The sequence below is a fragment of the Adiantum capillus-veneris genome, chromosome 19, assembly GCF_014529385.1.
Source record: "Adiantum capillus-veneris isolate H3 chromosome 19, ASM1452938v2, whole genome shotgun sequence".
Taxonomy (NCBI): Eukaryota; Viridiplantae; Streptophyta; class Polypodiopsida; order Polypodiales; family Pteridaceae; genus Adiantum; species Adiantum capillus-veneris.
Window position 1 is genome coordinate 146,851,400 of NC_140949.1, and position 72,089 is coordinate 146,923,488.

General features: G+C 43.0%; 2 protein-coding genes across 2 annotated transcripts; one reads left to right on the top strand and one right to left on the bottom strand.

The window, feature by feature from the left end:
• The first annotated feature begins 3,446 nt into the window (after positions 1-3,446).
• LOC147435034 (photosystem I reaction center subunit V, chloroplastic-like) lies at positions 3,447-4,188 on the top strand. The gene has a single exon (XM_086491391.1). It carries the CDS (start codon positions 3,547-3,549, stop codon positions 4,021-4,023), a length of 477 nt encoding a protein of 158 aa, XP_086347517.1. The 5' UTR covers positions 3,447-3,546; the 3' UTR covers positions 4,024-4,188.
• Positions 4,189-5,810: 1,622 nt separating this feature from the next.
• Positions 5,811-26,405, bottom strand: LOC147435035 (small multi-drug export protein). Its single transcript, XM_086491392.1, has 3 exons — positions 26,169-26,405; positions 6,616-7,001; positions 5,811-6,525 (listed from the first exon to the last, which is right to left on the bottom strand). The coding sequence occupies exons 1-3, from the start codon at positions 26,322-26,324 to the stop codon at positions 6,120-6,122; spliced, it is 948 nt and encodes a 315-aa protein (XP_086347518.1). The 5' UTR covers positions 26,325-26,405; the 3' UTR covers positions 5,811-6,119.
• Positions 26,406-72,089: the final 45,684 nt, after the last annotated feature.

Here is a 72,089-nt window from a genome sequence, read left to right on the forward strand (position 1 = left end):
TGAGAGGGACTTCAGAGTTGTCCCTATGTTATGGTGAGAAGGATATGTCTGTTTGTGGATATACAGATTCAGACTATGCAGGGTCAGTGGACTCGAGGAAGTCTACTAGCGGCTATGTGTTCACAGTTGCAGGTGGACCGGTTTCGTGGGCATCACGTTTACAGCCATGCGTTGCTTTGAGCACTACAGAGGCTGAATATATGGCTGCCACTGAGGCTGCCAAGGAGGCCGTATGGCTCTCACGACTAGTGGGAGATCTTGGTATGGCTTGTGATGCTCCGATTCTACATTGTGATAGCCAGAGTGCCATAGCGTTGGCACGGAATCCTGTCTTCCATGCGAAGACAAAGCACATTGAGGTGAGGTATCACTTCATACGAGAGGTGCTAGAGGACAAGCGCATACAGCTTGTCAAGGTACACACTGACGATAACCCTGCTGATCTACTCACGAAGTCGTTAGCCTCACAGCGGTTTGCACACTGTAGATCGCTGATGGGTATGGCTTGACTTCTTTTGCTGTACTTTGGCCACTTTAAAGGCACACTGCCTTTAAGTGGGAGATTGTTAGGTTAAAGGCCCGTGTGCCCGGCTGTCCGTTGTTCAGCCGCCCATGTACAGCCATTCATTTACTCATTCATAATAACTATACTCATAACTACACATTGTAGTGTGAGTACCGCCCCGCCACACACTGTGTCTATCTCCTTCTTCGTGTTGGCTCTCTGTGTGTGTGCTCTCCGATCCCAACAAAAAAGAGAAATTAAAAACCTCTTATATATAGGCATTCATAGAGGGTGACATCATGAGTACATAATGGGGTGAAATCTCACCATGTACATCATCATCCTAGGTGGAAAGCTACACATGCTATCACATGGACTATCACACGATATATGACATGTAAATCTGACTAGATAAGAGATGGTATACAATACATGATACAAAGCATCTTAATTTATGGGAGAAATCCACACACCTAACAAATCTCCTCTTCGGGTTTGGACCAGTGATCTACCAGATAGAGATCACACTGCCACATAAGCTGTACATGTCTAAATGGACTATGGTTACACATACACTGAAGATGCCTTCTCTCAAAGAAAGAATTACCTACCAAGCTATCACAAAGATCACCCATATTCTCTACAAATATCCTCCGGTTCCTTCATCACTTCTTTAATTTGCTACAACACCTCCCCAACTCCTTATCCATATCTGATCTGATTTGGTAGCTCCACCTTGATCTTCTTCTATGATCTTTGTATGTTCCACCTTTGGTGACTTCAATTTTAATCTCATGGATCATTATTTTCTTGTGTAAGCTATTTTCTACATAGCAATGGAGAATGAGACATGATGGTCATAACGTGAGTTGGAAAAATCCATGTTTTGGAGGAAGATATAATGCATTTATACCATAGTCAACCATTGGGAATGCGTGAAGGGGGGTTGGATGATAGGGGACAATAAGTGGAATGCCTTATTGATTTTAAGTTTTGAGATGGGTTGTCATCATCATGGAATCAAGCATTCCAAATACCTCTCTTGAATCTTTTACGCATGATCTTTTGTATGGGCTGGTTGAGTTGATCCTCATATGCAATGTTCATGTGTGGTGTATCTAGAACTAGGGATAAAGTAATAATTCTCTTTTTCTAGGGGGTTTCATATTTATTTCCTTTGTGCTTAATATCTCTTGCTATTACGAGAAAACAAAGTACCTTACAAATTCCTTTTGCTCAACCATTCCCTCTCTCATAAGCAAGCAAAGACTTGCAAGGTCACTAGGTTTAACTTGTGAGGATTCCATTCATCAAGGACATTTTCAAAAGAAGGTTGAAGCCCAGCAGGCATGAAAATTGAGAAGTTGAATAGCCTACGTAAACTAAAATTTTTCTCATGCTCATGATGCTACAAAAGTGCAATGTCTAAAAGCATGTAGGGACACGTGTAGCAAGATAATTAACTATAAGCAAGGGTAGCAATTGAAGCACAAAAAGAAGATTGATGGGAGGGAGGAATATGTAGAAAGAGAAAATGTGTTTTATTAGCTTGGGTGGAATAAATAGGGGAGGGAACTATACGAGAAGATGCTAGACAAGATTGCAACACTTTAAAACAAGAAGTCTAAGGTAAAACTTGGCATTTCGCATATCTATTGATGTGTAGAGATTTTGACATGCTACACAAGTTTGGGCTGCAATGCTAGATTGAAGGTTAAAGTGGATGAACTATCAAGCCAAGATGACTTATGTAAGTTTTGCAATGCACACCTTGCAATGTTAAACAGGTTCATTAGGATTTCCATGTAGTTGCAATGGTGAATAATGAGCAAACGGCGGAAGAACCCTCCTTTGGAATTGCCAACTACAGCCTAAGTTCACACAAGACGGAGGTACAAAGTGGGGCAGTGTTTCAAACAGTCAACATGCGTGTGTTGAAATCCGATTGAGCATGGACAAGTTTGATTATAATGTAGCTACTATTTGTAGCATTGTAGGCGGAAGAATTTCATTTTCAAGGGGTACAAAAGATTTGAGAGGGGGCGGCAATTCTTATTGCAAATAGTGTTGAGACATGTGGCAGAAGGCATGATTTTTTTGCCTTCCATCATCCCATCTGAACACAACCTAATGGTTGTGTCACATGAGAAGCGAAGGCTAAACAATTCATATATCTACTTAACAAATCAATGCAAGCCTAATGGAGGTCAGAGTGAGAGTGGCGAAACTCGAAGCTTGTTGAATGTCTTTCTTCCATGTCCACAGGCCGTTATAGGTAGGCGAGGGGTTTGAGCGTCTCACTCCCCCCCACACATGGACACCACGGCTTTTTGCCATATCATCAGCACAATGAGCACACACGTTTTGGTTGACGTGTGTGACATGGGCCTAAGGGTGAGTTGCCTAAAGTTTTGTCTTCTTTCTGACAAGGCTTACACATACAAGGACATTGCTTTGCACAGTGCTCATCTTTTTGACAAATAGCACACTTTTTCTTCTTCTTCTTTGCCGCCATAAAGCAAAGATTAAAGCAATAGAGAACAATAATAATTGCATACTAAAATAACTGTCAAAAAACTGCATAAATTTGTGTACTCAACAAATCAATGGAAGAATGCTGGTGGTTAGAGTGAGAGCAACGAAACTTGAAGCTTGTTGAACGTCTTCACACACTCACTTTCTTCCATGTACACATGCCGCTATAGATAGGCAAGGGGCTTGAGCCATCTCACTCCCCCCCATAGATAAATACCACGGCTTTTTGCCATATCATCAGCATAGCACAGTGAGCACACACGTTTTGGCGGATGTGTGTGACATGGGCCTAAGGGTGTTCCAACGATGAAAAAGGGTGGAAAAAATGCAGAAGAATCCCAATCCGCAAGGGAGCCAATAAGAGGCATACAAACCCAATCCGGTTAGAAAAGGGCCGAGGTGAAGAGGCACTACAGACTTGTCACTCACTCGCAAAATTTGTACACAGAGCTCTCTTCTCTCGTCGCAAACAAGCTGAAGCAGACGACAGGCATCAGGAGGAAGGCATGGCAACCTGCACAGCATCGAGCTCAGCAGCAATGGCTGCCAAGGGGTTGCCAGTGATGAAGGCGCAGGTCGGGCTGAGGACAGCCGGGAAGGTGGATGCCGTGAGCATGAGGAGCTGGGGAGCATGGGAGGGGAAGACGATGAGGGCAAGGGGGGGAGCTGCACGCACACGATGCGATGCGCTGTCAGCGCCGCTGGTGATCAGCATTACCACGGGGTCGCTGCTCTTCTTGGGGAGATTCGTGTTTCTTCCTTTCCAGCGCAAGAATGTGGCGAGCCAGGGCTTGCCTGTGCAAAACGGAATAACCCATTTTGAGGCTGGGGACTCGCGGGCCGCAGAGGTTTCGTCCCTGCTGCAAACCAAGGACCCCGCTGGCTTCACCCTCATTGACGTTCTGGGCTGGGGCGCCCTCGGCCACGCCATCGCCTTCTCCATCCTTGCCACCGCCTCTAACGGCTACGATCCCCAGTTCTAAGCGAGCCTAAATTCCCATCACAGCCCTGCTCGCCGGTAGCGTCCCTGTATGCCATAACCCTTTCCTTGTCGTCTTCTTTCGAAAGCCTGTCCGCTCCTTGTAGATTGTGAAGGCAGCTTTTGTACTTCTTTCTTCGTCTCCTATAAGTGAAAGTTCGCTGACAAATTGGCTTTGCATCGATATATGTTCATCCGTTGTATCATCTCTTATCTATTGTTATCAGAGCTAGATCTTGGATGCCCTTTTCAACAAAAATAGGGCCGAAAATTCACTCGGTAAGCTGGAGCTCATAGATTGTTAACTGTTGATTGCAGTACTCGAATGATTGAACGTCACCAGACTGAGAACACAAATGAACTTTTTAACATGTTGTGCTCAGCATTCTTCACTGGTCAAAAGTATCATTTCCGTTTATCTTTCTCCCCTGTCCGTCTGCATTTTATGTGCACATCGAGGTATTAGTTTTTAATGTGCAAGACATCTAGCTAAAGTAATGTCAAGTACTTGAAGCTACTTTGGCATTAACGTTGAATCTCAAAATTACTTCGCTTGCAAGAGCTACAATACGAGATTATTTGATTCCCACTTGTTAAAGAGTCCGTAGATCTAGCACCCTTGCTCTTGTGATGATCAGAGCTGAGGGTTGATCAGGAAAGTTGAATGGTCAAACAATTGCATGCAGAAGTTGCATTAATAATGGACTATGTTGTGCCGTAAATCTCATCCAACTTGGAAATTGTGAACTGGGCTTTCTACCCGTCAATTGTCAAGTTTGTTAGGCAAAATTTGAGCAATCCGCCAATGTTGCAGCAGATCAAGTCACATGTTAATAGAAAAATTACATCAGTGAAAATTAGAAATATCAAAACGACAATGTTGTAACACTTGTTCTCTTAAGTGGAACGATTTCTCTAGAGAGCTTCTACACACCCCAAATGGTTTTGTATCCCTGACACAACTATTTTATCCACCCACTCACGCTTCTGACCCTCCTTTATCAATGCAACTACAATCTGCAAGAGACAGCTGTAGGTAAAAAGAGGAGTAAGCTGTAGCATGATTTGACAAAATATAAAGAGTCTCTCTAATGCACGCGGATCGGTAGGACCTTGTTTGTTGCTCCTTGCCTAAACTTCGTCAATTAGATCTATAATGATTTGTGAAACTAAACTTCGCTCGTGAAGAATTGTGCTAACATTACAGAAAATCCAGTATTTTAAGGAAAGTTGAACATATTACTATTACTATATCAAAAGGAAGAGAAATGGAGAGCACGTAGGGCTAGATTAGTTAGAATTGCTTCCTCCATGCTAATTTCTAGTATCAACAAGCTTGCTATAGACTTTCCTGAATGTAGTGACCTGACGGGTGAGGCATGATATGAGCCATTGTTAAGCATCTGCCATTCAACGGTCATAAATAAATCATGGCAAACGAAGATTACATACAGGATGTAACTTCGATAGGCTAATATAACTCCGAAATCTTGAAGTGACCTTGGAGCTAGAACTCTGCAAAACTCTAGTGTCACACCACCTTTCCAAATGCTAATTTTCAGTGATGCTCGATTTCCAACATGTTATAAGACATTTTCAGGTTTTCTTAGTCGATCAGCTGTCAAGAAGTAGGCCTTGTACTAATCTTTCAAGTGGTCCTTTATTTTGAAATTTTTCTGTAAATGTTGCTGTCATCCTTAGATTGTAGACGAGAATTGATTTAATAGCTTACATATATATATGGGTGAAAAGAGACTGAAGATGGTTGCATATACACGAGGCCGCATCGCATCGCAAAAGCTGCCAATTCATCACATTTCAAAAAAGTGGCTTGCTTGATAATTCCTTGAATTTTCTCATGAACTATTCATCTATTTCGATGAACCGTCTTGAAAATTCATTTGCAGCTTTGAAGTAGCCAAGACACAATAAAGGTGACACTTGGAAGCTTCAACCCAGCAAAACATGTTATAGTGCCTGTTCACGTACTTCGCCCGTTTCAATGGGGCCAATGGAATGAAAGGCAATTGGGGTAAGCTCTATCGCTTTCAAAAATGATATACAAACCTTCAATGGCACTGCCACAAGCATGAAAAAGCTCTACTGTTTGCTCCTTCCTAATACCCTCAGAAAACTCCACATGAAGGTAGAGATCAAGAAAAGACCAGCACCCACCATTATTGCATAGTTCAGGCCCAGATTCACTAAAAGATTCACTAAGAGACCGGCCATAACTACACCGCAAAAATTCGCAGACATGGCCTTCCAGAAAGGCATACCTAATACAGATGCAACCATTGCACCAGTCCAAGCTCCCGTTCCGGGAAATGGAACAGCAACAAAAAGCATCAAACCCAGCCATTCAAATTCCTCCACAGGGGCAGCCTTTTTCCTGGTGGACTCAAAAAATGCATCTACCATCTTCTTTGCAGTCGAGTTTTTGTTAGACAAGAATTTTGCTGTCTTTTCGAGGTAAAGAATGAGAATTGGAACCATAACCATGTTTCTGCGCACACAGACAAAAGATGGAATAAGAAAAGGCACCAATATTTGTATAAACATTATTATCAAAAGGACTAGTAAATAAAAAACCTACCCAAGCACAGAAAGCAAAGAAAGCTTCAAAGGATCCATTTGCATCCAGTAACCCACAGGAATAGCCCCACGCAGCTCTAGCACAGGAAGCGTTGCCATCAGGAAAACAATTGCCTCATCTGGCCATCCAGTTTGTCTTAAAAACGAGGCTACTTTCAAACCAAGGCTCGACGCTTTGATAGCCTCAGATGCTTGTGCACAGCCGCAGAACAAAAGCCCAGATAAAAGAACGACAACAGTGAGCCTGAAGACCACAATTCTTGCCAAGGGCAGCTTATGCAATGTAGGGTTTGAGCTTTCTGAGTTGCTCAGAGGAAAATCAACGAGTCTGCTAGAGTCTGCAGTGATCTTTGGCCTTAAACTTTCACCTGAGTGAGCATATACCACCTGCAGTGTGAGCAACAAACAATAGTTTGAGCTGCCTGCAAACTAAAAGTTTTTGCTGGAGATTAAAGCCCAGAAATAAGAACCTACACTGCTTCAGGAATTGCTAAACGCATCAAATAGCCACACACAAAAAGAGAGAGAGAGAGAGAGAGAGAGAGAGAGAGAGAGAGAGTTTACTGACGTCCTTCAGAAGCCAAAATTGACCTGTAGGGCAGATCAGGTACATTGTCATTTTAAAGTCCACTTCTGGTATCATGCCTCCAAGTTTTATAAAAGCAAAGAAAAACTACACTTCCAAAAGCTCTTATAAGAGCTTTTCATTGCAATGATAATAGTCACCATGTGTATATGGTGTGTGTGTATGTGTTGAGAGAGCTTGATGGGTGGTCTATATGTTATGATGGCCAATAATGGATTCTCGGTTGTTAAAGTGCTTGTCATGGGACAGGCACCACGTGCCAATGGAAAAGAACAGATTGAACACTTTTAGCACTTCAAATAACACTGAACTGAAAGAGAGAGAGAGAGAGAGAGAGAGAGAGAGAGAGAGAGAGAGAGTGGATGACACACAAGAGAGTACTGGCACCAACCCCTTTCGGTATTTCTTTATATTGCTTGAACTCAGTACAATGCCGGTGCTCGCGCTCTGCACCTTCACTTAAAAGAGTGCCAGAGACTGAGCCCTCTGCACATATTTAAAGGCCCTTGGCCTGTGAGAAGCAACTACATGAAAAGCATCAAACTCAAAAGCATTTGGTCTTCAAAAGCTCTGGTGCCAAAACGCTGCCAGCGCAAAACAGGGAATTCCATACAACTGCCACGTCTGTAGTCTAACGTAAAACAGGGAATTCCATACAATTGCCACGTCAGCAGTCCAACGTAAAACGCGAAAATCCGTATAGCCTGCCACATCATTAGCATAAAATGCGGGCGTCCGTACAGCTACCACGTCATCACCTTTTTCGCGAAAGATTAAGTGTGTGTGTGTGTGGTCCTGCTTTATTTCAAGGGCTTTAGGTCCCTTGGGCCCCATCGGACGAGGTCCCATAAGTTGGTGGGAACTCTTCTTTAAAACTAGGCCACTCGGCAAGACTTTTTAAGTCGGTAAAACTTCTTCTACTGCTTTTGCTTCTTCACTTAGGGTTTAGGCTCCCCGGCCAGAGATCTGCAGGTTGGCTCCATTCTTCAGTGGCTTGACATGTAAACAGTTTGGGACACCACCCCTTCTTGAAAGAAAGTAATCGTCCACGATTACCGTATATCTGCAAAACAACTCATGTTAGCTAAAAAATTTCCTAGGGTCATTCCGAGGGACAATCAATTTTCTTGTTCTAAATCGGAGCTCTTGATTTCCTGGGTCGTTGGCTTCTTAGAAGAATCTCACCCAATAAGGAGTCTCATTCCAGATCGGAGCTCTTGATATCTTGGGTCGTTGATTTTCCAAAAGTATCTCATTTAATAAGGAGTCTCATTCCAAATCGGAATAAGGAATATTCAGTGGTTGGCACATCACAATGCAACACAAATGCTCACATATGCATGTTACAAGATAGAAACATAAAGTCGTCGATGAACACTCCCTCCGCAAATAACCATCCAAGTCAAAGCCATAGGCTGTTCAACGACTCCCTCATCACTCCTCCCGCATAACCTAAAAAGGTCCGGGCCGGGAGTTATAGAGGCCTTTTACAACCAAACGCCCCTCGTCGCGTTGTACCGGCATCATGCCAATCTGGTGGCAAATCTGAAGTAGCTGCGTTTTGCAAGGCCTCCAACAGCCACTTCGGTAGCTTGTCTGACTTGCCCCCCTGTTGGAGGAGCTACTGGTACATATGGCTCTACCTCTACACTATGGTGAGAACCACTATCATTTGCATCAACTGGAATGGGTAAATTCTCCTCCGGAGCTTGAGGGACATGTTAAGAGTTTTGGCATCTCAAGTGAACTGCTCAATGTGATCTCATTATTTAGTTTGGCTTTTAGGTATTTTGTCACGTGACTCATCCAACCCTATGTGTCCGTGGACAAGCTACAGCATGACCTGGGGTCAATCAGTCAAGTCAGTCTAGAATAGGAAGTGATCTGGCACTTTTGTGAGTCTGTTCGCAGACCGTGCATGTCATGACACTTAAGAGTAGATGCATATCCTCTGGTTGCACACAGCACTACCATCAGAATCCATTAGGAGCATTTTTACAATGCATAGACCTATTTTCCCTATTTTTGACATTTTTCACTTATTATTTTTAAGTGACTTTTGTTGGGAACTAGGTAGGGCAATTTTGCTAAAATAATATATAAGCAAACCAGAGCTAGCACTTTTTGGCAGAAGAGGCAACAGGAGCATTGCTCGCAGACAATTTCTCAGTAGGACCCCAAGTTCTCTAGCGTTTTTGCATCTGCATCAGCCTGGCGACAGCAGAGGTGAATTCAGCCCTAGCGTTAGCAATTGCATCATCAGATCCATAGCAGATTGCACTAGACAACAGAATTCAGCCCTAGCGTTTTCAGTTTTCAGCAATCAGTTTCCGCAGTAGAACCCCCAACCCTCGCAGATCTCACCTTTCTGCTGCAGATCCTCACCACACGGTCAGATCCAACGAAGTTTGCAGTTTCAGCCCGGAAAACGCAGATTTCAGCATCTGCGTTTTCAGCGCGTCGTCATCGACATCGTCACCGACATAGAGTCAAAATTCAGCAGATAAAGATTTGCAGATTTCAGCCCTTAGCGTTTCCATATTTCAACCCGTCTCGTCGTCGTCCTCATCGACGGCGACATCGTCAGCAAGTCCAAGCATTGTAGAGATTTGCGCAATCAATAGTAGACCGCTCTCGCCATAGAGAGTGGGGCCTTCGGAGGAGGGTTTTTACAACATCCCTCGTGTCGTATTCTCTTCTCTCTCTATCTCTCAGTCTCAGCACCTTCACGCACAGTGTCTATTCACTTTGTTTGTGATCACTTGCACTCTCTCATTAAAGAACGGAAGGCTCTCCCTTCCTTAAGAAAAAGGAACCTTTAGCACAGTTCGGAGCACTCATCCTGAGCACATTCACTTCTACTGCATCTTACATTGGTATCAGAGCTTTGGCAGTGTTCTGTATCACTCAAGGAAAGAACCACAAGAACCACATAATTTTTTTTTACTTGTTGCGGTCGCACATAACCCAAGTTGTCTTGGGCGTGTCGATTCCTAATCATGTTTTTGAAGAGTGACAGGAAACCCAAGAAAGAAGGGCTTGTTCAGCCTCCCCTTGCCTCTTTTCACTCATTGAGAGCGGACCGTGCACTTAGCGACCGGCCAATCGACGTGAGGTGGGAAAAAGCAACCTTGGTGTGAGCGCAAGGCCGCCAAGGGGTGCGCCCGCGGAAAAGAGCAGAACTCGCGTGAAGAGAAGATCCTTCTCTAACACAGATTGCAAGCTAAAGAAGAACCTCAAGAACTCAAGAACCGCAAGAACTCAAGAACCTCAAGAACCTCAAGACCCGCAAGAACCTCAAGAACCGCAAGAACTCAAGAATCTCAAGAACCCAAGAACCCAAGACCCACAAGACCCCAAGTTCCTTGTGAACTTAAGAACCAAAGATCACAGTGTATGGTCATCACCCGAAGCGGAATGGATACTTCGCATGGAGGTGATGGGCATGAAAGTAGTGAAGAAGAATTTCCTCACCATGGAGGTTTTCCTGACCCTCCCCCTTCGCCATCTACGCAAGGGATTGCACCAAATCCTATGGAGGCTTTGGTCAAGACAATGATGGAGATGATGGCACAACAACAAGAAGCAAATCGCGTTGCGATGGCACAACTAGAAAGAAAAGCAGAACGACAGGAAGCCTTGGAGCGTGAATGCCAACATAGACAAGAAATCTTGGAGCGTGAGCGTGATTAAGCACGCTTGGCAGCCGAAGAAAGACAGGTAGAGCGTGCGGCACAGAGTGAACAACGCATACAAGAGTTGGTCCCACATGTTCTCGCCTCCGAGAACATCGAAGTCCGAGCCAGCCAAAGATATTGGTAGTTCATCAAGTGGCGCAAGCCGAGATTCGGACTGCAACAACACAACCCAGTCACAGAGAAGATCTAGTTCAGTCGGTATGATGGTAAAATGGATGCTACGGTTATTCATTCTTGGTTACATCAATTTAATGCTTATTTTGCGACAACTAAGAACACAGGAAATAGCAAGGTTTTGACGACAGCTATGTACCTTGCCGTTGATGCCATCAATTGGTACCACGCATGGCAAGAGACACAGTTAGCCGCGCACCTAGAGGAAGCCGACGAATTCACGCCCCTTTCCTACAATTGGACCGATTTCCAAGACAAGCTCAAGGCATAGTTTATGCCACCTTAGTATCTCACACGATTGAAGGACGATTGGCGCGGTCTCAAGCAAAATGGTATGCCAGTTATGTCTTTCTCTAATCGTGTTTTGCAGCTCGGCACTCAATTACGCAAATCAAATGCGGAGCGCAAGGAGGCATTTCTTTATGGATTGGACGAGTATATCAAGTATGATGTCGAGGTGCTCGATCCAATCGATCTCAACAAGGCGGTAGCGATTGCTCTCGCACAGGAGATGAAGCACAACAAGGGGAAGCCTAAGGAAAACAAGACTTCCACAAGTACGTCTCAGAACCCTCAGAACGATAAGAATGGTAAGAATGGTAAGATCGGTAACTCTTCTAACCAATCTTCCAATAGTCTCTCAGAAAAGAACTCTCAAAGTGAACCTAAGGGTAAAGCTAACACAATTGCTAAACCTAAGCTCACTCCAGATGAAAAGGTAGCACAAGGAATTTTAGGAGGATACATCACGTCGGAAGAGCAAAGCACTTATTCTAAGGAAGGTCGTTGTTTTCATTGTCACATAAAAAGAACATGTCCTAAGCTTGACTCTAATGAATCTAAAAAATCCACAGAACCCACTTCCTCTATCAATGCAATAAATGACAACAAGAGTGTGCCCCAAGTTTTCTCCTGACCCTCCCATTGCTGAGTCTCTGATTAAATGTTATGGTCATATGACGGGGCAACGTTTTGTCATATTGTTTGACCTAGACAGTATGCATGATGAGATTAGTCCCTCTCTTGTTGAGAGAGCCCGCATAGAGGTTAGTCAGAAATCGCCTCTCAAGGTCTCTGGCTTCGCTCCCGGTATGGATTCTCTCATCACGAAAGAGTGCCTTGATGTGTTGTTTACAGTTCAACAAGCTGCTTTCCGTAGAAAATTTTTAGTCTCTCCTCTCTCAAGATGTGATATGATTTTGGGCATTCGATGGTTTCGTAAGCATAACCCTCTCATTGATTGGGTGGAAAATACGTTCACTTTCAATGCCAAAAGTGACTCTCCCCTTGTCATTCGTGGAGAGCAAGTTGTTCATTCTCCATCTCTCTTTTCTAATGTGCAGGCGAAGATTGAAAGGATTCAGGAGAAGGAGACTCTCTCAGTCTCTTCTTCTCCAAAGCATGACACACAAGATTTGCAGAAGACGATGCGACGACAACGTGCTGAAAACGCAAATGCTGAAATCTGTGTTTTCCATGCTGAAAGTGCAAACTTCGCGGGATATAACAGTGCGGCGAGGATCTGTTGCGGAAAGGTGAGATCTTCCAGGTTTGGGGGTTCTACTGCGGAAACTGACTGCTGAAAACTGAAAACGTTGATCTACTTGTTGTCTTGTCGCGATGGAACTGCAAAACGCTAAGGCATGAACTGCAATTCAAAAATGCTAGGGCTGAATTCTGCTGTCTGGTGCAATCTGCTATGGATCTGCTGATGCAACTGCTAACGCTAGGGCTGAATTCACCTCTGCTATCGCCAGGCTGAAGCAAATGCAAAAACGCTGGCTGATCTGGATAGAGAGTGGGGCCTTCGGAGGTGTAAGGTGCAGCGGAAGTGAATGTTGAACTTTGCTCAAGATGAGTGCTCCGAACTATGCTCAAGGGTTCCTTTTACTTACGGCAGGGAGAGCCTTCCGTTCCTTTAGTGAGAGAGTGCAATGGACACAAACAAAGTAAATGGACACTGTGAATGGAAGTGCATGAGACTGAGAGATAGAGAGAGAAGAGAATACGACACCACAGACGTTGTAAAACCCTCCTCCAAGGGCCCCACTCTCGATGGCGAGAGTGGTCTACTATTGATTGCACAATCTGGTACAAGATGCTGATGCAAATCTAAATGGTGCTATGTCGAGGTCGACGGTGCGGACGACGAGGACGAGACTAGGACTGAAAACTGAATGTTTCGATGATGAGGGCGACGACGACGACGATGGCAATGCTATCTACTACTGTGACTTTGTTTGCAACCAACGCTATCCTTCTTACTTGGAATCGCTGGATCTGCTGCTCTTCTATCTGCTGAATTTTCTGCCCTAAAACACTGATGTTGTCTTTGTCAAAAAGACTGGTCCATGGGCTGCAAAAACGCTATGATGCAGGTGTTGAAATGCTGGTGGAAAACACTAGGCTGCTGGCTGAAATCTGCTTGCTGAAATCACCAAGGTGCAAGGCTTGAAAAACGCTGGCTGTTAGGCTCCCAAAACGCCAGGTTGAAAGGGGGGGGGGGGGGGGGGGGGGGGGGTCGTCTTGCTGAGAAGGGTCTCCAGAGGCCTGCTGCACTGAGTGCCTGATGCTCTCCTTCTTCTTCTGCCAAAAAGTGCTAGCTCTGGTTTGCTTATATATTATCTTAGCAAAATTACTCTACCTAGTTCCCAACAAAAGTCACTTAATGAATAAGTGAAAAATGTCAAAAATAGGGAAAATAGGTTTAATGCACTGGAATTTTCCCCTAATGGATTCTGATGGGAATACTTATGATCATGCTATGTGCAACCGGAGGATATGCATCTAATCTAAGTGACTCGTAATGCACGGTCTGCGAAGAGACTCACAAAAGTGCCAGATCACTTCCTATCCTAGACTGACTTGACTGAACTGAACCCTGGCCATGCTATAGCTTGTCCACGGACACATAGGGTTGGATGTGTCACGTGACATCCCCTCTTTTTCAAAGTGAGGTACTGGTACCGAACTGTATGGCGTCGAGGGAGATTGCCAACAGCATCCGGAATCCTCGAAAGGACTCTTCGCCGGCCCACTCTGATGTGCGGGTCGTGTGATACTTGAACTTCATAAAGGTCTGCAACGCTTGCTTCTTTGGGCCGCGCCGAAAGCGACACAAAATCATTTGTAGCTCCTTCAATGCTTCAACTTCGTTTTTAGTCATACATCTACTTTCTTCAAGAATCTCCATGGCTAAAAATTCCTGAAACCACTTTCAACATAAAACCATGAACATACCCATTCCATGTAAAGTGACTGGAAAAATTCTAGTCTTCTGTAAAGCTTCTGCATGCAACGTAGATGAACATAGAGACGAAGTGCCAAACCGTTCATCAAACACATGCAAACAATGGGGTCCAATCTTGTTTTTCTGATCTAAATCAATCAACTGTGGAAAAACACAATGGAAATGCCGATGCTTGATGCTCAATCTTTCTTGTGCTCTTTCTACAACTGTGTCATGCCAGGGAAGAGACATGGAATGTGACTTCCTTGAATGCATACTTTTCATGAGAAATCCGCATACATCCGTGCTCATTCATGAGTGAAACGTGCTCAACGCACAATATGTCATGCCTATGAAAAGGGATCATATAAAGACGGTGACTAAAATACAAGAAACAATCACGAATGAAACACTCGAACAATGCTTGTTGACTAATCATCGAACACATAATACTTCCTGTAAGGGTTCTTTGGACCTAGGCTCGAGAGCCAAGATCGGTTCGTCGTGTTTGATTGAATCTGCCTGGGGGTTTGCTGTGGACCTTGACTCGAAAGCCAAGATCGATTCTTCGTGATTGATCGAATCTGCAACGAGGTTAACTTCGCTAGAAAAAGCATCAACTAAACCATCATCCTGGTGAACAATCACGTCTTGATCATACAAATCATCATGCTTGTGAGAAATCACATCGTGGTCATTGTGCAAATCATCATACTGGTCAGTGTCATCTAAATCATCATGCTCATCATTATCATTCAAATTATCATGCTTATCATCATGCAAATGCTATGTATCATTCTTTGGAGAAGAAGAGACCGAGAGAGTCTCCTTCTCCTGAATCCGTTCAATCTTCGCCTACACATTAGAAATGAGAGATGGAGAAGGAACAACTTGCTCTCCACGAATGACAATGGGAGAGTCACTTTTGGCATTGAAAGTGAACGTATTTTCCGCCCAATCAATGAGAGGGTTATGCTCACGAAACCATCGAATGCAAAATCATATCACATCCTGAGAGAGGAGAGACTAAATTTTTTTACGGAAAGCAGCTTGTTGAAATGTAAACAACACATCAAAGCACTCTTTCGTGATGAGAGAGTCCATACCGGGAGCGAAGCCAGAAACCTCGAGAGGAGATTTCTGACTAACCTCAAAGCGGGCTCTCAACAAGAGAGGGACTAATCACATCATGCATACTGCCTGGGTCAAACAATATGACAAAACGCTGCCCCGTCATATGACCATAACATTTAATGAGAGACTCATCAATGGGAGGGTCAGGAGAAACTTGGGGCACACTCGTGTTCTCATTTATTGCATTGACAGAGGAAGTGGGTTCTGTGGATTCTTTAGATTCATTAGAGTCAAGCTTAGGACATGTTCTTTTTATGTGACCCTTAATGTGACAATGAAAACAACGACCTTCCTTAGAAAAAGTGCTTTGATCTTCCGACATGATGTATCCTCCTAAAATTCCTTGTGCTACCTTTTCATTTGGAGTGAGCTTAGGTTTAGCAATTGTGTTAGCTTTACCCTTAGGTTCACTTTGAGAGTTCTTTTCTGAGAGACTATTGGAAGATTGGTTAGAAGAGTTACCGATCTTACCATTCTTACCGTTCTGAGGGTTCTGAGACGTACTTATGGAAGTCTTGTTTTCCTTAGGCTTCCCCTTGTTGTGCTTCATCTCCTATGCGAGAGCAATCGCTACCGCCTGGTTGAGATCGATTGGATCGAGCACCTCGATATCATACTTGATATACTCGTCCAATCCATAAAGGAATGCCTCCTTGCACTCCGCATTTGATTTGCGTAATTGAGTGCCGAGCTGCAAAACATGATTAGAGAAAGACATAACTGGCATACCATTTTGCTTGAGACGTGCCTATCGTCCTTCAATCGTGCGAGATACTAAGGTGGCATAAACCACGCCTTGAGTTTGTCTTGGAAATCGGCCCAATTGAAGGAAAGGGGCGTGAATTCATCAGCTTCCTCTAGGTGCGCGGCTAACTATGCCTCTTGCCATGTGTGGTACCAATTGATGGCATCACTCGTAAGGTACATAGCTGTCGTCAAAACCTTGCTATTTCCTGTCTTCTTAGTTGCTGCAAAATAAGCATTAAATTGATGCAACCAAGAATGAATAACCGTAGCATCTATCTTACCATCATACTTCCTGAACTGGATCTTTTCTGTGACTGGGTTGTTGGAGTCCGAATCTCGGCTTGCGCCACTTGAGGAACTACCAACATCTTTGACTGGCTCGGACTTCGAGGTGAGGACCTATTGAACCAATTCTTGCGTGCATAGGTCTCTCTGAACCTCACGATCGGCCTCCAAGGCCACTCGTCTTTCTTCGGCTGCCTCCTTTCTTTGTGCTTTTCTTTCTTTTCGTGCATCGCGCTCGCGTTCCAAAGTAACGCGAGTAGCTTCTTGTTGTGCCAACGCAACGCGATTCGCTTCTTGTTGTTGTGCCATCATGTCCATCATCGACTTGACCAAAGCCTCCATAGGATTTGGTACAATCCCTGGCGTAGATGGCGTAGGGGGAGGGTCAGGAAAACCTCCATGGTGAGGAAATTCTTCTTCACTACTTTCATGCTCATCACCTCCATGCGAAGTATCCATTCCGCTTCGGGTGATGACCATACACTATGATCTTTGGTTCTTAAGTTCACGAGGAACCTGGGTTCTTGTGGGTCTTGGGTTCTTGGGTTCTTGAGGGTCTTGGTTCTTGGGTTCTTGAGGTTCTTGAGGGTCTTGAGGTTCTTCTTTAGCTTGTAATCTGTGTTAGAGAAGGATCTTCTCTTCACCCGAGTTCTTCTCTTTTCTGCGGACGCACCCCTTGGCGGCCTTGCGCTCATACCAAGGTTGCTTTTTCCCACCTCACGTCGATTGGCCGAACGCTAAGTGCACGGTCCGCTCTCAATGAGTGAAAAGAGGCACAAGGGGAGGCTGGACAAGCCCTTTTTTCTTGGGTTTCCTGTCACTCTTCAAAAGCACGATTAGGAATCGACATGCCCAAGTGAACTTGGGTTCGTGCGACCTCAACAAGCAAAAAAAAAAATTGTGGTTCTTGTGGTTCTTTCCTTGAGTGATACAGAACACTGCCAAAGCTCTGATACCAATGTAAGGTGCAACAGAAGTGAATGTTGAACTTTGCTCAAGATGAGTGCTCCGAACTGTTGTCACGTGACACATCCAACCCTATGTGTCCGTGGACAAGCTACAGCATGATCAGGGTTCAGTCAGTCCAGTCAGTCTATTTAGAAGTGATCTGGCACTTTTGTGAGTCTATTCGTAGACCGTGCATGCCCAGTCACTTAGCATAGATGCATATCCTCTGGTTGCACACAGCATGATCATCAGTATTCCCTTCAGAATCCGTCAAATTCAGTCAGGGGAATTTTCCAATGCATTTAGCCTATTTTCCCTATTTTTGGTTATTTTCACTTATTATTTTTAAGTGACTTTCCAACAAAAGTAGGCAGGGCAATTTTGCTAAGTTAATATATAAGCAAACCCAAGTTAGCACTTTCTGGCAGAAGAGGCAGCAGGAGCTTCCCGCTCAACAGGCAACTTCTCAACAGAACCCATCAAGGACCATCAAGACCCCTTGGCGTTTTTGGAGATCCCATCCTCGCCTACCTCCAAGACCTGGCGTTTTCCACCAGTGCTTGATCGCCAGCCTCCCAACATTGCCTAGCGACTGCAGATCCCCATCATCGCCGGCAATCCCAGCTTTTGCTAGCGTTTTCCCAATCAGCCCCATCAGCATTTTTGGATTTCTGTCCCAGATCAGCCTAGCGTTTTTGGCTAGCAGCAAGAAGGCAGTAGCGTTTTTCATTTGCAGCCAACTTGTAGCAGATGCATTAGCGTTTTTGTTTTCATCAGCAATTTCAGCAAACGGATATAGCGTATTGATTCTCAGCCATTACCGCATCAAAACCACAGCGTTTTCAGCCCTATGGACAACAGTAGAATCAGCCCCATTGGTTGCAGAAGAACCCCCATTTTCAGCCTCGAAAACGCAGCCAAAACAGTCATTTTCAGCCACCGAAACAGTCCCGAAATTCAGCAAATAGAAGACCGTAGATTTCAGCCCTAAAGTCGTCGTCGTCGTCATCGGCATAGTCCCAGATTGCATCAGTCCATTGGATCGTCATTGTACCATTTTGTGCAATCAATAAGTAGATCACTCTCGCCGACGAGAGTGGGGCCTTCGGAGGAGGGTTTTACAACGCCTCTGGTGTCGTATCTCTCTTCTCTCTCTATTTCTCAGTCTCATACACTTGCACGCACAGTGTCCATTCACTTTGTTTGTGATCATAGCACTTTCCATTAAGAACGGAAGGCTCTCCCTTCCATAAGACTAAAAGAAACCTTGAGCACAGTTCGGAGCACTCATCTTGAGCAAAGCGCAAACAATCATTCCGCTGCACCTAACAACTGTGCTCAAGGGTTCCTTTTACTTACGGAAGGGAGAGCCTTCCGTTCCTTTAGTGAGAGAGTGCAATGGACACAAACAAAGTGAATGGACACTGTGAATGGAAGTGCATGAGACTGAGAGATAGAGAGAGAAGAGAATACGACACCATAGACATTGTAAAACCCTCCTCCAAGGACCCCAATCTCGATGGCGAGAGTGGTCTACTATTGATTGCACAATCTAGTACAAGATGCTGATGCAAATCTAAATGGTGCTATGTCGAGGTCGACGGTGCGGACGACGAGGACGAGACTAGGGCTGAAAACTGAATGCTTCAATGACGACGGCGACGATGACGACGACGCTATCTGCTACTGTGACTTTGTTTGCAACCAACGCTATCCTTCTTGCTTGGAATCGCTGGATCTGCTGCTCTTCTATCTGCTGAATTTGCTGCCCTAAAACGCTGATGTTGTCTTTGTCAAAAACGCTGGTCCATGGGCTGCAAAAACGCTATGATGCAGGTGCTGAAATGCTGGTGGAGAATGCTAGGCTGCTGGTTGAAATCTGCTTGCTGAATTCGCCAAGGTGCAAGGCTTGAAAAAGCTGGCTGTTAGGCTCCCAAAACGCCAGGTTGAAGAGGGGGGGGGGGGGGGGGGGGGGGGGGGGGGGTCGTCTTGCTGAGAAGGGTCTCCAGAGGCCTACTGCATTGAGTGCCTGATGCTCTCCTTCTTCTGCCAGAAAGTGCTAGCTCTGGTTTGCTTATATATTATCTTAGCAAAATTGCCTTCCCAACAAAAGTCACTTAATAAATAAGTGAAAAATGTCAAAAATAGGGAAAATAGGTTTAATGCATTGGAAAATTCCCCTGATGGATTCTAATGGGAATACTTATGATCATGTTGTGTGCAACCGGAGGATATGCATCTAATCTAAGTGACTGGTCATGCACGGTCTGCGAACAGACTCACAAAAGTGCCAGATCACTTCCTATCCTAGACTGATCACTGCCTATCCTAGACTGACTTGACTGAACTGAACCCTGGTCATGCTGTAGCTTGTCCACGCACACATAGGGTTGGATGTGTCACGTGACAGGAGGAGGGTTTTTACAACATCCCTGGTGTCGTATTCTCTTCTCTCTCTATCTCTCAGTCTCAGCACCTTCACGCACAATGTCTATTCACTTTGTTTGTGATCACCTGCACTCTCTCATTAAAGAACGGAAGGCTCTCCCTTCCCTAAGAAAAAGGAACCTTGAGCACAGTTCGGAGAACTCATCTTGAGCAAAGTTCAACATTCACTTCCGCTGCACCTTACATATTTATTTTACTTATTTGTGGAAGTCTGGGTAGGGCAATTTACTGAGGTTGCTATATAAGCAACCCTCAGCCGCCATTGTATACACATTCAATTATTCATTGCCAAGGTTGATTGGTTCAGGAGACTCTCTCTCTCTCTCTCTCTCTCTCTCTCTCTCTCTCTCTCTCTCTCTCTCTCCTTGGTCTCTACACTTCCGCATCGTCGATTTTGACATGGTATCAGAGCCCTTGGTGGAGCTCCGTGCTTGAAGAGCCTTGGTGGAAGAAGAGCGGCCTTGAGAGGAGTAAACCCTCTTGTCGTCGGCAACACTCTCCCCCTCCCCTCTGCTTCCAGCGTTTTAAAACGCTCCATAAGGTTCCCTCCCCACCATTTCTAGTGTTTCTGAAACGCAGTGTCGCAGTCCTCGCTTACCCCCTTGCCACTAGCCGCTCGCGTTTTGAAACGCTGGGTCGGCAGCACACCGACGACGTCAACTAACCTCCCCATAGTTGTAGAGCGTTTTAAAACGCTGCCTTGGAGCGCTTAGGCAACAACAGCAGGAGGGCAGCGCCCTTGGTGACGGCAAGCTTCATTCTGAGGCGAGCGTTTAAAAACGCATCCTACAGAGCCCTACCCCCCTTGTCTTGGTATAGCAGTGGCGCCCCCTCTTCCAACAAGTGAGCCCAACGTTAGTGGGCACCCTTTGGAAGAAGAGAGGGACAAAATCTGCTTGGTGGCTTGGGAGGGTGGGGTTTTGGAGCCCATTTTGCAGATCTTTGGAGCGGTTGGGAGTACTTTGAAGCTCAAGCTTTTGAGCGAAGCTTCGTGGATCGGCTTGGGAAAATTCAAACTACGGAGCCTACTTCGTGTGGAGCTCTCTATGTAGAGGAGTGGATTAGCTTGGAGGATTTTGTGGCTTGGTTCGTGCGGCTACCCTTGGAGTGCGAGAAGGATTACCAGATTTCTATATCTTGCAACTTCAACATGGCCATCCCTTGCTCGAATACCAACGGCATCGACCAAAATCAACTATCAGCTATGGATAATTGATCCACCATCCAGCTAGCGGCCTATGCACCGGCACAATTCTCGGGAAAAACCAACAAATTGTTTGGCTCGTGATTGTGAAGCCAAAAGCAAATGGATAAGTTCGCTAGAGGACAGAGGAAAAGGCAAGCTTGACAAGGATGGAAGTACTAGTACTCAATTAGCTGCCTTGGTACCCACGAGGTCCGACCTCAGTTGCTATAAATGTGACATGACGCTTTGTTTGGCTCAGGAGTTTGAAGCCAAAGAAAAAAAGCAAGAACTCACAGGAACACAAAGGCACATGCAAGCTGGACAAAGATTGCGGAAATAAAGATTTGACAGAGGAGATCGGCATGGCACACATGGTGGCGACCACAGTGGCCACGACACCAAATTTCTAGTAGCTCCCTACAAATAATTTGGAAACACGTGTTGGAGTTCAAGTTATCGGTGTTTGAACCCATGGGTCAGAGTTCAAGGCACATGCATCTGGGAGGGAACCAATCAGACATACCTAAAACACTATGGATGAGTGCACCAATCCATTGTTGTTGGTCAGATTATGGACAGGATGTGTTTCAAAGTTCATTATCTAGAAAGTATTTTTGGACGTGATGTATTCACAGTTCAAAAGGGGGATTCTTGGACATAGTGTGGTCTACAGTTCCATTTTCTAAAAGGCAACCAATGCTCAAGATGGCATTCTTCTAAGGTACAAAGTTGAGAGTAGCAAATCAGAGGTGTATCCAGTGGAAATGATCCTCTGCTAAGGTGTCCATGGTAGCTTCTTCATCGACTTGGTCTCACTATTTATGTCCACTATGAGCTGCAGAGAGGGTGTTAGAGTTTTGGGCATCTCAAGTGAACTGCCCAATGTGATTTCATTATTTAGTTTGGCTTTCAGGTATTTATTATACTAATTGTCAAAGTTTGGGTAGGGCAATTCACTGAGGTTTCTATATAAGCAACCCTCAATCCCCATTGTATACACATTCAGTTATTCAATGCCAAGGTTGTTTGGTTCAGGAGACTCTCTCTCTCTCTCTCTCTCTCTCTCTCTCTCTCTCTCTCTCTCTCTCTCTCTCTCTCTCTCTCTCATGCTCACTCTCCTTGGTCTCTACGCTTCGGCATCCTCGACTTTGACAAGACATGGGTAGGACAAGAGGATTCATCAGCCTCAAGAGAAAAATCACCATCTAGATCTCCAAGTATCGGCAAATCTGGGGTTGTTGAGAAAGACGTGGAAGCGGAAGCCCCCGTTGTAGGAATATACTCGTCGAAGACCACATCACGGCTGAGTACAACGTCCTTCACTGGATCATAAAGTCGATATCCCTCGGGAAGACTATCGTAAGAACATTCTTTTGGACCTCCTTCGTTACATGGATGGATGCATCACTCCCAAATATCCGAAAATGAGAGACATCGGGCTTTCTACCAAAGTAAGCCTCAAACGGGGTCTTCCTTGGAATTGAAGAGGTCAAAGATCAGTTTATGGTACGAACTACCGTCGCAACTGCCTCTTCCATAAAGACTTTGGCAGATCTCAATGCTCAAGCATAGTCTGCGCCATCTCAATCACTGTCCTATTCTTCCGCTCCACACTCCATTCTCTGAGGGCGATCCGGTATTTGCAAGCTCCTGCTTGATGACATGGGCCGCACAAAACTGAATGAATGCTTTGGAGGTAAACTCCCCACCTTTGTCCGATTGAATTGCCTTCAACACTTTATTGCTCTCCTTCTCCACAAGAGCACGCCAATTCTTGAAAAGATCAAACGCCTTTGACTTGTGTTGTACAAAATATACCCAAGCAAAGCGGCTGAAATCATCTACCACCAACATGAAATAAAGAGCTCTACCTAGGAAAAGATCTTGCATAGGTTCACAAAGGTTGGTGTGAACAAACTCCAAAACCGCAGTAGCTCGACCTGTAGAGTGCTTTTGAATAGCCTCTCTATGTTGCTTCTCACGAATGCAAGTAATGCATTTCCCCAACACCTGGTAAGCCTCCAATCATCTGATGACGAAAAGCACAACAAAGAGCATCAATGTTCAAATGGCCAAACTTGTAATGCCATGAATCACCTGTGGAAGTACCACTCATTAAAGAAAGAGCAAGGAGCTTGTAGAGACCTTTCTCCACTCCACCCCCTCTGACCTCCTTGCCGATGTCTCGATCCCGAATGGACACCGCAATCTCTGCAAAAATCACCTCCATGCCTACCTTGCACACCTCGTGCACACACATAAGATGAAATCCTAGCTTTGGAGCATACAGAGCCTTGGAGGTATGCATACCCTCTCTACCATCTAGAATCAACTCCCATCAAACCCTCGCTGTGAATAGAAATTTTAGATTTGTCGCCAATGAAAATAGTACCACAGTGCCGCCGCATGTTGGACAAAAGATCCTTTGAAGGTGTTATGTGCCGGGAAGCACCACTATCAAGAATCCAATCATGACCATCTCGAACCACAAGAGCCGTCTCAACCTCCGATGTCCCTGGAGAGTCCTTTGAAAGTAGAATCTCCAAATGAACAAAGGCTGGTGATTGCACCACCGCCGCTGCTGTGGAAGTCGAAGCATCTCCAACTCCCTTTGGACACTTTTGCCAATAATGGCCTTTTTCCCCACAATGATTGCAATGTTGATCCGCCTTCAAGGCATCCTTTTCAGCATCACTCCTCTTTGGATTGTTGTTGCTTTTCTTCTTCCCCTTCTGCTTCTTGTTATTATTGTTGTTGTTGGAAGAACCGGCAAGGCTTTGGAGCTTGGCTTCTTCCCTGTTTTGAACTGCTCCTCTTGGTCCAACACCATTGAAACAATCTCATCCCAACAAATTATATTCAGCCTTCCAGTCATAATCAACAAAGAATAGAAATTGGTGTATCGAGGAGGCCACTGGGCCAAAAGTTGAATGGCCATATCCTCTGAACTCATAAGCTTTCCCGAATGACGTATCTCTTCCTGCATCTTGTTGATATGATCCCTCATGGATGAGTGCTCACATCCAAGGTCCTCAACTGCACTTCTGAAGCTATCAGCTTCATCAGAGAGACTCGATCATATAGAGAAGAGAGGCGAACCCAAATCAACTTCGCGTCCTTCATCAATTGGATGTGACTCGTAACAGATTGTGTACTATTGAGGATTATGAAAGATCGGATTCGAGCATTGACACGCTCCAATAACTTAGCTCTCGAAGGATTCTTTAGTTTTTGAAAGTTGCTTGAAACAAAGCCTCCAAGCTCGTAAGAGTTGAAGACCGCCATCATGGTCACTTTCCAAATGGCATACTTGTTGCCATTCAATTGCCGATATGAGAGAAAGGTAGGGAGGGTAGGTATCTTGATTGGATGATCACCTATGCCGGAGTAGAACTGGGACCAATCTCCCCACTCCTCATTGATGGGTGGTTCTCCACCACCGATTGCTATCTCGGGCCATACGTCTTCACCATGGACCAAGATCATTTCACAATCATCACTCCTCTCCATCACGGGCATGTGACAAGGCTAGGTCGAGGAAGAGGAAGGGAAACCTTCAAATTTGCCCACTACAGCCGAAATCAGCCCGAAATGAGTGAAAAACGCAAGAAAAACAGCAAACCGTCTCTTTTCGTACCGAAAATTCAGCATAGAAACACACACAAATCACCAATTCGATTCGAGAGCATGCGGTGGCTCTAATACCGTGTCAAAGGGTGCGACGGAAAAGAGAGAATCGGGTGGTGATCTTGTTTGCAACCGCAAGCAAACATCCTCTCGACTGGGCAGTAAATGGATCTCGGATCTATCCTCGTAGTCAACCTCCTATTGCATACCGCCCACCGAATGGGCACGGGAACAACTATCAATTCATTACTCACGACATTAGTTCCAAGCTTTGGCTTTCGGCTTTCTAACTGATGAAAACGTTAAGTTTTTTCACTTGTTTTAAGTGTCTTTTTAGCTTATTCCCCATGAAAAGCCCTCCCACTTTTAGAATCCATGCAGCTTGAGAATAGGAGAAAGAAAACGCTGTCACTGCAAGGTTGCAGCCATGGTGCACGTACAAGGGAGTACATGGTTCCTTGATGTGAAGACTATCCCTACCTCTTGCATATTGGTGAATCCCTTGCATAATTCGACCTAGCAGCATGGATACTTCATGAGAATTCCATGAGGAGTACAACATAAAAGTCAGAGGTCCTGCCTCCCTCTCCTCATCTTGCCCAACCACCTCCTCCTTCCACTCCCAATCCAACAAATTTTTGACCGGCTAAAATTGTTTTTATATATAATAATGAAGGTGGACGAGACAGGACAAAAACCAAAGGATGCACCAACAGGTAATACCACTCAATGGCAGCAAAAGAGAACCATTCATTTTGCCACTGCCGAGAAACTTATCATAAGATGCTTTGGGCACAAAACTTTGCCTAATAAAGAGACAACTTGAACCATGGCAGAGTGACACAATTGAAGAAGCTTAAGGAGTTTCTAATGAATGCGCATTGCCAGAAAAAACAATCATTACAGTTGCCCTCCAAAAGCGAAGGGATTACAACATCTCAGCCTGATTTATCTTGCTGGACACATTGACCTTTCTATCCACACTTGCAGCTTAAAAGGCAACGACTAATACCCAAATTTACAACTAGAGTGTTAGATCAGCTAAAGGTTCCTTGTCTAGCACACATATTGGGGAAAACCTTGCTCATACCCGGCATATCACCTATTCACAGGGAATTTTACATGAAAGGAAGCTAGACCTTATGGTTGAATTCGCTAATTAGCCCCACTAAATTAAACCACTTAGTAGCTCAAGCCCATAGAAATCATTCAAGGCACTAGACGGCTTGATTTGTTACGGCAAATGCATGTAATTGTGCTATGAAAATAGAAAACATCACAATGAAGAATAGAATTTTGGGCGTTATGATCTGACCACAGATATATGATAAAATCTGCAACAAAGAAAATGTAGAACAAGAGTGTTCTGAAATTTGCAGCAGACAAGAATGTGTGGCAGCAAGAAGCCATGTCTTGCCTTGATGTCTAAGGAGGTAATTAAAGCTCAGGTGTCCGCAGAGAAATAGTTAATGTGATGCTTTACATTGCATACCTGGAGAGGGGAGAAGGATGAAAGACAGGTACGGGAATGCGCCTGCCGAAATAGTGAGTGGCATGGCTTGCGCAGCCCCAGTTGGCTTGCGCCATCGCTACTAGCTGCGGAGAGCGTTGCGATGAATGCCCGCTGAGCTGCCCACGCCATCGCCATTGCTCACCTCGCCGGCTGGCGCCTTGTGCACTAGTTTGGAACCAAGTGAAGGTAGCGGAATCAGCGATGCGTCAACACAATGCACATGAATTAGTTTTTGTTGCACATGAATTTTAGTTGGGCAGGCTGCAAAATTTCTCTTGCTAGAGAAATTTTTCTCTTGCTAGAGTGAAATTTCTCTTGCTAGAGAGGAGAGCACCTATATCCAATGACTTGAATACTTTGCATGAAGTTTGATAGGTGATGCAAGTGCTTATGTGGAGAAGCCTTAACAACTCTTTTGCTCCAATGTTCGGCACGATAGACTATCATCCTCCATAGCCTCCTCCTTGGTGAGAGAATATGGCCTAGTCCTCTCAAGGGTAAAGACTCTAAAGAGAGCACGTGGGACAGAGGAACGACCTTTCCCTCCAAAATCCTTCCGTAGAATTTCACTTTCATCCACACACCTAGGCAAAAATTTCTTGTTTTAGGAGCCACGAGCACTTCGATTGGTCAAACATTGTGCTATAAAGTGCGCCAAGATCTCCCAAACAATACACTCATTTTGGGCTATTGCATGTCCTAGTTTGCATTGCGAGCATAAGGAAAAAAGAAAAAAAAAACATGAAAATCGCAAACAAAATGGAAGGCAAACATCTAGTGCTTGCCAATGCTTATAGGACACCAAAGTCACATGTATTTATGCTCTGATCAAGTACTAGAGTCTGAACAGCTAGAGAGCGTTTCAATTTATGCGGGCACTCACTATCCACCTACATTAGGTTTCCACTTAAGTTTGACCTTGAGATAGAAGGCTAGAGATTGGTATAGGAACTTAAGGGTTAAAGAGTGCACACATTACCCTACTCTTTAGAGATTGTTCTTGAAAGAGTATGATAGAAGAGGGTGTGCTTTGGGGCGTAACATCTCAACTCCAAAAGGCCAAACAAGAAGAAGGGGAGTCAGTGAGAGATTTTATTAGTCATTCAAAGCATCTGAATTCTTGATGTACTCAAATTGAGCATTTCAACAAGAACGGGCTACTCAATAGATTCATTAGAGGGTTGCAACATGAGGATATCTACAACAATCTAGTCATTAGAGGTATCACTACTTTGGGAAGTAGTAACTACCAATGCAATCTAATTAGAAGATAGTTTATTGATTGCAGGAGAAAGGGTGTAATTGTAATGCATGTGGTAGGTATGGCATCAAGCTAGGGACTACTTAGTGCTTAAACACATAATGGAAAATAGACCACCTTTAGCTTGGACAGACTCACCTTGAGTTCCTACATTAATGACTTCCCTACTTAGTGAGAAACCATCACAACACATGGTCCTTAGAACCCAAAATGTTATCTAAACCACACCATTACCACCTCTAGTGCTAGGAAATCAACCTCCACATCCGAGAGTTACCCCTATAAACCAAGTAGGTCGTCAGCCATCTAGTAATTATTTGGATTGCGAGGATGACATAGACTCTAGTATTACCTATAGAGTTAATACGCTTGACAAGTGTCCCCAGTACTACCTGGATGACCGTTAGGGACAAGTCAAGCATGTATATCAAGCAAATGCTCTTGCAGCAAGAGGCCAAAACATCAACCTCACTACCAGGAGACCACCTCTCTCTCGTGCAAAGGAATGATACATCAGGGCAAACAAGTCAAGGGAGCACATCTACAATGCCAATACCTATGTGTAATTGATGTGGCATAGATCATTTGATTGCTCGATCGATGCACCAAAATCAAAATTATATCCTCGAAGAGAGAGGTGTTGTGCCACTTTTCCAAGTAAGGAAGAAGAAAACACAAAGAAAGAGATCGTTGAAAGCTACAAATTCAAATCCTAGTTCAAAGACTAACATAGGGACCGATGATGACCCTATGTATATGAACGACCGTGAAGATGATTCAAATTCAATCAAGACATGGAAACTAAGTTGACCATCATGAGGGAAAATCCAACGAGAGTCACCATGAGAAGAAGTCAAGCAAGGACACCGTTAGGGGAGGCATAACAAAGCCACTCCCATACCACCAACAATTCAACAAGTGTCTTTAAGGCTAACCAAATGGAAGGAGAATCTCCAAGAGAAGTCGGGGGCATTTTTTCCCTCTTTAGGAGGTTTTTCCCCCCGTACATTGTATATACGCCCATTCATTCTAGGGCTATCTATCTTTCCAATGCACACTAAATAATACACTCTCTATTGTGTGCCTTGAGCTTCCTTCATCTTCTCCAAGGTGTGTGTGCTTTCTTGCAACCCTAATTCCAACAATTGGTATCAAAGCAGGGTGCGTCAGCAGCTCAAGCACACGCCTGCTCACTTTGTCTGATTTTAGTGACCTTTGGTGAGCATTCGCAGGTTGACAAATTTTTTGGGAAAGCTCAAAGAGCTTAGTCTGCTGAGATTTCCACTACAGACAGGTCTGCATACGCAATTTCATCATTTAGTGCAGAATTTTTGTCACTGCCGTTTTCTGCATAACAGGTCTTGTACAGTCTACTGCGGGTTGTGCTTTACAGGACGTGTTGTTGGTCTCACTCAGTTTCTCCTCATTTTGGGCAATTTTTCACATCAAGTGCAGACATTTTCCATGGTTGACAACAAAACAGATGAGTTCAGGATGTTTGCTGAGGACAGGTTGGATATGGATAATTACCCTATGTGGGCTTACATGATGCAACATGTTCTTGTGTCAAAGGGTGTCTGGAATATTGTGCAGGTCATTGATGTACTCCTAGTTCTGAGGATGTAGGCGATGTTGAGGATGTTGCAGGTCTTGCTGCTGTTAGAATTGTTTTGCCTACGGAAAAGGATGCACAGGCTCATGCACTGATTGCATTTTTTTGTGAAGTGCACCATTACTCCTCACATTCATTTAGTGAAATCTACAAAACAGGCTTGGGATATTTTGGCTGGTCTTTATGCATGCCGCAATGAGACTAAAATTGCATTGCTGCATAAAGAGCTGGAGTCAAAGGTTATGCATGAGGAAGATGATATGGACACTTTCCTTGCTGGTGTCAAGGATATCAATGAGCAACTTTTTTATGCAAGTGAAGTCATTTCAGACAGTTCCCTAGTGCATACTGTTCTTGATGCCTTGCCAGACTCTTACCGGACTTTTGTTAGAACTTGGAGACTTATGACCCAAGGAGATCCTAAAGTTGTCAAGTTTGATGCATTGTGCACATTGCTATTGCAAGAGTCACTTTCCAAAAAAAAAAAAACTAGACAACGTGCAGTTGAATAGGCTTCTATTGCTCCTTAAAGAAAGGGTGGTAACAACAATGTAGCCACTTCTTATGGTTCTTTTGCGACGAGTGGAAAATCACCTATTACTAATGCTTCTATTGGCAACAACTCTTCTAGAAATTTTGGTGATAAGGGCAAAAACAATATACGTTGCCATTATTGTAAAGCTAATGATCACTTGATCAAGCAGTGTGCTAAGTTGAAGGTCAAAGAGGCTAAGAAGAAAGAGGGTGGTTCCACTGCAAATGCTGGTTCCACTACAAATGCAGCCATTGTTGAGTCTTTTGTGAAAGGAGACTGTGATACTGATGTTGATGCAGAATGGGCTTTTAGTGTAGAGTGCACTTATAATCCTATTGTCCATGATGTATGCATGTCAATTGCTGCACATTCAAATGTGTGGTATTTTGACAGTGGTGCTACAAAGCACATTACCTCACATGGTGAATTTTCCACCTCTCTCGAATCTGTCCCTCATGGTGGGAATTCAGTCAATTGTGCCAACAATGCTTCTATTCGATTTGGGGAATCAAGAAGAATCTTTTGTCTGTATTTGCACTTTCTAAACTTGGACTTGTAGTCAAATTTGTGGATGACAGATGTACAGTTCATGATCTCAATTTTGGTGATGAAATTGTTGCATCTGCCATTTTTGTTGGGTATGCAAGCCCAATTGTGGTCTAGTTTGTCTGGTGTCTAGCCTGTGGGAATCGCCTCATAAGGCATGCAAGTAAGAGAAGTAGTTTGCATGGCATGGCCACCTTTGTATTAAGCTTTTGTAAACAAAAGGACTCTCAATATATACATCGCGTGTTTTTTTTGTTTCCTTGCTATGTCGAATCTCTCTATTCTCCCTTGTTCTTCTGCACACTAATCCAGCTCACCATGTCTTCCTCAAGGTGGCACCCACCATAAGCTTCAAACCATTCACTTTTGTGCCGTGGGCTGTATAAACTCACTTTGTATGACAAGTGTGGACAAAATTTTGTAAATGCAGTTGCAGATTCAAGGGATGTTTCAGATGCAAAACTATGGCATGCACATTTTGGGCATCTGAATTTTGCCGATTTGCTGCGTTTGCAAAAATCTGATATGGTTGCTTCTTTGTCATCTCTTGAAGCACCTGTCAAACATGTTTCTGAAGGCTGTATTTTGGGTAAAATGCAACATGCTAAGCTTCCAAGGGATGGGTCAGTTTGTGCTACATGAAAATTGCAACTTGTGCATAGTGATGTATGTGGGCCTATGTAGACTCCGTCCTTAGGAAATTACTTGTACTTTGTGACTTTCATTGATGACTATTCCAGACATGTAGGGGTATATCCGTTGAAGCTAAGTTCGAAGTGTTCATGTGCTTCAAGCAATTTCTTGTTATGACTGAAAATGTCTCAAAATATACTATAGGTGACCCTCCGTTCCAATCAAGGGGGGGAGTATATATCTCATAAAATTTAATGTATTTCTTGCTAATCGTGGGATAAAACACCAATGTACAGTGCCTTATACGCCTCAACAAGTGCTGTTGAGAGGAAAAACAAGTCACTTATGAAAATGGCACGATGTATGGTCAAAAGTCAAGCTTTGCCGCATTATTTTTGGCTTGAGGTGTCTTTGAAGCGCACCATTGTTCCTCACATCCGTCGAGCAAAATCTGCAAAACAGGCTTGGGATATTTTGGTTGGTCTTTATGCAAGTCGCAATGAGGCTAAAATTGCTTTGCTGCGTAAAGAGTTGGAGTTGAAGATTATGCATGAGGAAGATGATATGGACACTTTCCTTGCTAGTGTCAAGGATATCAATGAGCAACTTATTTCTGCAGGTGAAGTCATTTCAGACAGTTCCCTTGTGCAGACTGTTCTTGATGCCTTACCAGATTCTTACCAGAATTTTGCTAGTACTTGGAGACTTATGACCCAAGGAAATCCAGAAGTTGTCAAGTTTGATGCATTATGCACATTGCTGTTGCAAGAGTCACTTTCCAAAAAAAATAGGACTAGGCAGCGTACAATTGAACAGGCTTTTATTGCTTCTCAAAGAAAGGGTGGTAACAGCAATGCAGCCACTTCTTATGGTTCTGCTGCAAGTGGCAAAAATATTGTTCCTAATGCTTCTGCTGGAAGCAATTTGTTTCGAAACTCTGGTGATAAGGGCAAAAAGAAGATGCGTTGCCATTATTGTAAAGCAAATGATCACTTGATCAAGCAGTGTCCTAAGTTGAAGGCCAAAGACGCTAAGAAGAAAGAGGGTGGTTCCACTGCAAATGCTGGTTCGACTACAAATGCAGCCATTGTTGAGTCTTCTGTGAAAGGAGACTGTGATACTGATGTTGATGTAGAATGGGCTTTTATCGCAGATTGCACTTACAATCCTGCTGTCCATGATGCATGCTTGTCAGTTGCTGCATATTCAAATGTGTGGTATTTCGACAGGGGTGCTACAAAGCACATAACCTCACATCGTGAATTGTTTACCTCTCTCGAGTCTGTCCCTCATGGGAATTCAGTCACTTGTGCCAACAATGCCTCTTATCCGGTTCAGGGAGTTGGAAAGATTGTGCTTACTGCTGCAAATGGCAGTTCCTTCACACTTGTTGATGCACTTTATGTACCTGGGATCAAGAAGAATCTCTTATCTGTATCCACACTTGCTAGACTTGGACCTGTTGTCAAATTTGTGGATGACAGATGTACAGTTCATGATCTCAGTTTTGGTGATGAAATTGTTGCATCTGGCCTTTTGTGCCGTGGGCTGTATAAGCTCACTTTGTATGACAAGTGTGGACAAATTTTGCAAATGTTGTTGTAGATTCAAGGGCTATTTCAGATGCAAAACTTTGGCATGCACGTTTTGGTCATCTGAATTTTGCTAGTTTGCTGCATTTGTAGAAATCTGATATGGTTGCTTCTTTGCCGCCTCTTGAAGCACCTGTCAAACATGTTTGTGAAGGCTATATTTTGGGTAAGATGCAGCGTTCTAAGTTTCCAAAGGATGGTTCAGTTCGGGCCACAAGCAGGTTGCAGCTTGTGCATAGGTGATGTTTGTGGGCCCATGAAAACTCCGTCCTTGGGCAATTACCTTTACTTCGTGACTTTCATTGATGATTACTCCACGCATGCATGTGTATTTCCTCTTAAAGTGAAGTCCAAAGTCTTTATGTGCTTCAAACAATTTCTGGCTATGGCTGAAAATGTCCCGAAATGTACTATGGGCACCCTCCGTTCCAATCGAGGGGGGGAGTATATGTCTCATGAATTTAATGCATTTCTGGCTAGTCGTGGGATAAAACACCAATGTATAGTGCATTATACACCTCAGCAAAATGGTGTTGCTGAGAGGAAAAATGGGTCACTGACAAAAATGGCACGATGTATGGTCAAAAGTCAAGCTTTGCCGCATTCTTTTTGGCTTGAGGCCATCATGTGTGCCACTTATGTACTTAACAGGTGTCCTACGAAAGCTTTTGCAGTTTATTACTCCATATGAAGCATGGCATGATAGAAAGCCTTCTATTGAGCACATGAGTGTTTTTGGCTATTTAGCATATGCTTTGGTGCCACAAACACAACGCAAAAAATTGGATGATAAGGTTGTCAAATGTATTTTTGTTGGTTATAGTGCTGAAAGCAAAGGTTACAGGTTATATCATCCGCAAACAAAGCGTATCTTGGTTTCACGGGATGTAATGTTTGTGGAAGATTCTGTTCAACCCTTGCTGTCATGTACTAGAGACAGTATTGTAAGCTCACAGGACATGTATGACACTTTGTTGCCTCTTTTCAATGGTGGAAATACGAATGTAAGTTGCAATGAGGCAAATGTACAGCCTTTGGGGGTTTCTGAAAATGTTACAGATCAGCCTATTACTGATGCAGATGTACATGATGTACTTGATGAGGAAAGGGCTGAAAATGGGCAGGCTAGAGGTATGCCAAAATGGCTGGTGCACACTTTGCGTGATAGTAAATTGGATGCACCTTTGTCTAGTCGTACTCGTTCAGGCTCTCGCCATGCATCTTATGCATCAAATTGTTATGCTTTGGCTGTGTCTAGCTTACATGATGTTGAGGAGCCTCTGTCTTTTGATGAAGCACAGAATTCAAAAAATTGGATGGTTGCCATGCAATCAGAATATGATGCACTTATAGAAAATGACACATGGACTTTATGTGATTTGCCTCCTGGCAAAAAGGCCATTGGTACAAAGTGGGTTTACAAGTTGAAACTCAAGGCGGATGGTGAGATCGATCGCCATAAGGCTCGACTTGTTGCAAAGGGTTATGGCACAACAAAAAGGCATAGATTATGAAGAGACTTTTGCTCCCACTTGTCGTATGACTAATGTGCGTTTTCTATGTGCATTGGCAGCTCATTTTGGTTGGGATGTACATCAATCAGACATTGTTACTGCTTTCTTGAATGGTGACATATTTGAGGAAGTTTATGTAATGCAGCCTCACGGTTTTGTCATAAAAGGACAAGAGGACAAAGTGTGCAGATGTAAGAAGGCTTTGTATGGGTTGAAGCAATCTCCTTGTGCTTGGTATGAGAAAGATGACACTCATTTGGTTAAACGAGGCTTTCGTAACAGTCCAACAGAAAGCACATTGTATGTAAAGCATGAGGGTGATGTACTTCTCATTGTGGTTCTTTATGTCGATGATTTGCTGATCACTAGACCAAATGAGATACATATTGCTGAATTTAAGGCTGATTTGAATGCTACTTTCAAGATGAAAGATTTGGGGCTGTTGCATCATTACTTGGGTATACAGTTTAAGCAGTGTGATGGTGGTATTGCCTTGTGTCAGAAAAGTTACATAGAGACATTGCTATGTAAGTTTGGACTTGAGGATTGCAAACCTATTGCCACTCCCATGGAAACAGGTTTGAAGTTGAGTCTACATGATGCTGGCGATCATGCTGATGTCACTCTTTATCAAACTGTTGTTGGCTACCTCATTTATGTATGCAACGCGAGGCCGGACATTCAGTTTGTAGTCTCACAGGTCAGCAGATTTATGCATAGCCCAGGGTCTAAGCATTGGCAGGCTGTTAAGAGGATTTTTTGCTACCTTAGTGGCACTTTACATCTTGGCTTGTTTTATCCCAAGGGGGGATCATTGCCGCCATGCTTACATGATTTTTCGGACTCAGATTGGGCTGGTTGTTTTGACATGCGAGTGTCCACAAGTGGTTTTTATTTCATGCTTGGAAGTTCATGTATATCATGGTTGAGCAAGAAGCAACCTACTGTGGCCACTTTGAGTTGTGAGGCTGAGTACAGGGCAGTCTTCACAGGTACGGTTGAGTGTATATGGCTTAGACGCCTTATGGCTGATTTGGGTGTTGGACAGGATACTGCCAACACTATCTACACTGACAGTCAGAGCCCATTGGCAGTTGCGAGGAACCCAGTTTTTCATGCTCGCACAAAGCACATTGAGGTGCATTACCACTATGTCAGGGAGAGGCCCTTAGCAAGAGAAATCAGCTTGGCTTATGTGCCAACACAGGACAACCTTGCAGATCCTTTCACAAAGGCATTGTCTCATGAGAAGCTTGAAGCTTTTTGCAAAGGTTTGGGCTTACTCCCCTTTGTGGACTGATCATGTCCTCAAGACATGGCACTTCCCTTTACTCACGTGCCAGCTCTCGTTCATCGCATCACTCCAGGGGGGATTTGTTACCATATACATGTGGTAGTGATGTGTGTGAACACACTAGGACCACCGGGGCATTTTTTCCCTCTTTAGGAGGTTTTTTCCCCTGAGCATTGTATATACGCCCATCACTCTAGGGCTATCTATCTTTCCATTGCATACTAAGTAACACACTCTCTATTGTGTGCCTTTAGCTTCCTTCGTCTTCTCCAAGCTGTGTGTGTTTCTCTGCAACCCTAATTACAACACTTGTGAGCTACCTCCTAAACTGTTATGAGACTGGGCACCCTCCTGTTGTAGTGGTTAGCTGCAATTGGGATAGCTGGCGTAATGGTTAATTATGCGCTCTCTATTTATTTTCTAATTGAGTTGATGATGATTTTGTAGAGTGGAATGCGGGGAGTTGATGAAGAGGCGCCGGCAATTACTCTTGGCCATTTTATATTTGCACAGTATTTTAGAATCTCATTTCAATAAGCCACTATGGCTCTGTAAATATTTGTAGTGGGAACTCCCCTTATGGGTCATGCAAGAACTAATGAGCTTCACTCATTTACAAAAGTGAAGTGGTTGTAAAAAGAGGGGCCTCAATTTTTGGCACCTTCAACTCAAAAATAATATATTAAATACCAACTCCACAGGAGAGGTTAGGCCTTTCTCTTGTAGATTCTCTTCTCTACTCTCTTATGCTATGTTCTATTTGTTGTGTACTCTCTAATCTAGTCTCCATCTCTTACACTCTCTTTTCAAGAAGGAGTTACTCGGATCAACAACCTTCGAGTTGCAATTCATTGAATTTACAATTCTACGATTCAAGGATCCGTGGAAATTCAAAATTTCATTGGTCGAACGTGCAGAAGAATTTCTACTTGGTCGTTAATTGGCGGAAATTCAACAACTAATCGGCAAGTGGCTTCCAAGTTTTGGCTTCATGATGTTCCGATACGGTAGGAAGAGTCTCAACTTTCAAATTTAATGCCTAATTAGTGTGGATTGTGAAGGCGAGAAAGAGAGGAAAGAAAGAAGGATCGAAGGAGAGAAGCGGAAATTTTAAGCTTATCACGAAGACTCGAAGATTGAAGGAAAGGAAGAAGACGCGAGCCGTCAAGCGTGAAAGTTTAGGTGAAAACAAAAAAAAATTTGTCTCTTAACACTACTGCCAAGTCCACGTGGGAAGCAACACCTGCAATTGAAAAGCCTCACTGTCGACCTGCTCGAAAACGGTTGGAATCGCCATCAAAGTGGACGCCTTGTCCGTGGGAGTACTTTTGCCTCCTTGCATGTGAGCAGTAGAGGTCCCCATCGACCACCACCTCTCCAAGTTGCAAACGGTGCTGTCGTCCTCTGTCTGCTCGCTGCCATGCAATTCATTTCATACTTTTGCTTACAAAAGTAAGGGCCTCAATTAAAAAGAGATTTCGGCCGACCGCCCACTGCAGTTCCCAAATCTTTTTTAACAAAAAATCTCCAAAGGGGATTTCCCATGTTACTTTGGCCGCCCAGTGCAGAGTTGAAGCTTCCTTTTTAAATTCAATCTCCTCATCACTTCAAGGGGGCAGTCATACCTCCCTACTGTTCGGCCGTTGAAAAAGTCCAAGCAACCCACTGAAGACGAAGATAAATTGCGCTTCGATTGACTTTTGGCAACATTTGGTATTGCCAGTCGCCCTTAATTTTACGATCGATTATTTTTTCTTTTGATCGCTTCTAATCCATAGTTTTTCAAGAATCACATACAAAAATCAAAGCGGGCGGCGATCAAAGGCCGCGCATCATTAGCGATTATCCGCTACGATGCAGGGCGCGGAGCAGGCGGTGACCATACAGTAAAATTATCAGTTGTATTATCATTTTGGGGTAAGGGAGATCGGACGCTACAAAATTCGACCGGCTCGTTGATGTTGGGAATGGGATCGTGCTAGCTATGGTGGATGAAAGAGAAACATAGTGTCAATGTGTGAGTGTGTGTGTAAGCAAGGTTATCACTCAAGTGAATTAGGTTCCAAGATAGAATTAGCTTGGACTCATAAACACAATCTTGAGTATTGACTTAGCTTAGCACAAGCTCACCATAGACAAGCATGTAGTGCAAAATAGAGTTGCTTTTATTCATTCATGAAATGAGCTTTAAGTAGCTCTACAGCCTTGCTCCACAGTATGTGGGATAAATCCACTCTCCTCTCCTTGACTCACACTTTAGGACAAAGCTCACACTTTACAATCCTCCCTTTGAGGTTTGGACTATGACAAGATACTGAATATGCATGATCCACACAGGATGATAAGTTGCTATCCACACATGATGGTAATATCCACACAAGCTAACAAAATCCACATAGGTTGGTGATATCCACACAGGATGATAAAATCCACACAGGAAAAATCCACAAAGGATGGTGATATCCACACAGGTAAAAGTCCTCCCCTACAAGTAGAGAGGTTGCATCTTCAAAATGGGTCTTCATAAAAGACAATGTTGCTCTCTCCTTTGTCCTCTTCGTCTTCTACTATGTGAGCTAATCCTGTTAGGTCTCTTCCCTTCGTGACTTCTACTGCTGCTGCTTCTATTGCTGCTGCTTTCTCCACTGCTACTGCCTCCATTTGAGTAGCACCGAGAAGGAGGGTGTCCCTTCTTACCACATTTGTTGCAAGGTTTGTTTGTGTACCAGTTTTTTGCTACGTGTCCATTCTTCCACATTTATAACACTTTCTTCCGTTTGTCGATGTCGATGGCGAATACCTTTCCCTTGAGGATGTTGCAATAAAAACTCCTCCTGATGAGGTTAATGAACCTTTTTGCCTTCTTTCTTCTTCTTGGACTGACTTGATGACATCTTGAAAAGGTGGAGCCGGTTCTTTTTCTTCAAGAATTGTGACTAAGTGGTCATAAGAAGGTGGAAGTGCACTTGATAGTATGGCCACTAAGTGGTCATAAGAAGGTGGAAGTGCACTTGATAGTATGGCCACTTTGTCATCTTCTGGTACTTCAACCTGGATGTAAGTGAGTTGTGTGACAATGCTCTTAAGCCTATTCACTAGGCTAGCAATGTCCTGCCCTTCAATCATAGTAATTTTGTAAAGCTATCTTTTAAGACTAACTTTGCTTCTTTTGGCACTGGCTCCAAAATTACTTTCTAGGACATGCCAGGCATCATGTGCATGCTTACATTCATCTATGAAATGCACGTAATTGTCATGCAAGGAGGTGATGATGATTCCTAATGCTTGTTCTTCTTTGGCCAAATTCTGTGCAGTTGCTATGAGTGTAGATGCCCTAGTGTGCACTCCATCGGGTTCTGCTTGTTGCTCTAAGGCAATGCTGATGACAGACCACAAACATTTTTTCATAAGGTAACCTCTTAACTTTGTTTGCCAAGTGTGAAACCCTTCCCCATTGAATTTTTCTATTCCCTTGTCCCCCATTTGTGCTAATAGAGGGGTCTTAGCTTAGGAGAATCTCCTAGCCAGTGTCTGCCTCTTTACATGGTGCACAAATAAAGAAAGACGATATTTATTTGCAAGTTATTGTGCTTGGTTGGGTTCATTTCATTGCAAGTTAAGATAGATAGATAGATAGATAGAGAGAGAGAGAGAGAGAGAGAGAGAGAGAGAGAGAGAGAGAGAGAGAGAGAGAGAGAGAGAGAGAGAGAGAGAAATCCCTATGTGAAGCACCTCTTCACCGTCAGTGAAACCCCTCTTCACAAGAGAAAAGCTCTTTTGGAAGCTTTTGAGATTGCGTTTGATGCTTAATGAAGCCTTGAAGTTCGGCCTTGAAAAGCTTGAAGTTTTGACTCGAGGTTCAACGTTTGGAAGCCCTTGAGTGAAGACCTTTATTGCTTTGCTACTACTACAGTGGGGGTTTTCTCTTAGCTGTTGAGTCCCTGGCTGAGTCTCTGACGGGTGTGATTGGCCACCAAGGGTGGTAAGCTCACTGCCTCTTCCTATGGAAACACTCCCTTATGAGGGGGTGAACTTAAAGTTGAAAAGGCCTTTTTAAGCCTTGTGGGATATGTTGCTAGCAGAGTGGGCAGGAACTCCAGGTCGGGCAGTGTTCGGGCACGCACGGGCACACTGAGAAGGCGGGGTCAGGCCGGTGGGCAGCTACGGCAGCGGGCAGAGTATCTGGGTAGTTGGGGGTAGTCCGGGCAGGGCCTTTGGGTAGGCGCGCAGGTGCGGGCGTGGGACTCTCCCCCAACGGACCCGCCAGTCCTAAAAAAATTGGTTTGAATGCAAATTCGGGTCCCGTCCCCAAGATAGCCAAGGGCATTGACCCTGAGACCTCAAGCCAAGAATAGTGTGCCTAAATTGGGCTAGCCAACAAGCCCACGAACCTTGCTTGTGAGGAAGCTCCGAAAAGTAAGCTGTTAAACTCGAGCTTAGCAGGTTTCCACACACACACACACACACACCTATTTTTAGGAAAAGGTTTGTGCATAGAGATGAAGGGGCTCCCGAGCTCGGAATGTAGAGCTATAAGGCTCTACGGAGAGCTTGCGTCGAGCACTTCGAGATGAGGTCAATATTGTTAGGTGATTGCAAAGGTGGAGAGATTAATTGAAGGTGCAAACTAGGACACAAAAATGACTAGATCATGCAAAAAATTGGACACTAATCTTCTCCCTAATCAAGCCTATCTAGCCATGGTTGGTAGTGGCCTCTTGGGTGTGCCAAGGAAATGCCCACACATAACTAGATTAGTGCCTAATTGGTGGGATGCAACTAGTTATGAAAATGTTAATGGGCCGTAACAATGAAATGCTAATCGATCTAATGGAGATGCTAATGATTAACACACACTAATGCATGATAACAAATCTAGCTAGCATAACCTAAAGCTTTGATACCAAATGTTGGGAATGGGATCGTGCTAGCTATGGTGGATGAAAGAGAAACATAGTGTGAATGTGTGAGTGTGTGTGTGAGCAAGGTTATCACTCAAGTGAATTAGGTTCCAAGATAGAATTAGCTTAGACTCATAAACACAATCTTGAGTATTGACTTAGCTTAGCACAAGCTCATCATAGACAAGCATGTAGTGCAAAATAGAGTTGTTTTTATTCATTCATGAAATGAGCTTCAAGTAGCTCTACAGCCTTGCTCCACAGTATGTGGGATAAATCCACTCCCCTCTCTTTGACTCACACTTTAGGACAAAGCTCACACTTTACAGTTGACGCACCGTCGGACCACTCCCTTTTCTGGCAATTTCCTAGCACATCGCCATTCCGGACTGGACGCCACCAAAATTTTTCAGCTAAGTACATTACATTTCTGTTATCTTTTTACTCTTTTATTCCGCGTAAATAGCCCTTTTTAAGCATTATCCTTAAAATTTATATATATATATATATACAAAAAAAAAGAAGAGAGAAAAAATATATGAAAAACAAGAAAAGCACGCAATCATGGTGCACCTTCCTCAGGCACCTACGATTGCGGAACAACTTCAAAATCTGCAATAGTCCCTCACATATGAACGCATGCAAATGCAAGAACTTGAAGATAAATTATTGCATTCTACATGCACCGAATCTGCATCGGCACCCAAGAAAAACAAAATTAACAGAAAAACCTTCACTTTCAAGGATTTTGATGGCACCAAAGATGCTAGCACGGTTCTAGCATGGGTTAGTCAACTAGATGACTATTTTCATGATGAAGACTTCCCCGAGCGTGAAATGGTAAAATGTGCATCAAATCATCTCATTAGCAGCGCTGCATTGTGGTGGAACGCCACCAAACAGCATGGGAGAAGACCATGCACCTGGCATGCATTTAAAAAAGTGTTTTTACCCCAATTTTTGCCCACACAGTACAAAGCTAAAGCACCACGTCAATGGGATTTAATTCGAGAGGGTCGAAATGAAGATGTACAGGGTTACACTGATGGTTTTTGGAATTGTTTAATTTAATTGCAAGCTATTGAACATGTTAGTCACAGGAAATTGAAGCACAAATACATATCAGGCTTGGCACTACAAATTGGTGCTGAGGTAGATATGTTCGAACCAGATTCTCTGTCAAAGGCTATTAATTTGGCTCTCAATGCAGAAAAGAAGAAAGGTGGACAACCCTCTCACATTGATCAACCTGCTAACACTAACCGCAACAAGAGACCTCCTTTCTCTACTAACTTTGATAGAAACAAACACCAAAGCCATACTCTTTTCAAGAGACGTACATTCGACAATTCTCCTACAACTGCTCAACATCATACAAGCAACAACAACAACAACACGCAGCGACGAGGCAACCAAAATTCTTTCAACCAACGTCCTCCTCCAAATTCTAATGGTAACAAAAAGATGAATTGTTTTAAATACTTTTAGTATGGTCACTATGTAGATAAATGCCCAAATGGTCCTGCTAAGGGCAATGGTCAATCCAATGGCCATTCTAATGGAGTCAACGAAATTCAAGTAAAAAACCCTTCAACAACAACCGCCCCAACGGAGCTACTCTTAACCTCATCAAAGATGCTACTCCTGGTGACAATGAAGTGGAAGCTAACTACGGTGAGGGATATGATCCTGATTATGATAACGAGGACAACCCATCCTTAGCTACTCTTATATCTCCTCAGACTTTGTTTAAAGTGCAAGGCTATTAACCCTTGTGGCTCACGGACACCCTATCGCCTACGACGGACGGAGTATTATTTATTTAGTAGAGTCAGGCACCGGGCTTGTCGGTCCAATAGGAAAAGGGTAGAGTGATCGCCGATGAGAGGCGCACTCTAACTGGAACATGCAAGGGTTAGTTGGCTAAGCATGGGCGCCCAAATGTGAATGGGGCGAGCTCATATAAAAGTCACCTAAACCTAAAATTGACCTATTCTCTCAGTGTGCAATAGAAGAAGTGCTCTTGCCCCATCTCCATCCCCATCTCCATTGTGTGTGTGTGTGTGTGTGTGTGTGTGTGTGCTTGAGGGAGAGAGTGAGAGAGAGTGTGTGTGATCGAGGATTGCGATGGCACCTGCGGCAGCGAGGCGGTTGAGCGCAGTACGACGGCGGCTCCCTCTTCTTCGCGGCGAGGAATCCTTCGCGGTGACAAGCGCAGGGAGGTGAGTGACACACTCCTCCTCTCTGTGAGCTTGCTAGGCTTGCTAGTTGTGTGCTTGCAGCCTTTGTGGCTTGCACACGGTGCTCGGCAAGTCCCTAGCTCCGACACGTGCGGCAGACGCGCACATTTTTAGCGCCGCTGCCGGGGAGTTGCCCTACACCAAGCTCTGGGAAGCACTCTGTGCTGCCCTATGGAGACACCAAGCTTAAGTAGGAAGGTTGTGCTGTGTCGTGGGTTAGCTCATTTCGTTTTCTGCACAGTTAGCTCATTTTGGTTTCTGCACAAAAACAAAGAATATTTGTTCATTTCGTTTTCTTCAAAGGTAGACCATTTCGATTTCTGCAAAAAACAGAGAATATTTCGTTTTCTGCAGAGAAAAACAGAAAATAAAAAACAAAAATGACAGAAAACGTAAAAAATGCAATGGCTAAAATAAATTTGATTTATTGGCGGGGGAAATATTTTAAGTTTGTCCAAAAAGGTAGATCGAGATCATTTGATGCTTGGGCTTGGGCTTGGTCTTGGTCTTATGATATAAGGTAAAGGCTATTCACTATATATAGGCTAGTGCTCAAGTGAAAGGAGAAAGCATGTGGGGCAAAGCCTTCACCTTTCCCTCCACAAGTCACCCTTCAACTTTCTATTTTAAGCCATGTGCCCAAGTAGAAACTAGGAGAAATTGAATGTTTTAGGGACTTTGGGAGCTTCTGATAGTCAAACAGTGTTCTGTAAAGTGTACCTAGATCTCCTAAGCGATACGCTTGTTTCGAGCTATCACATGTCCCAATCCGTTTTTCGAACCTCAAAAAACATCAAAAACAAGAAAAAATCAACTAGAAAACGGGGTGTAAAACACCCACAAAACAAAGCAAGTAACCTTTGAGGGTACTTGCCGACACTTGTAGGGTGCCCAAAGCACATGTATCTACGCTCTGGTCGTGTGCTAGAGTCCGAACAACTAGCTAGTGCTTCGATTTACGGGGGTACTCACTATCCTTCCACGCTAGGGTCTACGCCCTCGGCGGGGACCCAAGGTAGTGCAACCCAAGACCCAAATATAGCGGCTAGCGACTCTTCCTCTGACTACGATATTATGGAAGAGCATCTTACACAAAGCCCCGGGGGAACAAATGAAACCGTACCTAGCTGGGCCCAACAACCTTGAACTAATGTTTTTAGCCATTTGATGGAAACTTTTAGTAGAGCTACGCGCTCTGAACCTGCACCTAGTGAAGTAAACGAAGGGGGTGGGGAAGTAGAATCACCATTCACATCTCCTGTAGACCCCACACTCCCTCAGAGTGTCCACGTGGACATTCTACCTACCTCATTTAATGAGGGCCCTACCGAGCTACCACCTTCCAAAGTCGCCTCTAAGGTAGCGGTGACTAAAAGTCAAAACACGGGAAGCAACATTGCATCCACCTCACGGCAACCCTCTAATACACCAAGTTGGACGGGGTATTTCTCAATGAAAATTGGGAATATGACCTACACACGGAGACTTTGACCGACCTATACATGGGCTACACATACCATGTGGGTTGGTTAGAAGTTGTACAATCCACATCTAGTGCCACTCGTCTAGAGGAACAACAACACATGATCTGCAATGTCACCCATAGGATTATCCAGTCCGAGAGGCAAAAACGAGGAATGAACATACCTTCCACGGGTCCTATGCGATTTTTAGACACGGGCAAAGGGAAACAACCCACTCTATCACAAGTGGAGACTCCCCCAGTGAGTCCCATCGATCCCCCATATGTTGTTTCGCCAGGGGTCTCAATGCAATATGAGCCCACAAATGATAGCTTTACTTTTCCAAGTCTAGCTCATCTTTCCCTGGATGACACCACGGATACCATGCCTACCCCAATGATGGGCATGCCAAGAAACACACCATGGACCTCGTTTGTTAGTAAAGCACCGCTACATGGAAGCTCAATGCTTGCAATAGTACCTACAAGTGCGTACCAATCGTATGCACCTATGGGTCCACGTACTCACGTAGTCCCTACCCCTCCCATTGTTTCAACTACCTATGCTCCACAACCACAATACACAAGTTCTTATTTCCATGGGACTATACCGGCTAGCATTAGCATGTCACATCCGACGTCTGCTATGCCTAGGGCCACTCATATGAACTATGGACCACCGCATGGCACAACATCGTACCCAATGTGGAACCCAAGGGCTTCCTATGCGCCAAGCCCAATTCCAATACCTACTCCACATGTAGTCTCTGGCGCGCCTTCACCACGGTGTCTTCTCACTTAGGTGACTTGGCAACATTTGCTCAAGCTATTGGTCAATCTATTGCTGAGAATATGCGTAACACGCCTGATAGAGAGCCTAGAAGTAAGGCAGTACAAATAGCCAAGCTCACACAAAAATTTAGTGGAGACGGGGATGTGAGAAAGCATATCGAAGTGTTTGAACAAATATGCGATTCTCTAGGAGAACACAATGACCTACATAAGAGCAATGCTTTAAGCCTAACCTTAACTGGAAAGACTGGGGATTGGTATAGAACCCTAAGGGTGGAAGAAAAAACGAATTACCCTACTCTTAGGATACTTTTATTAAAAGAATACATACGAGAGGGAGTGATTTGGGGTGTAGCCCCTCAGCTCCAGAAAGCCCAACGAGAGGAAGGAGAGTCGGTGAGAGACTTTATAAGTCGCTTGAAGCATTTGAATTCTCGTTGTAATCCAAATGAGCGCTTCAACAATAACCAATTGCTTGATACATTCATTAGGGGATTACGACATGAGGATATCTACAATGGTCTAGTCATTAGAGGTATCACCACTTGGGAAGCAGTCACCACCAATGCGATCCAATTGGAGGATAAATTAATGATTCAAGGAGAAAGAGTGTCTGTTGAGACTAAATCTATTAGCTCGCAAGCATCAGGGCATCAACCAATCACCCTAAAGCCTATTGCTAAGGAGCCAAAGATATCTGAGATGACTTTAGCAGATCTCACCAAGACTATTCAAGAGAGTCTTAGAGACAATCGTGCTCCGCAAAACACTCATATGTAACCAAGAAGGGAGCAACATGGTGTTTAGTATGCTATGGAACGCATAGTACCAATGAACGCCCTACTTTTAGAGTAAAATTCAATGGGAACTGCAATGCATGTGGGAGGTATGGTCATCAAGCGAAGGATTGCATAGTATTTAAGCGTGCGATGGCCAATAGACCAACCTTAGCATGGACAGACACACCTCGAGTGCCTGCATTGATGCCGGGCCCACCTCTTGAACAAACATCACAACATATGGTCCCTAGGGCCCAAAATGTTGTTCAAACAACACCCTTACCACCTCCAGTGTTAGGACCGCAACCACCACATCCGAGAATCACTTCTGTGAATCAAGTGGGTTGTGAGTCATCTATTTCTTGTTTGGAAGGCTATGAGGAAGTTATAGATCCTAATATCGCCTATGGGATGGATGTGCTTGAAGAAAGTCCACAATACTACATTGAGGACTATTGGGGACAAGTCAAACCTGTATATCAAGTAGCTGCTCTTGCGGCAAGAGGCCAAAATATCAACTACACTGCTAAGAGACCACCTCTTTAATGCTATGAGTGTGGAGGTCCACATCGTGTAGCCGAGTGTCCTATTAGGCTACAAAAGAACGCCCACTAATGCAAACCAATCAAGCGAGCACGTCTACAATGCCGATACTCATGTGTAATCGATGTGGCATAGATCATTTGATTGCCCAATGTCCAAATAATCCAAATGCACCGAAGATCACGCCATTAAACTTGATTGAAGTTACCGAGGAGCCATCACCAAGTACACTCGTGGTACCAGTAAACGTACTCACACGATTGATGCTCCAAAAACAAAATTATATTCTTGAGGAAAGAGACACGGCATCAATTGCCCAATCTCAGAAAAAGAAGAAAACACGAAGAAAGAGATCGCAAAAAGCAGCGAAGTCAGACCCCAGTTCAAAGACCAACATAGGGACTGGTGATGACCCCGTATATATGAACGACGCTGAAGAAAATTCTGATTCAGGTGAAACCATGGAGACCAAAACGACCACTAACATAGAAACCAACAAGGAAGATCTTCATGAGCCACAATGGCCAGGATCCAAAAAGAAGATAGGAACTTACCCAAACCCTACAGAGGAGATTGAGCGAGTCAAGCAATTAAGGAGTTAGGTAGAAGATACCCAAAGGGATCTAGAACCAGCACCTAGGAAGATCCAGATTACAAACACCGTGTTCCCTAAGCAACAACAACCTCACCAAGTCCATAGACCCTTGGACATACCTAGTGTCATCCAAGAAGAAAGTGACTTAAAGTCATGGGAAAGTGGGCGTACTCACTTCTTGATGGAAAGAATGTTTACAGAGGGACTACCTGATCCTATCGAAGAAATGGAGATCCCATCTTCCCCACGTCAAGGGACTCAAGGCCAAAAGGTGCCGTTAAACATTGCCAAATTGATGGATTTCATGTCTTCAGAAGTTAGAACCACCATCATGTCCAAACTATATAAAGACCCCGAGCTAGTCTCAGATCTTCGAGCCTTCCTCAATGGAGAACTGAACTTTGGGCTACCACAATTTGCACAGATGGATGGAGCTGGGGAGATTCCAATAGAGGAGGAACACTTAGATCCACAACCCAACCTAGATGAGAACCTTGTTATAGAAATACCTGTTAACAAGTTGGGACAATACTTTGAGGGTGATGAATCCAATGCGACCATACCAATCACTACTAAGGGATTAACTGTGAAGGGAATCCTTGATGTTGGCGCTGGGGTTAACATTGTGACTAAAAATTGTTGGGAACTATGGGAAGACCTCACCTTGCGACCACAACCATAGTAGTGAAGATGGCCAATGGGTCTATTGTTAAACCCATTGGGATGCTAGAAGATCTCAAGATCAAGGTCTTTGGACATAAAATAAGGATTACCTTTATTGTTATGGATTTCTCCAAACACACTATGGCATCGGAGATGATCTTAGGACGTCCTTTCATGAGGGAAGCAAAAATGGTGCATGACTGGTCTAAAAACCATGTCTACTTGCAGTTCCAAGATTCTGTCATTCGAGTGAATCTTGTGACGGGTCGAGCACATCCTCTAGGAAACAGGTTTATAATTGATCATAGATCTGACACCACAGTTCACTCGGCCCCATTGCACTATTGTTACACGTGTAAAGCGGACTTTGATGTTGGGGAAGATTCTCCTTATATGGATGTACTACCTGGGATGACTGAGTTGGACAATGTGGATTGGGTCCACCTAGCAGCAACCATAGACACTTGGGGAAATAGGGGGTCGACCTGGGTAACACTCGAGGGTGATGAAATACCACCACTTGTACCCTTAAACATGCTATAAGCAATGCATATAGCTTTTGATGATCTACAAGATGAAAGTTTGACTGGCATTGAAACCAGTAGTGCCTCACAAGACTATAGCCCACACGATTTGGGGTCAGAATCATCAGTTGAAATTGACTCTGAGGACGAAGAATCTGAGTTAAATCTTAGTGCAAGTGTGGGGACAAACCATTCAGGGCCCTTTGGTAACCTAGATGATAATCTATCCAAGGGAGCAGAAGACAAGTAGTGATTCATCTAGTGAGTCTTCACTAGAAATCGACCGTAATCGAGAATTAAACAAGAAGAGTAAGAGATATAAGAGGCGATGATATCGATCAAATGTGCGTGCTAGAATAAATGGAAAGAAATCTACCGCAGAATGGCTTAATTATATAGGGACATGTGATGCTCATCGAAAGTTGGTAGATAACTGGGGTGAATACCTTCAAAGCGCTATGTGGTGTAGTCCACAACCCATTGACATCGCACAACTAGAGGCTACAGAGAAGCCAAGGTTGAGCCGTACCATAAGGAGACGACAAAATCGAGAGTTAGCTCAACAACAAAAGGAATCAGAAGTTAAATCACAGTCCACAGAACAACAGGACCCCACAGACTTACACCCTGCACCTGAACATTTCAAATCCTATACCATAGAGGAACGTAAGGTTGTGTATACAAAGGCCCAAAGAAAACCTATCGATGGGAGCAATGGAGTCTATGATGGTCCAGCGATAGTTAAGGAAATAGAGTTAGCAGACCCAGGAGAAGAGTCTAAACCTGTCTTCATTGCCCAAGATATGACAGCGACTGAGGAGTGTGTACTTAAAGAACTTCTCAAGGAATTTAGGGATATATTTGCTTGGACATATCATGATATGAAAGGTGTTCCACCTTCCGTGGTGCAGCACACAATCCCCATGAATAGCATGGCTAAACCAGTTCAGCAACAACCCTACCCAATGAATCCTAAATATGCAAAGATCGTTCAAGAAGAGATTGAAAAGCTTGTGGAATGCGGATTCATATACCCTATTGAGCACTCTGAATGGGTATCTCCAATAGTGATCGTGCCAAAAAAGAATGGGAAACTCAGAGTGTGCATAGATCTCAAGAAGGTCAATGCCGCCACTAGGAGGGACCATTACCCCTTGCCATATTCGGAACATGTGCTTGAAAGAGTTGCAGGGAAGGAAGCTTATAGCTTTTTAGATGGATACTGTGGCTACAATCAAATCACAATTGCACTAGAGGACCAAGATAAAACAACCTTTATAACCGAATTTGGAGTGTTTGCATTCCGTGTTATGGCCTTTGGCTTAACCAATGCCCCTGCTAGCTTTCAAAGTTTAATAAACACTGCTTTTAGAGAATATTTGAGGGAGTTTTGCGAAGCTTTCTTAGATGACCTTTGTGTTTATTCCTCTTGAAAAGAACATCTATCATGCTTACGAAAAGTATTTGAGAAGTGCAGATTGTATCACATCTCCTTAAATCCTTTCAAATGCCAATTTTGGGTTAAACATGGAGTCATTATAAGGCATATAGTGTCCAAAAATGGGATTTCCACAGATGAGAGCAAAATTAAAGCCATTGCTGAATTGCCACCACCTACAAACTATAAGGGAGTTCAAAGATTCATGGGCCATGTTGGTTATTACCGACGGTTTATTTTAAACTTTGCCGAGACAGCTCGTCCTTTGTACAAGCTTCTTATTGAGTTCCACTGGACTGCGGAGTGTGACTATACTTATGAGTCATTCAAAAAGACCTTGACTAGCTCTCCTATTCTACGAGTGCCCGATTGGAATGTAATTTTCCATGTGCATATTGATGCATGAAACTTTGCTATTGGGTGTGTTCTAGCTCAACCAGGAGAACATAAATTGGACTACCCCATCAGCTTTGCAAGTCGTCAATTGAATGATGCCGAGAGATGTTAAGTATGGAGCCTGATTTACCCTTGTTATTTTCTGTGGTAAAAGCGCACATTTGTAAGGCCCCCATTATGAGGAGAAGCCATCGTGCGTGAAGGAAAATCACTCACCGGAAACCAAAATTTTCACGGACAAGAACCAGGGGCAACTTTAGAGGCCTCGGGGGTGGAGGTCCCCGAGACTTTTTTTTCGTTGGAATATTCATTTTCGCCGGAATATTATGGCCGGACGGCGGCCGGAAAGTGGTCGGAAAACAACCGGTCGGTTGGCCGGTAGTCAATGGCCGATGGCCGGTGGTCGGAAGTCAATGGCCGGTGGCCGAATTCAAAAGCGGACTTGTCTTCTCAAGGGTGGCCACACATGGGCGGATTGGAGGGTCCGATTTGGACTTATTCGCACAAGGGCGGCTACACATGGCTGTCTCTCATAAGAGAGGGCAGCCCTTTTGGCCTATAAAAGGAGGCCATTTATACACACATTTCATAGTGTGAAGTTGATGCAACAAGGTGAGTGTGAGGTGGTGAGAGTGAAGCAAGGCGGGAGCTCTATCAAGGGTTTAATCCCTTTGTAAACTACTTCTTCTTTTGAAGTGCTAAAGCCATTGAGTGGCTGCTTTCCCGTGGACGTAGCCCACATTGGGTGAACCACGTATATCGTGTGTACTCTCTTTCTCTCTCTCTCTACTCTATAATCTCTTGTGTGTGAAATCTATCTCTCTCCATTAAGTAATCTACTCAAAAATCTATTTAGCTACGTCTTATTTCCTAACAACTGGTATCAGAGCAAGGTTTGCTCGTAGCTAAATTATCTCAAGGAAAGGATTCCTTGAATTGAGTGGGAGTTATGGCGGAGGAAGGGAAGCTCAAGATTGAGAAGTTCAACGGCAAAAACTACCAACATTGGAAGATGCAGATTGAAGACTATCTCTACCAGAAGGACCTCTATTTGCCACTAGGCGGTCTTGCGAAGAAGCCCGCAACAATGGCAGATGAAGCATGGATTGTCCTTGATCGAAAGGCACTGGGAACAATCCGGTTAAGCTTGGCGTCAACGGTGGCCTTCAATGTTTTGGAGATGAAGACCACGGAGGACTTGATGAAGTCACTTGACGACTTCTACGAGAAACCATCGGCATCCAATAAGGTATTTCTTATGAAGCGCTTGTTCAATCTAAAGATGGCATAGAATGGTTCAGTTGCAGAACACCTAAATGACTTTAACACAAACATAAGTCAACTTCGATCGGTGAAAATCAATTTCGATGACGAAGTGCGAGCTCTCCTTATACTATCATCTCTACCGGATAGTTGGGACAGCCTTGTGATGGCTGTAAGTAATTCTATCTCTGGTACAAATACTCTTAAGTTTGATGATGTTGTGGGTGTTCTCCTAAGCGAGGAAATGCGAAGGAGAAGCACAGGAGAATCATCAAGTGCTGCACTATCAGTGGAAACAAGAGGAAGGCCTAAGGAGAGGTTCAAAAACCAAAAGGGTCGTGATCGCTCAAGGCGGAGCAAGTCACGCACAAAGTCAGTTCTTGAATGTTGGAACTGCGGCAAGAAGGGCCACGTCAAGAAAGATTGCTGGTCCAAGAAGAAGAAGGAGACAGAGTCTCAAGACAACAAGCCAACATTGGAGGCCAATGTGGCAGGTAAAGTAGAGCAAGATGCTCTAATTCTCTCATTAGACAATGTGTCTAATTCTTGGATAGTAGATTCCGGGGCTTCATTCCATGCAACACCACACAAGCAACATTTCCAAGACTACACCAAAGGTAATTTTGGGTATGTATACTTGGGAGATGATGAAGCTTGTGAGATTGTCGGCAAAGGTACAGTTTTTGTCAAAACTGCTAACGGAAATGAATGGAAGCTTAAAGATGTTAGGCATGTTCCTTCTCTTCGCAAAAACTTGATCTCTACAGGACAATTGGACGATGAAGGTCACAACATTGCATTCGGAAACAAACGGTGGAAGATCTCAAAGGGATCTTTGGTGGTTGCCAAGGGAGAAAAAGTCGGTACACTTTACTTGTGTACTGTTAGCATGCAACCTTCAGCTTGTGCAGCAACTACAGAAGCTGACAGTGCGGTGTGGCACTACCGACTTGGGCATATGAGTGCCAAAGGAATGCAAATCCTTCAAACAAAGAAGCTTCTACCAGGTTTGAAAGAAGTGGACTTAGAGTTCTGTGAAGATTGTGTTTATGGTAAACAAAAGAGGGTAAAATTTCAAAAATCAGGAAATGAAAGAAAAAATAAAAAACTTGAGTTGGTTCATTCTGATGTTTGGGGTCCTGCAAGTACACCATCACTTGGTGGCTCATTGTACTATGTAACATTCATAGACGATGTGAGTAGAAAAACATGGGTTTATGTCATGAAGAATAAATCCGATGTATTTTCCATATTTCAAAGGTGGAAAGCCTTTGTGGAAAATGAAACAGGTACCAAGGTTAAATGCCTCAGATCCGACAATGGAGGCGAATATTGTAGCCAAGCTTTTGAAAGCTTTTGTGCTAGCAATGGCATTCGGAGGCAAAGGACAACCCCAAGGACACCTCAACAAAATGGGATTTCGGAAAGGATGAACAGGACAATCATGGAACGAGCACGAAGCATGCGGCTACATGTAGGCCTACCGCTTGAGCTTTGGGCGGAAGCTGTAAGTACGTCTGTGTACTTAATCAATCGGTCACCCTCAACGGCATTGGATGGGGTAGTTCCAGAAGAGGCATGGACAGGTAAACCGGTGAATTATGCATTTCTCAAAGTGTTTGGGTGTGATGCTTTTATGCACATAGATAGAATCCTAAGATCAAAGCTAGATGCAAAGTCCAAAAAGTGTTTCTTCATTGGCTATGGAGAAGGAGACTTTTGGGTATCGCCTATGGAATCCTGAAGATGGTAAAATCTTAAGGAGTAGGGATGTAATTTTTAACGAACAAAATATGTACAAAAATTACTTGGAAAGAAAACAAACAAAAGAAACAGGTGATGAGTACATGGAGCTTGAGGACGGTGAAGACTCAAGGACTGCAAACGGTGACAATGTGCAACAACGTCAAGCAAATGAGGAGCCTCAACCTATTCCCCAAAGATCTACAAGAGCAAGTAGACCTCCAGAAAGGTTTGTTCCTTCCTTCAACCATCTCTTGATCTCAGATTCTGGAGAGCCGGAATCATACGAAGAAGCTATGCAACATGAATCCAAAGAACAATGGACGAAGAGCATGCAAGTGGAGATGGACTCACTACATCGCAACGAAACATGGGAGTTGGTTGAGTTGCCTAAAGGTAAGCGGGCACTTCAAAACAAATGGGTGTACAAGCTGAAGGAAGAAGAAGGTGGGAAGAAAAGGTACAAGTCTAGGCTTGTGGTAAAAGGTTTTTCTCAAAAGAAAGGTATTGACTTCAATGAAATATTTTCTCATGTTGTAAAAATGAACTCAATTAGGCTTGTCTTAAGCCTTGTGGCTGCTCATGATCTAAATCTCGAGCAAATGGATGTAAATACGGCATTCCCTCACGGTGACTTAGAGGAGGAAATCTACATGCTTCAACCAAAGGGGTATGAAGTAAAAGGTAAGGAGAAAATGGTTTGCAGATTAAAGAAGAGCTTGTATGGTTTAAAGCAAGCATCAAGACAATGGTACTTGAAGTTTGATCGATGGATGTTGGATCATGGATTCACAAGATGCAACTCGGATCACTGCGTCTACACGAAGAATTTGGGAGATGGGAAATTCATCATCCTAATGTTTTATGTTGATGACATGTTGATTGCAAGTGCTAACATGCAGGACATCAAAGACCTAAAAGAGGAGCTGTCCAAATCTTTTTCAATGAAAGATTTAGGTGATGCAAAGAGGATACTTGGTATGAAAATATCAAGGGATAGGACGAAGAAGACAATAAAGCTATCTCAAGAAGATTACATCAAGAAGGTACTAGAAAGGTTTACAATGCAAAATGCAAAACCAGTTTCTACACCTTTGGCTGGTCATTTTAAACTAACGAAGGATATGTGTACAAAGACACAAGAGGAGATAGCCTATATGTCTAAAGTTCCATATGCTGCAGTGGTAGGTTCTCTAATGTATGCTATGGTCTGGACAAGGCCAGACATTGCACATGCAGTGGGAGTTGTGAGTAGGTTCATGGACAACCCAAGTAAAGAGCATTGGCAAGCTGTGAAGTGGATACTTAGGTATCTAAAAGAGACAACAACAAATGCTTTGTATTTTGGAGGAACTAATATTTTTCTAGAAGGGTATGCTGATGCAGATATGGCAGGTGACAAAGATACTCGAAGGAGCACTACTGGCTATGTGTTCACGGTTGGAAGCACAGCAGTAAGCTGGGCTTCAAAGCTACAGAAAGTGGGTTCACTTTCTACCACGGAAGCAGAGTATGTAGCAATGACGGAGGCAAGAAAAAAAATTCTGTGGCTTCACAGATTCTTAGAAGAGCTTGGATTCAAACAAGACAATTGTGTCTTGTACAGTGATAGCCAAAGCGCTATCCATCTTGCGAATAACTCAGCCTTTCATTCAAGGACAAAGCACATTGAGGTGAGATATCACTTCATACGCACTCTTTTGGAAGAGGGACAGCTAAAGCTAGGAAAGGTGCATACAAGTGAAAATCCTGCAGACATGTTTACAAAGGTGGTCAACAAGGAGAAGTTGAGCTTTTGCTCATCTTCAATCGGCATTCAAGGATAAGAAGCCAGAATGGAAAGCAGTCACAGGTTTGGTTTGGAGATCAGTCTCCAAGTGGGAGATTGTTAAGTATGGAGTCTGATTTACCCTTGTAATTTTTTGTGGTAAAAGCGCACATTTGTAAGGCCCCCATTATGAGGAGAAGCCATCGTGCGTGAAGGAAAATCACTCACCGGAAACCAAAATTTTCACGGACAAGAATCAGGGGCAACTTTAGAGGCCTCGGGGGCGGAGGTCCCCGAGACTTTTTTTCGTTGGAATATTCTTTTTCGTCGGAATATTATGGTTGGACGGCGGCCAGAAAGTGGTCGGAAAACAACCGGTCGGTTGGCCGGTGGTCGGAAGTCAATGGCCGGTGGCCGGTGGCCGAATTCAAAAGCGGACTTGTCTTCTCAAGGGCGGCCACACATGGGCGGATTGGAGGGTCCGATTTGGACTTATTCGCACAACGACGGCTACACATGGTTGTCTCTCATAAGAGAGGGCAGCCCTTTTGGCCTATAAAAGGAGGCCATTTCTACACACATTTCATAGTGTGAAGTTGATGCAACAAGGTGAGTGTGAGGTGGTGAGAGTGAAGCAAGGCGGGAGCTCTATCAAGGGTTTAATCCCTTTGTAAACTACCTCTTCTTTTGAAGTGCTAAAGCCACTGAGTGGCTGCTTTCCCGTGGACGTAGCCCACATTGGGTGAACCACGTATATCGTGTGTACTCTCTCTCTCTCTCTCTACTCTATAATCTCTTGTGTGTGAAATCTATCTCTCTCCACTAAGTAATCTACTCAAAAATATATTTAGCTACGTCTTATTTTCTAACAAGAGAAACTACACCACTACAGAGCGAGAAGGTTTAGGTATGATTTATGCAGTGAAGAAATTTCGCTACTACCTTCTGGCCAACAAGTTTGTTTTCTATGTTGATCATCAAGCCTTGCTGTATCTCGTAAATAAACCTTGTTCCACAGGAAGAATCACACGATGGTTGCTAATTCTCCTTGAGTTTGATTTTACCATTGTGGTGAGACCTGCTAAAAGACATGTCATGGCGGATCATTTGCCTCGCATACCCAATGGTGAAGCCCCTACTGGAGTCGATGATGAATTACCCGATACTTCTCTATTCCTAGTCGAAACCATACCTGAATGGAGTGAGAAGATTGTGAACTTTCTAATTAATGGTTTTCCACCCAAAGAGATTCATAAGGACATAGCTCGAAAACTGTTAAAAGAATGTGAACCTTACCTTTCTCATTGCAGGAACTCTCTACAGGCTAGGGAAGGACGATATTTTGAGACGTTGTGCCCGTGAGGATGAGTATTTGTACATACTGCAAGAAGCCCACATGGGTATAGCTGGAAGACATTTCTCGGGGGGACTAACAGCTAGAAAGGTGTTGTAATCAGGCTATTGATGGCCAACCTTATTTAAGGATGCATCACTTTTTGCAAAAGGATGTGATGAATGCCAACGTTACAAGATCACTCAGCGAAAAGATAGGATGCCCTTACATCCTGTTAAAGTGACTCAACCATTTGAAAAATGGGGTTTGGCCTTTGTAGGCCCAATTAGTCCGGCAGCTCGTAGCACTCAATCTCGATATATTATCGTTGCCACTGACTATGTAACAAAGTGGGCGGAAGCCAGGGCGACACGAAAGGCTGATGCGAGGTCAATTGCCAAGTTTCTCTTTGAGAACATTATTACAAGATTTGGTTGTCCCTTTGAGATTGTGAGTGACAATGGTACTCATTTTATAAATGGAGTAATCAAAGAACTCACTACTAACTTCATGATAGCTCACCATAAGTCCACACCTTATTATCCGTAAGCAAATGGCCAAGCTGAGAGCACCAATAAAACCTTAATCTCTATCTTGACCAAAACGGTGGAAGCTCATCGCACAGATTGGGATTTAAAGTTAACTTCAGCTTTATGGGCTTATCGTACTGCATACAAAGTTGCCATTAATTGCACACCGTTTAAGATGGTGTATGGCCAAGAAGCGGTTATGCCATGGGAGTTTGTCGTTCCTAGTCTTTGAGTAGCTTCTCAAGAAGGTTGGGATGGTAACTCTTTAGTTGAGCGATTATATATCCTTGAAAGGCTAGATGAAGAGAGGCAATTAGCTGTGCAAAATGAACTTGTGGAGAAAGATAGGAGGAAGAAATGGTTTGACCATCATCTAAAGAACAAAGATATCAATGTTGGTGATAAAGTCCTTATGTATGGAGTGCGTAACGAAAAGAAAAAGTTGAAATATGCGGGAAAAGGACCATATAGAGTATGTGAGATCACCCCACAAGGAACCATTCGTGTGGAGACTCTTGATGGAGTTGAAACCATTGGATTCCTCAATGGGAGCAAATTTAAAAGATACTATGATCCTTTAAGCCAAGAGGAGCTACGTGCCATCCAAATGAAAAAGACAGCCAAGGCTCAAACAGAATTGAAAAAGATACAAGCTCAAGCTGAGGCGAAAGAGTGCCAACAACGCATAAGACGCCAGCGAGAGGCTAACCTTGGAGTTACACATGCATTCCACGTTGAAACAGAGGATGATTGGTTGGACTCTGACACGTCTCTATGATACCCTATTGAGTTAAATAGTGCCTATGGAAAAGTGCTATATAACGCCTTATTGGACACGGGTGCTAAATATAATCTGCTGTCATATGGGGTGTGGTGTCAGTTAGGGAAGCCACCTCTATCTGAGAGTATTATCCAAGTCAAGGGTGTCAACAAGAAAAAAACTACGGTTTTTGGAATCTGGCACACTTCTGTCAGTTATGACAATGGGGTTGTAGCTCAAGACTTTTTGGTCATGCCTACTGGAACTATGGAGGGTAATATAAACCTAGGACGCATGTGGATGATAGCCACCAAATGCACTATTGATTGGGGGACTGGGAGTGTCACAACGAAAAAAACAACTCTTATCCCTACCACTCAAGCCATAGTCCCTGAGATATTGCCTAAGGAAATAAAACCCAAGACATTGCATGTCCAGGAGGTTGAACCATACGTCCCCATAGCCCAACTCTCTAGAGCTTCAACTAATGTAGTTGAAAGAAAGCTTGAAACACACAAGAACCATCCTAATATAACAAAGAAAACATACAAGTGGGTCCCTAAAGCTTCTTTAGTGACCATGGCTGATGCTAAAAAATGGAAGCCTCATAAGAAACGTCCCACTCACTCCAAGAAATGTAAAGAAACATTGCGTTGGATTCCTAAACGACTATTGGAAGCCCAAGGATACTATGAAGGAAATGATCAAATCTGGGTGCCCAATGTAAATTGTACTCTTACCTGTCACCTGGCCCATGTAAACCCAATCCTGTGGCTCCAAAGCAAATTGAAAATCGTGGAAAGGAAAAAATCACCGAATGTTACACACCCGCTCTAGAGCTAGTTTGGGTACCAAAGAAAGAATGATTTGTTTCAGCTAGCTCAGGAACAGGGAAATCAAATGAAGCTTCTTGCTCTTCATGTAGTTCCTATACGCAAATAGAAGCTTCAACACAACCTCCACCTACCATTGTACATATCCATACAAGCAAGAAAGAAGTTACACCTCCCGTTGTAGGTTCACCACCTACAACAATGTTGCAAATAAAATCATAGGAGAGTACCTTACCACCCTTGCAACTATATGAAACACATAGGGCGATCGAAAACTATTGGTTAAAGCCTTCACCCATAACAACTTGGAACAATTGGTTTCAAAAGGTGACGACATCATTCCAAAAGGTATGATCTACCCAAGGAAGGGGGGAGTGTTTGCTGACATCCATCATTCACTTGCTTCCCTCTCAACCTTCCTCCCTGACCTCTCAATCTCCAATCCTAGGGAATGTTAGGAAATAAGACATAGCTAAATAGATCATTGAGTAGATTACTTAATGGAGAGAGATAGATTTACATACACAAGATTATAGAGTAGAGAGAGAGAGAGAAAGAGAGAGAGAGAGAGAGAGAGAGAGAGAGAGAGAGAGAGAGAGAGAGAGAGAGAGAGAGAGAGAGAGAGAGAGAGAGAGAGAGAGTACACACGATATACGTGGTTCACCCAATGTGCGCTACGTCCACGGGAAAGCAGCCACTCAATGGCTTTAGTACTTCAAAACAAGAAGTAGTTTACAAAGGGATTATACCCTTTTGGAGCTCCCGCCTTGCTTCACTCTCACCACCTCACACCCACCTTGTTGCATCAACTTCACACTCTATGAAATGTGTGTAGAAATGGCCTCCTTTTATAGGCCAAAAGGGTTGCCCTCTCTCATGAGAAGTAGCCATGTGTAGCCGTCCTTGTGTGAATAAGTCCAAATCGGACCTTGCAATCCGTCCATGTGTGGCCGCCTTGTGTGGACAAATCCACTTTTGAATTCGGCCCGGCCACCGGCCATTGACTTCCAACCACCGGCCACCGGCCAACCGACCGGTCGATTTCAGACCACTTTCCGGCCGCCATCCAGTCATAATATTCCGGCGAAAAGGAATATTTCGGCGAGGAAAAAAAAAAAGTCTCGGGGGCTTCTGTCCCCAAGGCCCCTGATTCTTGGCCGTGAAAAATTTGGTTTTCGGCGAGTGATTTTCCTTCACGCACGATGGCTTCTCCTCATAATGGGGGCCTTACAAATGTGCGCTTTTACCACAGAAGATTACAAGGTAAATCAGTCTCCATACTTAACAGGGAATATATATATAAAGCCTTATACTAGTTCTAGCAAACAAACAAAAAAAGATTTTTTTTAAAAAAAAGTAAAAGAGCAAGAGCGACTAGCAACGAGAGAGCACCCTATCAGATCCTACATATAAGTCTAAATTCACCATGTACATCAAGCAACACACAAAAACAACTCATGTTTTAAAGACCCAACCAAATCTATCTGTATTCTTAGAGATGGCTAGTTTACCAGAGGCATGCGCTTCTATTTTTGATGAAAGGTACCCTTTTTCTTTTTCTCAAGTGTTTCACATTTGCTACCCGGTACTTTCTTGCGAATGGGATTTGGTAGAGAGACTTGCGCGTGAGCAAAATTTTGAGGAGTTAGAATGGCTGATACGTCTATGGATAACTAGTGATCCCTACCCAGTAGCGAATGTTTCTCCGGTGGCACATGCTTATTCTTTTGCACAAGATGAGTATCCACGCATCGCGAGGTTCTTGATTAACACGCTTGCGCAAGAGGATGATGAAGAAGAAATAATAGAGACCGAGGAAGACTATGGCCTCACGGAAAATGATTTCGTTTATCTAGATGATGAGGATAGAGGCCTAGCCTTAGGGTGGCCACCCGGTTTATATAATATCCTCTTTCCTTGATTCTAAAAGGGATGACAGATAGGTAAGTTAGGGGTTTGGATTGTGTTTTGAGTTTGTTTTCTAGGAGTTTTAATTTTTTCGCACTGACATGCCTCCTAGAGGTATAGTGCTTGTTTTTTGGATGTGTTAGGTAGGACTTATATGGATTTCCATCCACATGGCTGTGGACATCTGCTTCGACGAAATGAGCAACTCCATACCTCCAGGTGTACTACTTTCCATGATTCATGTTGGTGGATATGTATAATTGCTAATAATGATTTTTCATGGTTTGTTTGAGTGCGTTTGTTATCTGCCATTATAGATGTATAAATTTGTCTTTGCTTAAGTTGATGGAACTAGAGTTTAATCTTATGGATGAGCCTTGAGATTAGGAGACCGTGACTTTAGGTTAACTCATTTACTTGACCACTAGGCCTAGCTGATAAAATTATATGAGTATTTGAGACCTTAGGAATGTTTAAGGCATAGAGAAGCTTGCTCACTTAAACAACAAAAACACTAGTGAGAATACAAAGAAAATGGAAGCAAAAAACATAAGTGCCACAAATGAAAATCTAATGCTGGAAGAGAAATTCGGGCTTGATTTGGTACTTCACTCACATGTATTGTCTATGGTACTAGAGCCCTAGAGGCTCCCAGTGTGGGCGCTTTTCTTTGAGAAGCAAAAAGCCTCGAACATACAAAATAAGCACACACGTCAAATGTTTGTGAACCAAAGTAAAAAAGAAAAAAATAAAAAAAATGAATGACATTTAAAAGACTTCTAGCGAGCTTATAGTTAACATTTCAAGCTTTTGTTTGCAGTTGTGAGAGCTAGTTGGCTAATCAAAGCTGAAAAGCACAATTAGGGAATCTTGCATTTAGATAATCTTCTTAGCTTAGCTAGTACTATAGTAGTTGTTTTAACCTTAGTCATAGCTAACTAATTGATAGACTCACCCATAAGCCCAAAACTCTTGATTAATTAATTTACTCAAAGTGCGATTTATTTGTCCTTAATGGCAGTCTAACATTTCATAAATCTTGCATTTACTCATTTCCACATGTACTTTACATTCCCCTCATGATTTATGGCTATATAATTCCGCTTGCTGAAACAGTGACTTTGCCTTGTAGATTCAAATCCAGATGCTCTACAACATGGACATAACAAGCTTCAACTCAATAGCTTCCGAGGATGGAATCTACATCAGGAAGGGGGGCATGTTAACCCTCGTGGCTCACGGACACCCTATCGCCTACGACGGACGCCGTATTATTTATTTAGTAGAGTCAAGCACCGGGCTTGTCGGTCCAATAGGAAAAGGGTAGAGTGATCGCCGATGAGAGGCGCACTCTAAATGGAACACACAAGGGTTAGCTGGCTAAGCATGGGCGCCCAAATGTGCATGGGGCGAGCTCATATAAAAGTCACCTAAACCTAAAATTGACCTATTCTCTCAGTGTGCAATAGAAGAAGTGCTCTTGCCCTATCTCCATCCCCATCTCCATTGTGTGTGTGTGTGTGTGTGTGCGTGTGTGTGTGTGTGTGTGTGTGTGCTTGAGGGAGAGAGTGTGTGTGTGATCGAGCATTGCGACGGCGAGGTGGTTGAGCGCAGTACGGCGGCGGCTCCCTCTTCTTCGTGTCGAGGAATCCTTCACGACGACAAGCGCAGGGAGGTGAGTGACACACCCTTGCTCTCTGTGAGCTCGCTAGGCCTGCTAGTTGTGTGCTTGCAGCCTTCGTGGCTCGCACACGGTGCTCGGCAAGTCCCTAGCTCTGACATGTGCGACAGACGCGCACAAAGGCATTGTTAAGGGTGAAAGTGTGACCATTTTGTTAGATGATGGTAGTAGCCATGATTTCATTTCCACACATTTGACACAACAACTATCTCTCTCTAAAATCTCATCACCTCACAAGGTCAAAACTATTTTTAATAATCAACGTTTTAATTGTGAAACCCAAGTCACCGTTCAAGTTTGCATTGGCGAATTTACACAAGCACGTACATTTCTGGTAGCACCATTGCATGGTCTTGATATGATTTTGGGAATGCCATTTCATCATGAATTTGACCCGTTGATTAATTATAAAACACGTACAATGTCTCTCACTCATAATGATAAAAATGTCTCCATCCAAGCAACACTACCACATAAAAAATTTTCCACTCCTCTCTCACACTCAAGCCAAAAGAGCAATTCGAAAATAGGGGAAAACATATCTAGTATTGGTACATCAAATTTTTGTTGAAACTGAAACTTCACGTAACTCCACATACGATGAGTTTCTCTCACAGTTTAAAGATTGTTTCATGCATGATCTGTCACCTAGAATTCCACCATCATGCCCAGAAGACCACAAAATTGACATTATACCGGGTAGTGAACCTCCTTGTAGAGCACCTTAATGTGTCAATCCACCGCACACAGAGAAATACAAACTCAAATCACTGATTTACTTGACCGAGGCCTAATCCAACCTATTCGTTCACCATACAGAGCTCCAGTACTTCTTGTCAAGAAGAAAAATGGAACCTTTTGTATGTGTATTGACTAGAGGGCTTTAAACAAGATCACCATTAAGAATAGGTTTCCTATTCCTAGAGTGGATGATCTATTAGACAAACTGAAAGGGGAAAACATCTTTAGCACAATTGACCTTAAATCAGGGTATCATCAAGTTAAAATGTTTGAACATGATGTCTACAAAACTGCTTTTAGAACACAAATTGAACACTTTGAATTCCTTGTCATGCCATTTCGTTTGACAAATGCACCAGCCACCTTCACACACATGATGAATAGAATTTTCATTGACCATCAAGATTTTGTGATTTTATTTTTTGATGACATTTTGGTATTCAGTAAATCTAAAGAAGAGCATAAACAACATTGAACACATGTATTTCATCTGCTTGCACAAAATCACTTGTATTTGAATCCTGAATAGAGTTCACTTTTCCAATCTGAAATTGAATATTTGGGACACATTGTATCGGGTAAGGGAATACATGTCGATCCAAAGAAAATTGAAGCCATTCAGTCATGACCTAGACCCAAAAACTTGCATGAGCTACGTTCTTTTATTGGTCTTTGTAGCTATTACATAAAATTTGTTTGTAATTTTGCTTACAAATCACACTAATTGACTCTCCTGTTGAAGAAAAACACACCTTATGAATGGACTGATTTACAAGAAATCTCATTTAATGCACTTAAACATGCTTTGACTAATGCACCTGTATTGCAATTGCCTGATTTTGAAAGACCATTCTTTGTGGTAGTCACTGATGCTACTGGAAAAGGTATCGGTGCAGTCCTTATGCAAGATAACCATCCAATTGCTTTTGAAAGTCGTAAATTCAAACCTTCTGAAACAAAGTTCACTACTTATGATAAAGAGTTGACTGCTATGGTACATGCATTGAAAATTTGAAAACACTATGTAATGGGTACTGATTTGATCATTAAAATTGATCAACAAAGTATCAAATATTTACTTTCTCAACCCTTAATAGATGACATACATATTAAGTGGGCCTCTTTTATTCAAAGTTTTCAGACCGACATTCAATACCAACCTGGTAAAGAAATCGTTGTAGCTGATGCTTTGAGTAGAAGACCATCACTTAATCATCTATCAACCATTACGAGAACTTCATTTGACACTATGGCTGACACTTATGCACATGATGATGACTTCAAAACGACATGATTGCATATGCTTGATAATTTTATACACACATTCCTTGAATACACTATTCAAGAAAACTTTCTTTATTTCAAACAAAAATTGTGTGTGACTAAACCTTTCCGTACATTAATTATTGAAGAATTGCACAAACCACCCTATGCTGGACATCGAGGATTTCCTGCAACTTTTCAAAATTTATGTCGTGATTTCTATTGGCCTACTATGAGAATGGATGTTAAACAATATGTTTCAACTTGTTTGATTTGTCAAAAAATCAAAGCAGCTACAGGTAAGAATTTGGGACTTTTACACCCTCTCCCCATTCCTGAAAGACCTTGGGAACACATTTCAATGGATTTTGTTACTAATTTCCCACTCACAGTGCACAAACATGACATGATTTGAACTATTATTGACCGTTTTTGTAAACAAGCGTATTTCATTCCTTGTAAGAAAACACTCATATCACATCAAGCTGCACTTTTTTTTTCTTAAGACTGTTTTCCCACATCATGGTTTTCCTTAAGTGATTATTTCTGATCGAGCATCAAAATTTTGTAGTGCTTTTTGGATACTGTGTTTGAAAATCTTGGCACTACACTTGACTTCACTTCTGCATTTCATCCTGAATCTAATGGTCAAACCGAAGTCACCAACCGTACTATTATTGACTTGTCAAAGGCTTATGTTTCTTCTCAACCTAAGAAATGGGATGATTACCTGCATATTCTACAATTTTCATACAACAACACCACTCACACTGCCACGGGTAAATCTCCATTTGAAGTTGTATATGGTCACTCTCTTCCTACTCCTACTTTACGTCTTTCTAATCTTGTGCCTGTCCACCGATGATGATTTCACTACTGACTTTCATGATATTTATGCAAGTGTGCATTCTGCCATTAAACACTCACAAGAACTTTACACCAAGCATGCTAACAAACACCTCAAGGCATACCAATTCAAAGAAGATGATCATGTTTTACTTCGCATCGAAAAACGAGGATCAAAAGTGTTGATACCAATGTCTTTGTTAAGCTTGCTCCTCGTTTTTATGGACATTTCTATTTTTCAACTGTCATTAATGATGTTTCTTTTCATTTAGACTTACCTTCACATTGGCACATTCACAATGCCTTTCACATTAGTCTTTTACGCCCATTTAGAGGACCCCTACCTATACACCACATTTATGAAGACCCACCTTCACTTGTAGACCAAAAAGAGCAACTCATCCTTGACAAAATAGTTGATCTCGAGACCACCACTACACGCACTGGCATGGTTTATAACCGTTACCTTTTGAATTTCAAGGGCCACCCTAGAGAGGATGCCAAATGGATGCCTAAAAAGTTTTTTCGCAACTTCCCCAATCTTCTCCACACCTTCGATCACTCACGGTCCAGTTGATTCCTCTATTGAGCAACTGAGGACAGTTGCTATCCCTGGTGGGAGGGATGTTACGAGACTGGGCACCCTCCTGTTGTAGTGGTTAGCTGCAATTGGGATAGCTGGCGTAATGGTTAATTATGTGCTGTCTATTTATTTTCTAATTGAATTGATGATGATTTTGTAAAGTGGAATGCGGAGAGTTGATGAAGAGGTGCCAGTAATTACTCTTGGCCATTTTATATTTGCACAATATTTTAGAATCTCATTTCAATATGCCACTATGGCTCTGTAAATATTTGTAGTGGAAACTCCCCTTATGGGTCATGCAAGAACTAATGAGCTTCACTCATTTACAAAAGTGAAGTGGTTGTAAAAAGAGGGGCCTCAATTTTTGGCACCTTAAACTCAAAAATAATATATTAAATACCAACTCCACGAGAGAGGTGCCGTGGAGTTTGGGGCTAGATTTAGGCCTTTCTCTTGAAGATTATCTTCTCTATTCTCTTATGCTATGTTCTATTTGCTGTGTACTCTCTAATCTAGTCTCCATCTCTTACACATCTCTTACACTCTCTTACAAGCATGTCTATGTCAATTCTATGTTCAGTGTGTGTGTGTGTCATAGTCTAGGTGTGTGTGTGTGCGCTTGGAAATTGGAAGAAGAGGTGGATAGGTTGATGGTGATGTTTTGGAGAATGTGTTGAATAGCTTAAGCAGTCGATGTCCCCCTCTTCTCCCAACATAAATGAGGAAATGATGACCATGCAATTGGACTTCTTCCAGGAAGTTCACCGCCTAACAAACCTCCTTATAGAGTTTCTCAAGCTCAACAAGAAGAGATTATGCGGCAAGTGCATGAGTTAGTTGAGAAGGGTATGGTTAGGACTTTTTCATCTCCATTTTATTCTCCTATGCTATTAGCGCAAAAGAAAGACAACACATATCATATGTGTGTCGACTTTAGAGCACTAAATAGGATCACTATCAAGAATAGGTTTCCCGTTCCACGGGTAGAAAACCTATTTGATAAGCTACAAGGGTCTACCTACTTCAGTAGGATTGACCTAAAAAGTGGCTATCATCAAATAAGGATAGTTGATCAAGACATTGTAAAGACCATATTTTGCACTACGTTTGGTCTTTATAAGTACATTGTCATGCCTTTTGGCTTGACCAATGCACTAGCCACATTCAACCGCTTGATGGAGAAGCTATTGAGGCCTCACCGAACCTTTATTCGAGTGTTCTTTGATGATATCATCATCTACTCTAATTCATTAGACGAACACAAGCAACACCTTCAAGTAATATTTCAAGTCTTAAGAGAGAATAAACTTTATGTTAATTGAAAGAAAAGTGAATTTTTCTTACAAGAGATTCAATATTTATGTCACATTATCTCTCAAGATGGCATCCAAATGGATCCATCAAAGTTAGAGGTAGTAAAAGGATGGCCTAAACCAAGGAATCTTCATGAACTAATAAGCTTTATAGGTATGTGTGCATACCATAGACGCTTCATAGAAAAGTTCTGATAATAGCAGGAGCATTACATGACCTAACAAAGAAAAATGTTAGGTACATATGGTCTGCCAAGGAGAACAATGCTTTCGAAAAGCTTAAAGAAAGGCTTATCTCTCAACCTGTGCTTACACTACCGAATCTCTCAAAGCCATTTGAGGTCCAATGTGATGCTTGTGGTGATTGCCTTGAAGCTGTTTTTCTCCAAGAAGGGCACGCCATAGGCTATGAAAGTTGAAGGCTCGACCCTGTTGAGCAAGCTCTAGGCATATATGAAAGGGGAACTCCTCGCAGTTCTACATGCCTTAGACTCATGGAAGCACTATTTATTGGGGACTCCTTTCATTCTGCGAACAGATCACCAAAGAGAGGTAATGTCATAATAACTCATATCTAATTCTCCTAAATGATTTTCTCATCTTAAACTGATCATTTAATATGGGGAAGTGCCAGGGGAGAAAAAGCTAGAATATTGGTTAAGCTGGCAGACCGGCCACAATAGAGATCCAAAGGAGGGAATATAGGGATTCAAAAGAGGGGCCATCTGCAAAAGAGCTATGTGCAACAATGGGCTCCAAAGACCTTAGGGTTCAGCCCATTAAGACTTCCAAAATGCTAAGGTTCCAAAATTCAAAGGTTGTGTCCAATGGTCAAAAGCTTAGGAAATTGGATTCTTTGTGTGTGTCCCAAAAAATCTTCCCAAAGTCCTACAAAGGAGGGGGCGAGCCCAAGAAGTAGGGATTGAGAGAGAAACTCATACACACACACAAGCTCCCTTTACACAAAGGGAATGAGGGACACATGTCAGCTCCCTAGGCCAGATGCCTATAAGGTGTACTCAAATCCTATTGGATGGCCATGGAGGTGGACCAATGAGAATTAGGCTAGAGTAAATCTAGTTTAATTAATTTAAAAAACACTTAATAAAAGAACCAATAGGAATTAAGCTCTCTAGAAGACTATTGGACAGTCTCCCAAGGGGTCCAATGAGCATTCAACAACCCAATGGCTTGCCTGAGTCCTATTGGCTAGGAGGAAAAGGGGTCCAATGAGAGTTTAGTTGAATTAATTAACTACATAAAGCTCTCACAAAAGAGGAAAGGGAGAAACATGTGAGAAGACTATCACTTATGCTACTTAATTTTCATTGGCTAAGTTGGGAGAGGTCCAATGAGGTGCTAGCAAGAGCAAATAGCAAGAGGGGTCGACCAAGGGAGAGAGGGGGCTAATTTTTTCAAAGGCAATTATCCACATACACTCATGTGTAGAGTAAGAAGACTCTCTCTCTCTTCCCAAGCTTTAATGGAAAGCTTATCACCTACTCCAAGCTTGTGAGAAGGGAGGCCTGCACCAACAACTTTTGGCTTTGTGATGCAAATCCAACCAAGAGACAAGCTTCAATGCATGCTCATCTCCTCTACCATGCTAATTACTAAGCTAAGCTATGCTAATATGAGTGATTATGTGAGAAGATGTACATCTTTCTCATAAGACTACTCCTTCTTCCTCTCAATCTACTCTCATATCCTGCTAGCTCTCACCATCTTCGAAGGTGTGTGAGGTCTCGGGTCTGAGACCGTGAGGGAATTGATGTTGTGTTTGATAAGTGTTTTGCTTAGTGCTTGAAGTTTCCATCTTCATTGCACTAGCTAGTATAGAAGGAACACAAAGAATTGTATTGTAAAATGTCTCTCTTGATGGGAGAAACCATAATACAAAGCCTTTTGGAGGGGGGACCGGCTCCATGAAAATCCGGTCCTCAACTGTTGTCAATTGCTTAATTTCTCTCTCTTTTGAAGTATTGTTCATGCTATCTAACTAGGTGTTATACTTTTTGTTGCTCTCTCCACCCAAGCAACATAAATAGTCCATAATCTTGTAGCCATGTTTTTGCATCTTCAACCCCAATGAAAATAAAAAAACCGGACCCTCAGAGGGGTCACTTAATATCTGTGTGACTATCATGTTGGTGCAACCAAAGTGTGTAAACCCTAACAAAGGGAACAAGTAGTGGTGTTTATGTTGACAGATGCATGGCAAAGTACCAAAGCAGATATGGAAGGCCTAGGCAAGCAAGTGACAGCAAAGATGTATGCTTTATGTGGTCTTCTAGACCAAAGATGGAGTGAATGCAAGTAGATATGGAAGGCCTAGGCAAGCAAGTGGTAGCAAAGATGTATGCTTTATGTGGTTTTCTAGACCAGATATGGAGTGAATGCAAGGGCCTAAAGTGCTTGCTATGTGGAGCATGTCGGTCTTTTAAAATTTTCATTTGGAGTTATGGTTGTCAAGATATTGCTAGTTGAAATCTCATCGGGGTCCATTTTTGTACCAATTTGATTACCTGGATTGATGTGTCATCTGAGGTTTTTGGAGCCTCGATAGGATTTTCATGCAAAGTATACAGTGTATGAAGTCCAGAGGAAGTGATTGTGTGTCGAACAGAGTCAGAATGGGCAAGATACTGAAGGTTGAATGTGGCGGCAATTGCCAACGGTAGATGATTTTTTGTGATTTTGGTCGGCTTGGTTGAGGACCCATTGGGATCAAAACAAGGTGGTACTTATGCAGACCAAATCTAGGAACCAATTCTATAGGAGGAAATTGGTAGCTTAGTGATCAAATCTTTGAGCAGGAGTTGGAAGGTGAAGAAGAAAAGAGATTTTTTTTGAAGTTTTCAAGTGGCTTTTTTGAATCCTTTGAGGATTTTGGAGGGGGGGTTGCCCAACATGTTCCATGCGGCGCTTGAATTACCCCATAGGTGCTGGCAAGGGACGAGAGACAGGTCTATATCATGTGGAGCGTGGCCATTAGGGGAGCATGAGAAGGGAGAGCTCGTGGAGCTCCAAAGCTAAGGTGTGAGCTCTGTGGAGGCCATGATGCATTGCGAACGCTCTCTTGGTGGCACAATTGGCGCCGCCGGGTGGCCATTGGTAGTTTTTAGGCGATGCGATGATATGAGCGGCTATTTACGGTGGTAGGAAACGATGCTGACTTGGCACTATAAGTCCATGTTCACACGCCTTCGGGCCAAATACTTTTTAGGGAGTCTTTAGAAAAAACCTTCTCAAGCACGTTGGCTTTTGATTGGGAGACCATTTTAGTAACACTCGCTAGTAGAGTAGCTTAGGCTTCATCCACTTCTTGAGAGCGGGCCTCAAGTTGAACTATAGTCTAGCTTACATGATGAAGTATCAGCTTAGCCATCTCATCTTGGTCTTGTACAACATTCCGGTTCCATGAGCGATAATTTGGTGCACGTCCTCGTGTGCTGGTGAAGTAAGACACGGTGACATGGTAGAAAGCAAGTCCATGGAAGAAATGTTGAGCTGCAAAACATAAGAACAAGTAATGAGCATCAAAGGCCAGCAAAATTGAATAAAACATGAAGCACAATGAACAATCACACAGTGAATTTTTTGCTTCTAAAAGATGGGTGAACCATAGTAAAAAACTAGATAACATAAAGCAAAGAAACACTCAAACTATCATGAAGATTAAACCACTGGAAAGTTCAGTTTTATGCACGAAACACAAGCAATCAATTCCCTAAGCTAATGCAAGTTTATAAACCTACTAGCCTAAAAACTATGTGACCAATCTTAATAAATCATTCAAGTATATCATGTCTACGGGCTATTAAAAAGCTCATAATCTATTAGTACATTGTCAAAGCTTTTTGAAACTCATGGTAGTTTTGTTTTTGTCAATCATTGAAAAAAGTAAAACACATCACAAGGCTACCACCCCAAGGCAAGTCTAGGTGCGACTCTCAGCTCCTTGAACCCTCAAGAAGGTGTTTCAAAAGCCTACTAGCCTACCAAGGCGACTGCAAACCCCTATCAGCCTAGGGCATTGGTTTAGGGCCTTGACCAAGCGAGCCAAGGTGATTCTCCTCGCCTGCCAAGTGCTAATAAGGTGCTAGGCCTCACATAGACACAACATAACATAGAAATTTTCTTTTCATGTGTCTAATAGCATTTTTGCTACTTTTTCTCGACACTTGTTGCTTCATTGATTCATTTTTTAGCACTTTTTTATTGCTTCCAACTTGAGATGCTAATGGAAATTGGACTAAAAAGACTAAAGCCTAATCATATCCCTAGGTCATGTTAAAAATAAATGGGTATTAAGACTATCACTAAGAGTCTAAGACTAATGAGAAATGAACCTACATTAACCTAAGGTCAAGGCCAATTACCTATGATTAGCACACATAAAACCTAATTTTTTTATAAGTTAATATTCACAAAGCAAAGTGTTGAAACTTTAGGATGCCTAGCTTTCAAACATGAAAGAACCATAGCTTAGAAGCAAAATTCCACTTAAGCCAAGCAAGAGGATGAAGAAATAAAAAGAGCAAAATGATGGAAGGATTACATTTATTCATGCTCTATGGCATCCTTGAGCGAGCATCCCCTTTGTGTAGAGAAGTCTCTTGATCTTTTATTACAATCCAAGCTTTTTGAAGCTAAGTGTAAACACAAACTCCAAAGGCCTTTTATTGAAAGCCAAAAGCACGCAAAAAAACCATTAAAGAAATCCTAATGCTAGGGTCTTGCATACCCGAATTTTCCAAAGGGAAATAACCCAAGGGAAAACAATGCCTTTGGTTATGCACATGATGCTCTTTAATAGCAAATTTATGCATACATATCAACAATGAGAGAGGTAAAATGCTTCTACATAAGAAAATTTTGCAATTTTTACCATCTCTCATGCATGATTCAAAGTTGATTAGTTTCTAGCTCTAATGAAATATGGAAAAACAAGCCAAGAGCTGAAAATAATGCAACTTTTGAATGAAATGAAGTGGCTCTTCAAAGACAAATTTTACAGTTTTAAAGCTCTACAAGTTGGCTAACAACTAGCTCACATGAAATTTTCAATTTAACAGCAATCTATAAGCTAGAGATGATGCAACTCTTAATGGAATGAAAGTGAATGGCTCTCAATAGCCAAATTTGTACTTGAAAGCTCTAAAAAAAATGTGGGTGCACACTAGTTGAAAAATGAAAAATTGAACTTTTGATCAAGCTATGAGCTAGCATGTATACAACTTTGAATCCAAAGAATTGGAATGGCTCTAAATAGCCAAGTTTTGTAATTTTTTGCAATGATGAACCCTCCTTGGATCAATGAAATCACACACCTGCCGCACCTCTTCAAAAAACAAGTCAAATCATTAGTGCTATACATCATATGGTCAACACAATACAAGCACTAAAAATCATGTTCAATATTATATCATGGCCATTCAAGAAGCCCAATTTAGTGCTATGCAATGATTCTACATTAAATCAAGCACTAAAATGTACAAGAAATGTCAAACCCAAACTTTAATGCACCCTTTCCATCAAGCATGAATGCATCATCAATGTAGCTCTCACATGAAGCTTGTATGCTTGCCAAAAAGATTTGTTCATGTAGTGTAATGAAAATTCCAATGCACTCAAGCATCAAACTATGCACAAGCCAAAACGTATGTGGAATGAGAGTTCATTTATGCATGAAAATGGTGCCATTGGCCGATTTCCCTTCAAAAAAGATCAATTCCTTACTGCAATGAGAAGCTGCATATATGCACATCAAACATTAGAAACCCATGAACTATTTCATATTCCAGTGAGTTCCATTCATAGAAGTTTAATTCAGTCAACAACGAGTGCAGAAAACCAATGTCCCATGCTCTTAATTAGCAAAACTTCATACAAATCAAGAGAAAGTGAGTACTCAATTGCAAAAAATCAACTTTTAGTGCATGAAAAAGCTCATGCTCCTTCATATCTCAATTTTTTTAAAAAATGCAACTAATGCAATAGTTTAATGAA

Coding starts and splice junctions, on each gene's coding strand:
- LOC147435034 (XM_086491391.1), top strand. CDS start 3,547: ATGGCAACCTGCACAGCATCGAGCTCAGCAGCAATGGCTGCCAAGGGG.
- LOC147435035 (XM_086491392.1), bottom strand. CDS start 26,324: ATGGCGATGGCGTGGGCAGCTCAGCGGGCATTCATCGCAACGCTCTCC. Junction 7,002..26,168: donor CATCCTTCTCCCCTCTCCAG/GTATGCAATGTA, acceptor CTCACACTGCAG/GTGGTATATGCTCACTCAGG. Junction 6,526..6,615: donor TCTTTGCTTTCTGTGCTTGG/GTAGGTTTTTTA, acceptor CTGTGTGCGCAG/AAACATGGTTATGGTTCCAA.